Here is a 72089-nt window from a genome sequence, read left to right as displayed (position 1 = left end):
CTACCGCACGGCAAGTTGTACCGGAGCGCCAAGTCTAGGTCCAAGAGGTTTCTAAACAGCTTCTACCCCCAAGCCATAAGACTCCTGAACAGCTAATCAAATTCCCCCCCCCCACATCCCTTTACGCTGCTGCTACTCTCTGTTTATTATCTATGCATACTCACTTTAATAAATCTACCTACATGTACGTATTACCTCAATTACCGACACTACCCGGTACCCCAACACATTGACTCGGTACCGGTACCCCCTGTATATAGCCTTGCTATTGTTATTTCACTGCTGCTCTTTAATTATTTGTTACTTTTATCTCTCTTAATTTTTTATTTAATGTTTTTTGGGGGGATTCTTTCTTAAAATTGCATTGGTGGTTAAGGGCTTGTAAGTAAGTGTTTCACTGTAAGGTCTACAGTCGTGGTCAAAAGTTTTGAGAATAACACAAATACTAATTTTCAAAGTCTGCTGCCTCAGTTTTGATGATGGCAATTTGCATATACTCAGAATGTCATGAAGAGTGATCAGATGAATTGCAATTCATTGCTAAGTCCCTCTTTGCCATGAAAATGAACTTAATCCCCAAAACATATTTCCACTGTATTTCAGCCCTGCCACAAAAGCACCAGCTGCCATCATGTCAGTGATTCTCTTGTTAACACAGGTGAGAGTGTTACCGAGGACAAGGTTGGAGATCACTCTGTCATGCTGATTGAGTTAGAATAACAGACTGGAAGCTTTAAAAGGAGGGTGGTGCTTGAAATCATTCTTCTTCCTCTGTTAACCATGGTTACCTGCAAGGAAACACGTGCCGTCATCATTGCTTTGCACAAAAAGGGCTTCACAGGCAAGGATATTGCTGCTAGTAAGATTGCACCTAAATCAACCATTTATCGGATCATCAAGAACTTCAAGGAGAGAGGTTCAATTGTTGTGAAGAAGGCTTCAGGGCGCCCAAGAAAGTCCAGCAAGCGCCAGGACCGTCTCCTAAAGTTGATTCAGCTGCGGGATCGGGGCACCACCAGTGCAGAGCTTGCTCAGGAATGGCAGCAGGCAGGTGTGAGTGCATCTGCACTCACAGTGAGGCGAAGACTTTTGGAGGATGGCCTGGTGTCAAGAAGGGCAGCAAAGAAGCCACTTCAGGTGCTGCAAAAGGTACATGGATTGGACTGCTGAGGAATGGGGTAAATTCATTTTCTCTGATGAATCCCCTTTCCGATTGTTTGGGGCATCCGGAAAACACCTTGTCCGGAGAAGACAAGGTGAGCGCTACCATCAGTCCTGTGTCATGTTAACAGTAAAGCATTCTGAGACCATTCATGTGTGGGGTTGCTTCTCAGCCAAGGGAGTGGGCTCACTCACAATTCTGCCTAAGAACACAGCCATGAATAAAGAACGGCCCAAATAAAGTCCCAATAGACCTATAGCAGCATCTAACAAACAACTCAATATACCTAAGTCAAGAGGGAGAGGGGGATCAAAGACAGGACGGAGGGAGAGATGGAGGAAGAGAATGAGGATTAGATCAATTTGATTCAAATGTTTAACCGCTGTATGTGGTTATGTATAGCCTAGGCTACCATTCTATATTATTCCTTCATAATAATAATAGTAATATAAGCTACACTGAACCAATGCAGAGAAACACTGAGCAGAGTAAACAATTCGTTTAAAGGATGTGTAAACCTGCTGACTTAAGGCAATTACTGAGGCAGTCGCTAAAGGGATCGATTTTATCCTCCCTCTCGTTCTTTCCCTCCATCCCTCTCCCCGGTCGTCTTTTTACCACAGATTACTATTAGCATGCAGAAAAGAGTTGCTAGGTAGCAAGAGCGACCAACTAACTGGCCAACTCTCTCTCGCCCTCCCGCTCTCTTTCCAGGAAACAACAAATAGAACAACCCACCTCGAATGACTCGATTCTAAATGTGGGAGGTTGAGGATCGACTTCCGTTCATTATTTTGTGCTATGCTACTGCTGTGCTGCTGAACAGTAGGGTTAATAAACTAATTGACCGACGTCTGTTCAATTCACTTTCAACGTGGCACTGTCATAGGATGCCACCTTCCCAACAAGTCAGTTGGTCAAAATTCTGCCCTGCTAGAGCTTCCCCGGTTAACTGTAAGTGCTGTTATTGTGAAGTGAAAAATCTAGAAGCAACAACGGCTCAGCTGCGAAGTGGTAGGCCACACAAGCTCACAGAACGGGACCGCCAAGTGCTATAACACGTAGCACATAAAAAGGGGATGTTGCGGTGACCGTATTACCGCCAGACAGGCGGTCACGAGTCATGAAGGCAGTCAAATTCCACGTGACCGTTTTGTCTCGGTAATTAGGCTTCTCAAAGTTCTGATCCTGCTGATGGTCATTAGTAGCCTACTGAACTTGTTAACTGCCTGGTACTCAGCACTCTATTGTCCCTCTAATCACTCTGACATCAATGCAAATGAAATTGAAAATGTTATCAAACACTTCATGACAGCCCATGAGCTCATGTTGCGCAACATTTCTATAGGCTATGCAATTGAGTGAGAAAACAGAGTGATGGCTTCTATTAAAAAGAGGAGGATCGCATCAGCTTTCTATAGGCTAGGCCTACTATATTTATTTCTCACCTTTCCTAATACTAAGCACATCGCTTATCTTTACAACAAGAGTATAGCCTACCTGGCTGGTATGAAAATGAACCACGGGAAAAGCGTCCTCCATTAGCTTTTTAAGTGCATAGATGACGTATTTTGTGTGTGAATGATGCCCAGTGTAAGGCAAGAAATAATTCAATTTTTTCCCCGACTTTTTCTAATCATAGTCACACATCATGTAGCTTAGCCCATAGGCCTATATGTTTTGATAAGGTTTGTATCACAACTAAAGTTGCCAAATAACGTCTTAAAATCAAGCACATTAATCCGCTTTACAACGTGGTGTAGAGCCTAACTGGCATACATAAGCAGCGCATGAGTTTCAAGTTTGGGGAAGATCATTTTTCACCATAAAATGCACCTTCATAATAAAAGCATTAAATGCATAAAACGCATTTATGGTCACTTTTGATAATGTTGTTTTCCCGCTAATGGAACATTTGTGCTTATAGCCTACTGCCGTGTGTGCATTGCTGCGCTTATAATGTGAAAAAAAGAGCTGAGTAGTTGATCACATTTTAAGGTAAACGTTCTGATCTGTTGCGTCAGCCTCATTGCGTAAAAAACGTTTTTTGATGCTAGTGGTTGTATTAATTTGGGATCTATCGCATCCCACAACTGTCCCAGACTATGTTTGGAATATTTATTTCTCACACAGAACAGGTCGACCTTTGTACGATGGGGGATAGTAGATTGACATAGGCTAGTGGTTTTGCTGTTCGTTAGGCCTACTCATCTTGTTGGCTGACAAAAAGTAAATGATTATAACCAAATCTTGTCTGCTAAATGAACTAGTGTAGCCCACAGCCATATGGCATAACTAGATCAGGGCATAACATAAGGACAACTCAGAATATGTTATTATTCCATTCTTCTGAAACAGACTTCATTTTCTTCATATCATGTTTCTTTAGACCTGTCTAAAATAATGGATTTATTGTGAAGGTGTAGGCTATATTACATGGATTTATTAGACTTTTAAAAATGTAGATGTTCCAAAGGGTCTACATCAGTGGCTTGTAGGCTATGCGTGTAAGACAGTAGATGCTAAATGTGTTTGTTAATTAACGGTCAATTACTGTGAGACCGACAGTTATTTGCTTGACAATCACCGGCTGATGAAATTTCGTGACCGCTACAGCCCTACTACAGAGTTCCAAATTGCCTCTGGAAGCAATTTCGTTGGCAGCTCCATGAAATGGGTTTCCATGGTCGAGCAACCGCACACAAGCCTAAGATCACCATGCGCAATGCCAAGCGTCGGCTGGAGTGGTGTAAAGCTCGCCGGCATTGGAGCAGTGGAAACGCGTTCTCTGGAGTGATGAAACACGGTTCACCATCTGGAAGTCCAACGGACAAATCTGGGTTTGGCGAACGCCAGGAGAACGCTACCTGCCCCAATGCATTCTGCCAACTGTAAAGTTTAGCGGAGGAGGAATAATGGTCTGGGGTTGCTTTTCATGGTTCAGGCTAGGCCCCTTAGTTCCAGTGAAGGGAAATCTTAATGCTATAGCCTAAAATGACATTCTAGACGATTCTGTGCTTCTAACTTTGTGGCAACACTTCGGGGAAGGCCCTTTCCTGTTTCAGCATGACAAAGCCACCGAGCACAAAGCGAGGTCCATACAGAAATGGTTTGTTGAGATCAGTGTGGAAAAACTTGACTGGCCTGCACAGAGCCCTGAACTCAACCCCATCGAACAACTTTGGGATGAATTGGAACGCCGACTGCGAGCCAGGCCTAATCGCCCAACATCAGTGCCCGACCTCACTAATGCTCGTGGCTGAAAGTCCCTGCAGCAATGTTCAACATCTAGTGGAAAGCATTCTCAGAAGAGTGGAGGCTCTTATAGCAGCAAATGGGGGACCAACACCATATTATGTCATGTAGTGTATTTTTGTTCAGTGTACTTTAAAGAACGAGTAAAGTGATTTTGTCAGACAGTTCTGCTGCATACTTAGGCATAACAAAAGACAGTACAGTATGGGGAGCACAGAGATAACGTTGTCTGGATGGCTGGCTGCTAATCCCTGAGCAGAGATGAGATGACTTTAAAAATAATAAAGCAATCAAATAAAAACTAAGTAATATGCACAACTGAAATATGTTCCTATTTTTCTACTGATGTCTACCTAATGTGGACCTGACAAGATTCAATTGACTATTGAATTAATGTTCACTATTTTGGGCTTTTGAATTTCCATTAAAAAGCTCTAAAATCATTTGAATTCACCTGGAGATTCAACCCAAATCAAATTGTACTGGTCGTGTACACAGATTTGCACATGTTATCGCAGATGTTTCCAGCTCCAACAGTGCAGTAATAACTATTTAAAAAAACTAACAATACACAATCCAGAAAAAATTATAATAATATCAGAACAAGCAATGTCAGAGACCGGAATAAATACTGAACAAAAATATAAAACAACATTCAACAATGTAAAAGATTGTACTGAGTTACAGTTTATAGAAGAAAATCAGTAAACTGAAAAAAATCCATTAGGCCCTAATTTATGGATTTCACATGAGTGGGCAGGGGCGCAGCCATGGGTGGGCCTGGGAGGGCATATGCCCACCCATTTGGGAGCAAGGCCCAGCCAATCAGAATACATTTTTCCCCATTAAAAAACGACTTTATTACAAACAGAAACAATCCTCAATATCATCAGCTGTCCGGGTGGCTGATCTCAGACGATACCGCAGATGAAGAAGCCGGATGTGGAGGTCCTGGGCTGGCGTGGTTACACGTGATCTGTGGTTGTGAGGCTGGTTGGACGTACTGCCAAATTCTCTAAAACGAGGTTGTAGGCGGCTTATGGTAGAGAAATGAACATGCAATTCTCTGGAAACAGCTCTGGTGGACATTCCTGCAGTCAGCATGCCAATTGCACACTCCCTCAAAACTTGAGACATCTATGGAATTGTGTTATGACAAAACTGCACATTTTAGAGCGGCCTTTTAAATGTCCCCAACACAAGCTGCACCTGTGTAATGGTCATGCTGTTAATCAGCTTCTTGATATGTTAGTCCAGTCCACTAGGGACCAGTTTTCATTGTATTACGTCAGTAATCCCGAGTGGCGCAGTGGTCTAAGGCTGTGCCACTAGAGATCCTGGTTCGAATCCAGGCTCTGTCGTAGCCGGATTGGATTTCATGTAATGGACATACACAAAATAGTTGTAAATTGGTGAAGTGAAATGAAAAAAATTACTTGTTTCAAACAATTCTAAAAAATAAATAACAGAAAAGTGGTATGTGCACATGTATTCACCCCCTTTGCTATGAAGCCCCTAAATAAGATCTGGTGCAAACAATTACCTTCAGAAGTCACAATAGTTAAATAAAGTCCACCTGTGTGCAATCTAAGTGACACATGATCTGTCACATGAGCTCAGTATATATACACACACACCTGTTCTGAAAGGCCCCAGAGTCTGCAACACCACTAAGCAAGGGGCACCACCAAGCAAGCGGCACCATGAAGACCAAGGAGCTCTCCAAACAAGTCAGGGACAAAGTTGTGGAGAAGTACAGATCAGGGTTGGGTTATAAAAAAATATCAGAAACTTTGAACATCTCACGGAGCACCATTAAATCCATTATTTAAAAAATTGAAAGAATATGGCACCACAACAAACCTGCCAAGAGAGGGCCGCCCACCAGGCAAGGAGGGCATTAATCAGAAAGGCAACAAAGAGACCAAATATAACCCTGAAGGAGCTGCAAAGCTCCACAGTGGAGAGTGGAGTATCTGTCCATAGGACCACTTTAAGCCGAACACCACAGAGCTGGCCTTTACGGAAGAGTGGCCAGAAAAAAACCATTGCTTAAAGAAAAAAATAAGCAAACAAGTTTGGTGTTCGCCAAAAGGCATGTGGGAGACTCCCCAAACATATGGAAGAAGGTACTCTGGTCAGATGAGACTAAAATTGAGCTTTTTGGCCATCAAGGAAAATGCTGTGTCTTGCGCAAACCCAACACCTCATCACCCCGAGAACACCATCCAGTACCTGCCGGATGTTTTTCCATCGGCAGGTACTGGGAAACTGGTCAGAATTGAAGGAATGATGGATGGCGCTAAATACAGGGAAATTCTTGAGGGAAACCGATCTTCCAGAGATTTGAGACTGAGACGGGGGTTCACCTTCCAGTAGGACAATGACCATAAGCATACTGCTAGAGCAACACTCAAGTGGTTTAAGGGGAAACATTTAAATGTCTTGGAATGGCCTAGTCAAAGCCCAGACCTCAATCCAATTGAGAATCTGTGGTATGACTTAAAGATTGCTGTAAACCAGCGGAACCCATCCAACTTGAAGGAGCTGGAGCAGTTTTGCCTTGAAGAATGGGCAAAAATCCCAGTGGCTAGATGTGCCAAGCTTATAGAGACATACCACAAGAGACTAGAGGGGGGGGGGGGTAGTTATGCACGCTCAAGTTCTGTTTTTATGTCTTATTTCTTGTTTGTTTCACAATAAATTATATTTTGCATCTTCAAAGTGGTAGGCATGTTGTGTAAATCAAATGATTAAAAAAAACAAAAAAACAATTTTAATTCCAGGTTGTAAGGCAACAAAATAGGACAAATGGCAAGGGGGGGTGAATACGTTCCCAAGCTACTGTATGTTAGAATATTACTTGAATTATAAATATTGTTTCTTTTGAAATCAAAATATGAGTTTTAGCATGCTAGCAAACAGACCACATGCTGCATCAATACAGTAGCTGCATAGTATGGTTCATTGCAATGACAAAGCATGATAAGCAGGTATAGTTTACATTTTTGTATGCAGTTTATATTTTATACTGTTAAATAGACAATAAATGTGTATGTTTATCTTTATTAATTTTTTTAATTCACATTTTTACCTGGCGGGCTTAAAGGGGACGCTAGCAAAAATATCACACTGTCTGGGGTGGATGTAAATGAGTATAGCTAATTACTTATCTGCATGATAAATGTATACTTTTCATGTTATGTTAGTGCACCATATATAGATTTATTTCATATAGTTGTTTTTTTATTGCCATGCGCGTAGAATAAAATATTCTGTATTTTAACCATAAATTCACTGATGTTCCCTTTAAGCCCACCTGCTCCCATTAAGCACACTTGACTGTGTTTAAATGGGGATTTTCTTCTTTTTGACCTTTGAACCATTTTCCTCCCTAATTTTGACCTCACCTGATAAATCAGCTCCATAATTCAGATAATTAATACCCATAAGACAAGATCTGAAAAGAGGACTTCCCATCCAAACTGAAGGTGGTGTTGGAGATAGGTCTAAAGGATGAGAATCTGAAGAGTGGGTTTAAAAGCACTGGCATTTATCCTTACTGTCCAAACAGGGTGATCACAGAAGACTACACACCGTTCACCATGGAAGATGGCAAATCACAACCACAGCCTCTGGCAAAAGCTATGACAAGCAACGATACTCCTCTGGGACCCCATGTGATCTTTCTGTCTCCACCTGCACAACCTCGCCCAGCCAGGAAAACAGCACTAAACTTTCCAGTGGGACCCCGTGCCACCTCTATATCTCCAACTGCACAACCACGCCCATGCGCAACATCTGTGGGCGAAGAATCCATGTCCCAGATTATCCACAGTGTAGAAACTCTTGCTTGGTCCAACATTCTCAACATCACCAATAGGAGGTTGCAATGCCTGCAAATGATGAAATGTCACAACCCCAGCCATCAACGTCTGCATAGTCTGCAACTTCAAGCCCTTCACCCTCATCAGGCATTGGCATCAAAGATGTCTTCCTGCAACGCATCATTCCAACCAAGAAGAGCAATCCTGCCAAAAGACAGAGAATCAACACTCTAAAATATGGAGAGTCTCTAACATCTGAACAAGCCTTGTTGCGGCTAGGGGAAAGTGAAAAAAAGAAGGCAGCAAAAAATAAACAACCAAAGGATGGCAAGACGGTATGGTATAGGGCGGCAGGTAGCTTAGTGGTTAAGAGCGTTGTGACAGTAACTGAAAGGTCGCTGGTTCTAATCCCCTGTAAGTCGCTCTGGATAAGAGCGTCTGCTAAATGACTAAAATGTCAAATGTAAGACCAAGAAGACTCCTCTGGAGAAGGCAAATGCATCGGAGGCAGTGGGCAATGAGGCAGTGAGAATGCAGAAACCTGTACCACAACCTTCACAGTGGAGAGAGACGTGTACTACGCTGTCATGTTCAGCGGCATATTACATCGCACCATCACTTAACGAGTCAGCACCACCAGAGGGTGAACGGTATGTGATGAAGTTCCTAGACAGAGGGCCAAACAGCACATTCTTCCTCCCAAAGACAACCACAATGTGGGCAAAAGATTGAAACAAACAAAATACATCTTAGACCACCCTATAACCCGTTTTGTTACACTACTAAGATAACTAAAACGATAAAATCACATCAAAGAGCATAGGCCTGCGTTTAGCCTAGGAGAAAATAGAAATTACAGAAATGTTTGTTTATTTTGCTTAAGTTCTAGGCTAATGATACATGAGCTTCAAGATGTTTTGACTGATGTCTACTCACAATGAATTGTATGTTTTAATGCTACTCCACAATGAACTGAATGGTTTTAAAATGTGTTTTTACAATGTTTTCAAACTACTAGCCTAAATGTGATTAACATTTGAAAATCAATTAAAGTTATTGTTTAAATGTAAATCCTGAAATTGACTCATTTACTATCCTTAGAACATTAGTATTGAACCTGCAAACTGATTTTATTTTAGTCAGTCGGTCTTCAGAAATCTTCATAAAAACATCTGCACTTTCAACCAGTTGGCTGGACCGGAAATGTTGGCCAATTTCAAATGCCAACAGCACACCACAGGTTAGAGATACAGACTAAATGACAACACATATTGAAAGATTAAGTATTGAAGAGTAATTTCCACTATAGCTTTGATTTCGTTCATAAATAGTTTTTTGGCTACATTCCAAAGAAGACATGTTGTAAGTTTGGCTTTTTCTGCGTTGACAACACAGCAAAAAGGCTGGTCACGCCCATTTCAAATGCCATAGGATAGGATAGGAGTGGAGACTAAAGACAAATTAAATAATAAAAACATTAGAAATTGGTATAAATGAATTGACACTTCAAATGAGATTAGACTTTCATTTTAACTAAAAAAGTTTTCACTTAAATTGGGGCAGTATATATAAAAAAAATGTATGAAAAGAGGATTTGGTGGTTTTCCCTATTGCTGATTCTTCAATAAGGTTAGGGTTCTTGCGGGTTCAAGGATTATGTGACGTTCAGAATGAGACTGATAAGAGGTAATTATTTAATAAGTGACTTATCGATATATAACATATCTTCTAAGAGTTTAATTCGGGAGATGGTAACTCGTTAAACAACTTCTTCCGTGGTGCCCCCCAAATTCCTAATGAGTTAATTGTTACATGATTAATTTAAATCGAGTGACAATTAAACATAGATGGGTGATTGGATAAATAACAGTCATACATTAAAGTAAGTCACGTCAATAGTAGAAAGAGGCGAGAGCAAGCATTATGGGGTAAAGGAGAAGCCCGGTTTTCATTCACCTGAAAGAGCGAAAGAGACAGAAAGAGAAACGAGAGTGAGAGATTGGTGTGAGGGAGGAGAGAACAGGAGAGGGAGCCGTGAGGACACTACGCTATAAATAGCAGCAGATTTTTTTTCATTGAAGAGGGCTTTGCTGCTGCGCTCTCCCTCTTTCTCTGGGAGAATCTCAATTACATATTCCTTGCGTTCTCTCTCCTCGCCTCCTTCTCAAAACCTCTTTCCTCGCCTCTTTCTCAAAACCTCTCTCTCTCCTCGCCTCCTTCTCAAAACCTCTCCCTGCCTCCCTCTCTGTTCCAGCTAGCACATTGTGTTACTCTAATGGTTAGCTAGATGTTCCCCCCAATGTTTTGTAACAATCATCTATTTAGCTACAGTACACATCTCCATGGATACCAGGCTCCTTATGACGAATTATGTCCGTGTGTCCCCCTCTCCTTTCCTCTCCTCTGCATAGATACACAAACCAACTAAGCCACCCACGGGGTGACCTCACCTCCACTCGCTCTCCCTTCCTCCCCCCTTCTCTCACTCCCCGTCTACCTCTCTCCTGGCTCCGTCTCTGTTTTCCCTCCCTCCGTCTACGTCCTCCCTTCCCTCCTCTCTGCTCTATGACAGGTTCCAAAGTTACGGCCCCTTCCTGTCAACTCTCCACCCCTGCCCCGGCTCCCCCTTCCTCCCTCCCATCTCCCCTTTCCCCTCCCTTTCGCCCACAGGACAACACAGTAGCAGGGAACTCCTCATTACCTCAGCACTTGATTCACCAAAGTGTGTGTGTGTGTGTGTTCACACTAGCCAACCCACCCACACACACCCTGACACAATTGCACAATCTAGAAAGCCATACAGATGCAGCATAGCTTACATGCACCACTAATAAAACAGAACAGTCCATAGACATAGTTACATAGTCAGTGATTCATTGCAGTCTCTTAACATCACAATTACAACCACCGCTTCCAAACCACAGCCTAGCAACATCTAAAAACCAATGCAGGTGAACAGAGATTAACATCGTACATCCCCATTTTTACAGAAGAGAAATTAGATCGATTATAAAACCTTAGTTATGGGGGGGATATTATTTTAGACAATATATCGTATCGTTTTGACAATTTCTCAATAATATTTTTGCGCTAGTTGGCTGTACCTGCAGCAAAAGTCCAGTATTTTTCCTACATAGCTTGTTCTCTATCTTCTTTTTAAATAGGGAGCCAATTTGTTTTCAGCACTTTTATTTCCCTGACTGATCAAAACTCATTTTCTAATGTTCTCGTCTCTCTGCAGCGGACACATGGTGACTAATATGTTTGGAACATCGAATAGCAATAAAATCACAGAATCGAAATACATATTGGTACCTAAGTATCGTGATAATATCGTATTGTGAGGTGCCTGGCAATTCCCAACCCTATAAAACTGTACTTTATAGAAGCTATTCTAAGCTCCAGATAGATGATGTCAGCTACTGTAGAGCCAGACAGTACGAGCAGAGAGCTAAATCATACCTTAGCGACATTACAAAAGACAGGACACGAACAAAGACAGATAAGAGGCAATTATGAGCTAAGGCAGTCCACCGAATAATAGTTCAGTTTAACTTGGACACCTCCTGTGTTACCAGTAAATGCATGTGAATAATACAAACAGTGGAGCACATGCAAACACACATAGCTTGCTTACTGTGTTTAGAGTTGTGCAGCTCCCGGATGAATGACCAGGTGTTTGAGAGATCAAAAAGGTAAAAGCTCTATTCTTTTCTAAATGTAGCTGTGGAACAACAGTCTAGAACAACACGTCGCTACGCTAGCAGACAGCTGACATTACTTTCGTCTCACTAAACATCGACTGAAGGCGAGGAGATTCCATCCATCCCCCACGGTCATCTAGCTACCGCTAGCCTAAAGCTTATTTTAGGGTCTGGGAGCACTCACGATCTGTCTGTCTGTCCTCTCCGTCTGTCCTAGCTAGCTGTACATGTCGGAGCTATTCTATTCTACCTCGCGTCAAGGGTTTGGTAAACGAGGAAGGAAGGACACCTCTTGACTGCCCCCTTCTTTTTCTGAATGAAGTGTACAAGCACAACAGAGACAGTGAGCGAGAGAGCGAGCGAGCGAGCGAGCGAGCACTCTCCTTCTCTCACTACATCGTGTGCAACACCGCTCTGCCTTACTCATCTCCTTCACCAACCCTCCCTTTCTCGCACTCCCTCTCGCTTTCTCTCTCAGTAACAATAGAATTTTGCTGACAAGCAGCCCAGGGCTAGTGAGGAAAGCCAGCTGTTTAAAGGACTATGTCACTGGGGGAGTAGCAAGACACACTTCAATTATGGAAAGAAAACGGACAATTAAATGTTCATTCCTCCATTCGCCCACTCAAGGTTTGCATTGCATCCTTCCTTGCTGTATAGGAAGCCACATATAACCTAGATCCACAAGCGCAAGCCATGTGACCATCTCTAACCATCATGTCCTCAATTACAACCAACTAGGCTAGATTCTCTGTCACACTAGTCTCATTCAGTGGCCCTTGGGTTTGGATGAAAACAAACAAACTGGTGGTGGTAGGAGAAATGCACTGCAGGGGTATGGATGGGCGTAAAGAAAGAAAGATCGATCGCAAGAAAGAAAGATACCTCATTAGTGGGGGGGAAAGATAATTCCCTAGACAGGATGAATGGATTTGAATGTTCTTCCTTAGTTCTCCCTGCCTGTAACAAGCCCTCGCTACAGCACTGCATGTTTAAAGGCAGTCAAAAGTTCAACAGCATCAGAGAGAGAGAAAGAAAGAAAGAGAGAGGCTGGATTACAAGGTCAGGACTTGGAAAGGGTCCCATTGAAAAGGGTCAGAAGAACAGCAGGGTTAGATTAGCTTAACATCACCTCATGTGGCCTGTTAAGTTTGTTTACCTTTCACGTGGCAAAGTCACTAAGAGGCAAATAGCCTAAGGTACAAGCGGATTCAGCACCAATGACAGCGATTGGAAATCCAACGATTTGACAGATCCAACAAATGAAAGTGGAAAATGCAATTTATTTTTCGCAAAATTATAAAAGAAAAACAATAAGCAATCTATTGTAATAACTTGATGTTCCTAAACAGACTTCTACCAACATTCACTGACACCTTTCATTCAATGGGCATTGCACATAGGCCTAATGAGTACAAATGTTCCACAGAAGCTGCATGGATAGAAATGTCCAATATTTAAAAAAAAGGCAATGTCTTAACCTATGCTAATTTAATAAAACTTATGCTAATTTTAATAAAACATTGGTTATAGGCTACTGAGCGCTAGAGCTGGCAAAAATCGATGCCATAACCAATTGCGTTACCGCTAAGGCCAGCTTTAGGTGAGTCTTAAATATAACCAGTAGTGCTGAGTGATTAACCAAAATGTTGGTTATTTTTGTTTTTAAACAACTGACTGATGTCAGTTCAATTATTTTAATTCCATTTCGTTTTCTGTGAGCTCAATGCACAGTTTCTCTAGAGATAAATCAGATCAAGCCCAAACTGTGCGATGCAGTAGGGCATCGTAGTTTCCAACTGGCTAATATTCTACATAGTTTAGCGCCGAAAACGTGGTAATTAACTACATAATCCATTGCGTGCCTTCCTGTCCGGTCTGTGTTTCTTTTAAGCCTGCTACATTAGGTTAGTGTGGGGAAGACATTGAGAGAGAGAGAGAGAGAGAGAGTGAGAGGGCGAGAAAAAACAGAAGAATGCGCGATTGAGAGGCATAGAGCAGTTGCTTTGCGACGTACACTAAATAAAAAATCTAATCAAATTGTATTTGTCACATGCGCCAAATACAACAGGTGTAGACCTCACAGTGAAATGCTTACTTACAAGCCCTTAACCAACAATGCAGTTTTAAGAAAGAATACCTACAAAAAAATAAGAAATAAGAGTAACAAATAATTAAAGAGCAGCAGTGAAATAACAATAGCAAGGCTATATACAGGGGGTACCGGTACCGAGTCAATGTGCGGGGGCACCGGTTAGTCAAGGTAATTGAGGTAATATGTACATGTAGGTAGAGCTATTAAAGTGACTATGCATAGATAATAAACTGAAGAAGCTGTTTAGAAGCCTCCTGGACCTAGAGTTGGCGCTCCGGTACCACTTGCCGTGCGGTAGCAGAGAGAACAGTCTATGACTAGGGTGGCTGGAGTCTTTGACAATTTTTAGGTCCTTCCTCTGACACCGCCTGGTATAGAGGTCCTGGATGGCAGGAAGCTTGGCCCCAGTGATGTACTGGGCCGTACGCACTACCCTCTGTAGTGCCTTGCGGTCGGAGGCCAAGCAGTTGCATTACCAGGCAGTGATGCAACCAGTCAGGATGCTCTCGATGGTGCAGCTGTAGAACCTTTTGAGGACCCATGCCAAATCTTTTCATTCTCTTTCGGGGGAATAGGTTTTGTCGTGCCCTCTTCACGACCGTCTTGGTGTGCTTGGACCATGTTAGTTTGTTGGTGGACGCCAAGGAACTTGAAGCCCTCAACCTGCTGCACTACAGCCCTGTTGATGAGAATGGGGGTGTGCTTGGTCCACTTCTTTTTCCTGTAGTCCACAATCATCTCCTTTGTCTTGATCACGTTTAGGGAGAGGTTGTTGTCCTGGCACCACACGGCCAGGTCTCTGACCTCCTCCCTACAGGCTGTCTCGTCATTGTCGGTGATCAGGCCTACCACTGTTGTGTCATCGGCAAACTTAAATGATGGTGTTGGAGTCGTACCTGGTCAAGCAGTCATGAGTGAACAGGGAGTACAGGAGGGGCTTGAGCACGCACCCCTGAGGGGCCCCCGTGTTGAGGATCAGTGTGGCAGATGTGTTGTTACCTACCCTTACCTAATTCTAAATAAATCACAGACTGTGCCACCAGCAAAGCACCCCCACACCATAACACCTCCTCCTCCATGTTTTACGGTGGGAAATACACATGCGGAGATCACTACCAGTCAAATTTTGGGACACAGCTACTCATTCCAGGGTTTTTCCTTTATTTTTACATTGTAGAATAATAGTGAAGACAACAAAACAATGAAATAACACATATGGAATCATGTAGTAACTAAAAAGTGTTAAACAAATCAAAATATATTTTATATTTGAGATTCCTCAAATAGCTACCCTTTGCCTTGATGACAGCTTTTCACACTATTGGCTGCTTTTCCTTCACTCTGCGGTTCCTTCACTCATCCCAAACTACTTTCACCATTATGTTCCTATTGGGAAAAACACTCTGAAACACAACCAAAAGTAACTGCAAATGCATCACAAGCTTGAAGTAGTCATTGCGTGCTAGGAATATGCGACCAAATACTAAACATTTAACTACTTCGATAGAATAACTGAATTTGTCCAAATACTTAAAATATACATACTTAAAGTGCTTCCATTTCTAAATGGTAAAACAGATATGTATGAAAATACTGTGATGGAAAATGTTATGTTTGTGCTTTTCTAATAACCAATTTCTGTGTTCATGCAAGTGACTGATTGAACGTGCATAGGAGGAATCCTCACTATCAGTATCTGCAATTTGGCAGCACGCCCAGAACCTTGTTTTGAGAACGGAAAGGGATCTCTCAGTTTCAAGGTCTCAGCTTGGAGAGAAGAAGCCTTGTGAGGTATTGGTCGGTCACATGCATGAACCAAACTTTAACGATGAATTAATTATGAATGATGAATAAGTTAAATCATGCAAATATAACTTGTCTGTGTAATCAGTATATAAGTAAACTAACGGGACTGCCCAGGGGGAGCTCACTTCTGACCAGTAATTTATGCATCTAAGTTGGACTGTGACCTCTCCAGCTTGCGGTTAATAAACAATGATTCATTTAAGATTGACATTGAGTGTCCCTGTGTAGAATTTCCACAACAATACCCTAAAATAAAGTGGCATTCTGTACTGTCGCCTCATTTGAAACATTTGATCTCAAATCCAAAATGCTGGAGTAGAGGCAAATTTAAAAAAAAATTGCTTTACTATCCAAATAAATAAGGAGGTGAGTGTACTCTGCAGTTCTATCGTGCGTGCAATGATGTCCGACCACCCAAAAAAAATATTATTTGAAGTAATGTCTTTGTTGTAATATCGTAAACAGACGTGGGAGTTTCACCGCAACAGATTCCAACTTTAAAGTGCAATTCCACCACTTTTCAATCTCATACTCATCTCCAGTACCAAACCAGTGTCTAAATATGTAAAAACAGCATGTTCCTATGATATGTGGTTAAAAAGATAAGGTTCTAAAAAAATCACATGGTAGGATTAAAAAAACCTGCAACGAGTTTCTAACCAGAGGGAGGGTATTTTATTGCTCCTCACGTCACCACGAATCTCAGTTTGAAAATCACTGTTTTTAAAATGTTTTCACTTTTGATGTCATCGGGTAGACCTTTTTAACGTTATATTTTAATGTGGAAATGCACAGTTTTCACATATGTAGACACTGGTATTGTGCTGGAGATAATGAAAATGTTATTAAAAAAGTGTTGGAAAACATAAATAAAAGTCAAATATTCAAAAAAAAAAGTCAACAAATATTATTCATTCCTGAATTGAAATGGCATTGACCCCAACACTGCAGAACAGAACAGGGTGAATCTCAGGTTGACCTGTCATTTGACCAGGATAAGGACACATTACTTATGCCACCTAATGCCTCCAGGCCAACCAGCAGCTTGGCTTGCTGTGTGAAGCATCCTCTTCCTCCCATGGCATTTAGGCTACTACTAATACATAGCTCTATGTGCGTCTGAAATGGCACCCTATTCCCTATATACTGCACTACTTTTGACCAGGACCTATAGGGCTCTAGTAAAAAGTAGTGTACTATTTAGGCAATAGGGAGCCTTTCAGAGACACATGGGGATGAAGTTTGAAGGAATAACAGCAGCATCCAATGACGTCACCCATGCTGGCTGGTTATTTGAATAACATGGATCGTTCGATGTATAGCTTTGATGGAGGGGTTCACAGGCACTTAAATATTTTGTCTTTCCCATTCACCCTCAATGGCACACATACACAATCCATGTCTCAATTGTCTCAAGGCTTACAAATCCTTCTTTAACCTGTCTCCTCTCCTTTATCTACAATTTTGAAAATTCCAAAGAACAGGCATATTAAACGAAGTCGAACGTCTGAAAGATTTTTTCTCTCGAAAAGACAGATTTTGGTTTGTAACGTGAAGAAAATGTATTTAAACTTGCCAAATTAAGCCCAACCCCACCACTCCTTCCCTAATTGGAGTAAACTAGTGAACAACAATGCTTAGGCCTCTACTTCCAGCATATACATACTATATACATTTTATGGACACAGACAATTTTACAATAATTATATTTTGTTTGTTTTTACTCCTGAACTTCCTCTACCCTCAACCTCTCCGATCATTTTCATGATGTCCATATGGTTACTTCTATATGCCATATCTTTCTAACTGTGCTCTTTCACAAAAGCTCTCAACCTATAACCTATATACTTATTATGGACACAGCATGCCCTACATTAGATATCTTGTTGTTATTAGTTGTCGTTAGTTGTTATTAGTCCCATCCTTCAACTCCATTCAACACCACCAATCTATCTCTTAACACCATCCATATTGGATTTCTATTTGCCATATATTTTTCAACTGTACTGTGATGTTTTACAAAAGTTATGAACCCTTCTATTCTCATTGTTTCTACAGATTGTAAATTGAAAATAAACATATTTGCTAAAAGTATTATTATATTATTGATCGATTGACTATGACTTTTCAGATCACCCAGTAGTGCTATCTGCAGGGTTAGCTCCAGGTAAATATTGCAATTTTTTAGCCATTCCTGGACCTGTGTCCAAAAACAAGCTACAAATGGACAGTACCAAAACAAATGATCTAATGATTCTGTCTCTTCGCAGCAAAATCAAAAATATGAAACTGGTATACTTTTTTATTTATCAATTTTCTTTAACCAATTATGTTATTTAATGCAGGGCCGACAGACAAGTTCCTTTTTCCCCCTTCCTCTTCCATTTTTGCGGTAATGCTGCAATTATTTGGTTGTAATTTTGGGTAGAGCAGACATTTCCATATGTTTTTGTTAGCTGCATGTGCGACATAACTCCACCAGTCCTACCTATGATATCATTTACGAAGATTGTACCTTTTTTTTTAAAAATTTCAAAAAATAACTTTTTTATCAATTAGTATTTTTGAGTTTAACCACAATATTTGTTGCATTATTTGTTCTGTCGTTTCTGGAGGATTAAATTGAAATTGCAACCAACTTTCTATGGCTTGTTTTAGAAATAGTGATATTTGCGAGATGATTTCCTTTTCAAATAACTGAAAGTGAGAGGTTGTAATCTGAATAAAGGGAAAAAGGCCATTCTTGAACATTGGGTGAGACAATCTTACTAATTTGCTAGAGAACCAGTTCGGATTTAAGTATAACTTTTGCATGACTGAAGCTTTTAGTGATAGGTCTAATGCTTTAATATTTAATAATTTCTGTCCTCCGATTTCATATTCATTATATAAATAGGCCCGTTTAATTGTCTGGATTGCCGTTCCAAATAAAATTGAATATTATTTTCTCATATAATTTTTAAAAACTGTTCGCTAGGCGTAGGCAAGGCCATTTTACATTACATTTTAGCCATTTAGCAGACGCTCTTATCCAGAGCGACTTACAGTTAGTGAATACATTTTTTTTTTTTATACTGGCCCCCCATGGGAATCGAACCCAGAACCCTGGCGTTGCAAACGCCATGCTCTATCAACTGAGCTACATCCCTGCCGGCCATTCCCTCCCCTACCCTGGACGACGCTGGGCCAATTGTGCGCCGCCCATGAGTCTCCCGGTCGCGGCCGGCTGCGACAGAGCCTGGATTCGAACCAGGATCTCTAGTGGCACAGTTAGCACTGCGATGCAGTGCCTTAGACCACTGTGCCACTGGGATAATACTAAAGAGTTCATCAGGGTGATTTTTCCACAAATATACAGGTATTTTCCTTTCCATGGTAGCAAGATCTTATCTATTTTTTCTAACTTTCTATTACATTTTATTGGAGAGAGATCATTTATTTCATTTGGGATATGTATTCCGAGTATATCCACATCACCATCAGACCATTTTATTGGTAAACTACATGGTAATGTAAAAATTGTATTTTTTTGTGATCCAATACGTAATATAGTACATTTATCGTAATTTGGTTGTAATCCAGAGAGGTTAGAAAATGTATCTAGATCCACTATGAGGCTGTGGAAGGATTCAATTCAAGTTGTGGATTTAAAAGAAAACATGAATCATCAGCGTACAATGACACCTTTGTTTTTAAGCCCTGAATTTCTAATCCCTTGATATTATTGTTGGATCTGATTTTTAATAGCTAACATTTCGATGGGCATAATAAATAGATATGCCGATAGTGGACAACCTTGTTTCACTCCTCTTGACAGTTTAAAACTTTAGTAGAAATAGCCATTATTTACTATTTTACACCTAGGGTTACTATACATGATTTTAACCCATTTTATAAGATATTCCACTTTGCTTCTTAATATAAATCCACAGGAGTCTATAATTACACAATTATACTGAACAAAAATATAAAACGCAACATGTAAAAACTGTTAGTCCCATGTTTCATGAGCTGAAATGTTCCATACGCACATAAAGTTTATTTCTCTCAAATTGTGTGGACAAATTTGTTTACATCCCTGTTAGTGAGCATTTCTCCTTTGAAAAGATAATCCATCCACTTGACAAGTGTGGCATATCAAGAAGCTGATTAAACAGCCTGCCGCTACACAGGTGCACCTTGTGCTGGGAACAATAAAAGGCCACTTTAAAAAATGTGTAGTTGTGTCACATTTCTGTCTGTAATAACGCCCTTTTGTGGGGCAAAACTCATTCTGATTGGCTGGGCCTAGCTCCCCAGTGGGTGGGCCTGGCTGCCAAGTGGGTGGGCCTATGATCTCCCATGCCACCATTGGCTGCACCCCTGCCCAGTCATGTGAAATCCATAGATTAGGGCCTCATTAATTTATTTCAATTGACTGATTTCCTTATATGAACTGTAACTCAGTAAAATCTTTGTTGCATGTTCCGTTCATATTTGTGTTCAGTATAAATGTTGGCCGGCTATATATCTTAACTTAAAGTGGAACTGACAGCATTTTAACAACATACAATCTCATTAAAATCTGTTCATATACACCCCCCGGGAAGAATATGACAACTTTCTTTATTACATTTCCTGACAAGCCAGCACTTAGATATGGTCATTTTCACATTTTCATAAATTCTTAGAATGTTTGGGAATTACGTATAGTAAGGTATTTGTGAAATTCTATAGCAATATAGAGTGGGAAAGCAGCCGTGCATTTGGAAAATTAATAGACACTGCAGTAAATAAAACATTTGTCTTGTCCAGGACCGGCGTCTGCAGACCGGTGCACCACAGCCAATAAGAGCTACAGTAGGCCTATATGCAAATAAGCCATTTGCCACCTGGGCCTGACTTGTGATCATTGCCCTTGCTAGTTTGATTGAATTGACATTCCCAGCCTTAGTTACATTTGTCCATTTTGTTCTAATATTGAGTCATTGAAACTAAAACAGTGAATCCCGAATGGGTGGTGGAAGCAAACAATGCACCAGGCCAGCTGCGATTTACAACCTGATAGCAATAGTTTTGGGACTACCAAGAAATGTATTGGTTAAATTATACTACTCATGCATTGAACTGCATCTATCTATTCTGCCAACAATGCCTTACTGTACGCCATGGAATTGAGTCAATTAGAACCTTTTTTTAAAACCTCTTATCATGTTAGTTTTGTAGCATAAACTGGGAATTGTATATTTTTTACTGATATTATGATTGTCTGTTTCATATCTGCAAAGTAGTTCAAAAGCTGTCAGTTCCACTTTAACTGTTTAAAATGTGCTAAATGCTCTGCAGTTGTGTATGTCTTTATTCTAATTTAGTAGCCATCTAGCTAACGTTAAGTGGTTAGCTTCTTCCAAAAACAAGCATCGCTTGGTAACAGCAAAGAATCCCCTCCCGGATTAAAAGCCTTGCTGTCTAATATTTGTTTTGTCCGTGCAGCAAACTGTGAGTAGCATTTTTGAGTTACTTGTATAACTATGAGCTGGGATGTCTGTCGTGCAAATACTTTAGGTCAGAGCCGATATAAAATGTTCGAATGCAAACATTAGCATTCTCTATGGCATTTGACATGTATTTTTTAGCATTGCTAACTTTCGGTTTACAAAAGGGTCAGCGGGGTTTTAAAATAGCGCCTCTTGTGTTCAGTGCCGGCATTACAGAATATCAAGGTATTGCACAAGGTCGGTTTGAAGGTATGAAAATCTGGATACCGCCCAAGCCTAACACACTCTCTCTCGCACACACACAGGTATGAACTGCATGCACCTCTCTCACACGCACACACCCTCACATGCATCATGAAAAAAATATGGCAAATATTAGGCTAGTTAAAATGTACAATATGGTAGCTTAATTCAATCAAGATCAAAACAATAAAATTCCACGTGCAGATTATGGTCCTATTGCGTATGACCGCTAGGGGGAAATGAAATTCTGTCTAAATACACTCAATTAGTATTTGGTAGCATTGCCTTTAAATTGTTTAACTTGGGTCAAACGTGTCGAGTAGCCTTCCACAAGGTTCCCACAATAAGTTGGGTGAATTTTGGCCCATTCCTCCTGACAGAGCTGGTGTAACTGAGTCAGGTTTGTAGGCCTCCTTGCTCACACGCTTTTTCAGTTCTGCCCACACATTTTCTATAGGATTGAGGTCAGGGCTTTGTGATGGCCACTCCAATACCTTGACTTTGTTGTCCTTAAGCCAATTTGCCACAATTTTGGAAGTATGCTTGGGGTCAAATGTCCATTTGGAAGACCCATTTGCGACCAAGCTTTAACTTCCTGACTGATGTCCAGAGATGTTGCTTCTGAGTTACATACTTACTTCTGTAAGTATGTTCATCTCTAGGAGACAGAACGCGTCTCCTTCCTGAGCAGTATGATGGCTGCGTGGTCCCATGGTGTTTATACTTCTGTACTATTGTTTGTACAGATGAACGTGGTACCTTCAGGCATTTGGAAATTGTTCCCAAGGATGAACCAGACTTGTGGAGGTCTACAATTTTGGCTGATTTCTTTTGATTTTCCCATAATGTCAAGCAAAGAGGCACTGAGTTTGAAGGTAGACCTTGAAATACATCCACACGTACACCTCCAATTGACTCAAATTATGTCAATTAGCCTATCAGAAGCTTCTAAAGCCATGACATCATTTTCTGGAATTTTCCAAGCTGTTTAAAGGCACAGTCAACTTAGTGTATGTAAACTTCTGACCCATTGGAATTGTGATACAGTGAATTATAAGTGAAATAATCTGTCTGTAAACAATTGTTGGAAAAATTACTTGTGTCATGCACAAAGTAGATGTCCTAACCGACTTGCAAAAACTATAGTTTGTTAACAAGAAATTTGTGGAGTAGTTGAAAAATGAGTTTTAATGACTCCAACCTAAGCGTAAGTAAATTTCCGAATTCAACTGTATTTGTCCTCTTGCTCAGTTGTGCACCGGGGCCTCCCACTCCTCTTTCTATTCTGGTTAGAGCCAGTTTGCACTGCTCTTTGAAGGCAGTAGTACACAGCGTTGTACGAGATCTTCAGTTTCTTGGCAATTTCTCGCATGGAATAGCCTTCATTTCTCAGAACAAGAATAGATTGACGAGTTTCAGAAGAAAGTTATTTGTTTCTGGACATTTTGATCCGGTAATCGAACCCACAATTGCTGATGCTACAGATACTCAACTAATCTCAAGAAGGCCATTTTTATTGCTTCTTTAATCAGCACAACAGTTTTCAGCTGCGCTAACATAATTGCAAAACGGTTTTCTAATGATCAATTAGCCTCTTAAAATTATAAACTTGGATTAGCAAACACAATGTGCCATTGGAATACAGGACTGATGGTTGCTGATAATGGGCCTCTGTACGCCTATGTAGATATTCAATTTTTTTTTTAATCCGCCGTTTCCAGCTACAATAGCCATTTACAACATCAATGTCTACACCGTATTTCTGATCAATGTGATGTTATTTTAAAATAGACCAAAAAAAATTGCTTTTCTTTCAAAAATAAGGACATTTCTAAGTGACCCCATACTTTTGAACGGTAGTGTATATATAAAGTATATAGAAATAAATATATACCATATAGAAATAAATATATAGAAAGATATATAGCTAAGTTGTAACGTATGGTCAGCTAAAAGCACAGATCGCAGCAGCATACTTGATACTGTACTGACTCGTGGCATAGCAGGCTGTTCCTGCTGTCGCATACCTTTCACTGCCATTTTTCAACTTAACAACGATGACGTGCGAAGCACCTTATATCCGTGGCATTTCATTTGAAAGATTCACATCTCACTAACGTTACAGCATTGTTGCGTTAGGTATTTGTTACATTTTTTATTTTCCCCTTTATGATGACGGGGACCTGTTAGTGGTAGTTTCACTGTGACTTTACATTTCGTGGAAGAAACATTGTTTTTCAGTTTTCTTAATGTTAATGTCCCAATTTTGTTTTAACGTTTAACCGTTCACACCCCTAGTATAGTCATAACATGTCCAATCCCCAAAAATACAGAATGACCAGCAGCTGTAGCCAAATCCTATTGCCATTTACACATCTCTCACAACAATGAATTGATTGAGTGCTTTTTGTTTGGACCTCGTGGCTGAAATATCAGATCTAACAGTTGATGATCCAGTTTCTCTCTCCCCCTCTACTCATCCCTCGATACCGGTTCCTGTCTTCTCTCAGTTTTGCTGCCTAAATCCTCTCCTTTAACCAGGTTTCCATCCAACCTTTCTATGTTAGTAAAGTACACGTTGAATAAAAATATGTCACGACAGGCCTGACTGAAACAGCACATTTTTCTAAACTTTCCAAATGGTCAACAAAACACGCTTTTTTATTTATTTTATGCGCAAATATTGATATAATAGCCATCATATCGAAGTAACTTGGAGCCACGCGATGATATGTTGTGGGGTCCTCCCCCTACGTCTCGGGAAAGCATGCAGTTTATTTGGTTACAAAGTACAGATTAAATAAGTTATGATGAACTTCACAGGGTGGTGAAAGTGCACAGTGATGAGCTTGATGCTCCTTTCCAATAAATATTGAGGGTTTTATTCTGGTGACATGATGATCGATGCTTGGCTGCAGTATGACAAAAAACATTTCTTGCTACTTTGTCCATAACAATGTCATCATGTAGGCTATACCCACACTGTATCTGTGAGCTGTTGGCTAGAGCCCACATGCTAAGACCAGAGTGGGAACACTCGCTATATAACGCATCCTTTTTCGTGATAAAACCATCAGTAGAACTAAAAATACGATGGAAACCCATTTAACTTGTATTTTTTAATTCAGTACATGGGAATTTAACCCCCAAAAAGTTATTTTCATGTGCACTACATCATCACACAGCCTTTTATCCGCAAAAAAAGTAAATTTGATGGAAACATCTCTGGTGGGAAAATATGCATACTGAATATTCGCATGAAAATGTCGCCAATTGGATGGAAATCTAGCTACTGACAGTAATGACAGGTCTGATCCAATCTAAACCCAGTCTGGACCCAGAGCCATGCAACCAGTCACCTATTCCCTCTCAGCCTCCAGTTCTGATCAATTATTTACATCTAACAAGCAGTGGAGGGAAAGACAGCAATGAGGAGAGAAGGAGAGAGATACAGATAAAGACAGAGGGGGGGAAGAGGAGGAGAGAGGGAGAGAAGCAGCAGTAGCACCAGCTCTGTGCTCAGGCAAAGATCTATAAATATCTCTTCACATCTCTCTAGAAAAAGCCACCATCTCCACTGCCGCTGCAAACACAGAAGCAGATCTCAGGTAGACAAACTGATGAGTAGGGATAGGGTTTCTATGGCGGTGATTCTACCCCAGGATTTGTTCTGGATCAAAAAGGGGCTTAGGTGGTGGGCGTGGCAGGGGGCTTGGCATTGGCCCGTCAGCGCGGCTAAATTTGAGAGAAAAATGTAAAGGCCCCCATCCTGGCGGTGTATAGAAACTTTTGCATTTTTAAGACAACTTCCTGCAATTCTACCAATTTGTCCATGGAGCTGAAATAATCTATTGCAGTTTTAAAGTTGATTTCCTGCAATTATACCCATTTTGCCATGCAGCTGAGAGAACATGTTTCAGTTTTAAAGCTAATTTCGTGCGATTCTACATATTCTGCCATGGAGCTGAGAGAAAACTGCTGTTTTAAAGCAAGTTTCATGCAATTCAATGCATTTTGCCATGGCTTATGCTGTGTTCTTTGCTCAAACATAACAAAATGAACACTGATAAATTCATTGTTTTGGGTATTTTCATATCTCCCTGTCTAGCTTTTATTTAGGTGATTTTTAGATAGATAGGACTGAGTGTACAAAACATTAGGACAATTGCTCTTTCCATGAGAGACTGACCAGGTGAATCCAGGTGAAAGCCATTGTCCCTTACTGATGTCACTTGTTAAATTCACGTCAATCAGTGTATATGAAGGGGATGAAACAGGCTAAAGACGGGTTTTTAAGCCTTGAGACAATTGAGACATGGATTGTGTATGTGTGCCATTCAGAGGGTGAATGGGCAAGACAAAAGATGCAAATGCCTTTGAACGGGGTAGGACAGAAAGAGATGACTCATCACTGGAATCACAATTACTCAGGGCTATCTAATCACCATCTCAAAGACAACAATATTTCTGATATACTACTTCCATCTATAGGACTATCAATTGTATGTCTAATCTATTCTGAAAACCATTCAGCTATAAAAAAAAATATATATATATATACAAATAATAGGCTAGATAACATAAGGTAGAACCTAAGGATAGACAAACAAATGTCTCTTTTGAGCCTTTTCATTTTCCAGTAAAAAAACTAAAACTAAACAGGCTCAAATAAGGACAAATTGACAAGGGAAACGGCATATTTCCATGTGTATGTACCGAATGCTATTTAGGATGCAGCCACCATTGCAATAGCAAATTCAGGTGGATGACAGAGACAGGCAGCCACAGCAGGCAGCTCCCACCACACTGCCACTTCATAAGGAGCAAACTGTTGATTCAATGGTTCACCTATGGAAGACAAGCCTGTTCCTAAAACCACACAAGCTATTCTCTAAAAACCACATGCCCCATCCATAACATTCTGACACCAGTTTACTATATGCTACACAGAGCACAAGTTAGAGTGAGTGGTGTGCATTCATCTGCACAACATGCTTTTCCTATCCAAGCTCCTATGAGTTCATTAGGCAAGATGAGTTGAGGGAGGGGGGGACTGAAGATGGCTAAATTAACTAATCAAACCAGATTGTGGAGTACTGTTAGTTTAGGCTATATAGTATATGATGGGTAATTGATCCCCTTACAACTAAGAGTATTTTAATAGTGCTTCCCAAAACATGTTAGCTCAGGCTGAGGCTCTATTTCCAGTAAAGCTTTCAATCTCTCCCACAACACAGTTCCTAGTACACTGTATGATATGTAGGGTATCCTACAATGCACCCAGAAATCAACTATTCTCCCAAAAATATAGGTAGAGGGGCAATGACTAACACACACACACACAGAGAGCTTGAGACCATAACAAGATATAGCTACACTTCCATACAGCCGTTACACAGTAGTTAGTGTAAAGCATTGCACAGTGACTTGGAAGACAACATGTCTTCTAAACTTCCATGTCTAGTTGCAGGGGGTTCGTTTGAATTTAGAAAATGCTCCGATATTAACGTAAATAAATGTTTTGCTCCATGAAGTAATCAAATGTGTACGCCACCATCTTGTCTATTTCAAATCTTATCTCATTGATTGAGGTGGGTTTCCACCCCAAAGTGCCGCAAGTCAAGATACCGAGTCTACCATTACGCTCGTTTACACTGCACTACACTGAGTTCGGAACGCAATCATGGTTACAATAAGACACAGTGGAGCCAACGTGAGATATGGGTCGGAAAACGTACGTCAATGCAGGGACGGGATGTGCCACTATACTCCACGTTACTTTCAGTGTTGATAAAGGTACAATTTGGAGTACAGTGGCATATCCCATCCCTGTATTGAGGTACATTTTCCAACCCATAGCTCACACCAGCTCCATGGTGTCTTAATGTAACCATGATTGAGTTCAGACCTCAGTGCAAACGAGCGTCACGGTAAGGTCGGTATCTTCTGGCAAGTACATTAGGTAGACTAGCTAGCTAGTTAGCTAATCTACAGGGGTTGGTAGAAGATTTGGAACCTCTCGTTTACCGTTTAGATTAGTCTTCTCCCAATAAAAAGTTTATTCGATGATGAGGGGTAGTTTATTTTCCGAGTCGAAAGCATCTAACGTGTTAGCTACTGCTAGTACACAGACAGGCTAACGTTCGTGTGGGGTAAGCTAGCAGCTGCTAGTGCAGTGCTGAGTTCCCGAATGTTTAACGTTAGCTAGCTAAACAGACAGGTCACACTGACAACAATACGCAGCACACCAAGTTAGCCTTTTCTTCTGCGCTAACGGTAACATCTGTCAAACAAGGTGTCAGCTCACCTGCACCTTTAGCTAGCTAATTAGCTACAACGTTAACGTTACAACAAATTAGATTTGCTCACCGTGAAAAGCGACTGTCAAACGCTGTCGACTCAAAACAGCACGTGCCTGAGAGGTAGTTACACGGAACGTTGAAGCTCAAATCAGAGAGCAAGCATCCAATAACTTCTAAAAACGAAAATAACGAGAACCTTCCAGTTTAGATAAAATAAAGAAAAACGAGATTCCCTTCAGCTCCGGCTTCCAATAGTGTGTGATTGCGGCCCACAACTCGGGGTGTTCCTGCATGTGTGCAGAACGCCCCCCTCCCCATCGAGCATCCTATTGGTTCCTGCATGACCGCCTCTCTCCTCGAGCACTACTTCTTCTTGTTCATCTTGTTCTGTATTATGGCGGTCCACAAACAAATGTTATAGGTTCATGCCGCCACCTACTCTATTGTGTAGTATGAATTCATTACACTTTGTGAAAAACTGCCCAACCAACTAACCCTGCACTCATTAAAACCTCACCACTATTCCACCACTTATCTTATCCTACTCCAGGCCAGCAGCCTGGGAGGATGGGACACTATCATTCAAATAATCTTGTAACTCTTCTGCAGTAAAATCTCGTACACCCAAGTACTTCTCTGCAGCTGCCACCACAACATATATTCTCTGTGATTTATATACCATTCCTGCGGTACAATTGACAAACATGGACATGATCGCCAAAAAACAACCTTGCATGTTATTTCTAACACTCTGTTGGCCTTGGTGAGTGGGTAAAATCACTGGGGAAGCCAAGAAAAAGCCATATTACAACCTACTGTATGTGCTGTGATAACTGCGTTGTTTGCTCTATAACCTGTTAATTCATACACTCTCAAAAAGTTATGGTTCCTGGAGGATCCTTTAGGGGTTCTTCAAATTGAAACTGTGGGGGAACCCCTATACGTTTTTCAAAAAACTATTTAAAAGGGTTCTTCAAAGAACCCCTTTCAATGGATCCTCAAATAACCGTTTGAATAACCTTTTGGGGTTCATTTTTGAACGACTCCCCCTCCCCTATTATTATTATTAGTAGTAGTATTAGTAATATGCTTAACAATAACACAATATTTTAGTTTTCAGTGTTTATTAGGATTTTAGTGGCAAAGCTGAATACAAAAATCAAAATATAAGGTAAACTCCCAGCAGAGCCCCAAGTACAATGGTTATATCCTCTGGCATGTTGATGTTAATGTGTTGATGTTCTCCGTATCCATAGCCAGAATGATTTTGCAGTGCATGGTGATCGAACAGGTTTCCTGTTATATTCATCAGAGGTGTAGGGAGGGTGAAGTCTGTGAATCCAAAAAATTGTAATTATACAGATGATTAACAAAACATGCACACGGCAGTATTCAAACCTTGGCTTTTGTGGTAAATGTGGATGAATAAAACTATTTTGATAATGGTTTTCATACACATGCCTTGTCCATAATGTAGAGGCCTATGGGATTTTCCTTGAAGAGGTAAGTGAGGAGGATTGTACATGTGATCTGCATAACATACCAATACCAATTGTCATACCTATGTATGCCTCCTCGTCTGTAAACCTGCAGACACAGACACAAAAGTGAGTCATCTGCACCCAATACAGCTAGCCTTCAACATATTCTTATAGCATACATATTCTTACCTCTTTGTTGATTGATATCCATTTAATTGTATCCATTTTCTGTTTTAGAAAGATTTGCACAAATATGAAAAGATAGATGGTATTATCATAAAACAATATCAATTTAGATCATACAAGGGACAAACCTTACCTTAAATTGTGGAGATCTTTAACATTTGTCAGTTAAGTGCCTGCACCAGCTGTCCATTCAAATTCAAATCCAAATGTTTCAGTTGGGCAGTTAGGTTCATGCAAGAACCCCCACCAACTAATAAGGTTCCTCGATGAACCCCACCTCCTATGGGGTTCTTAGAAGAACCTTTTCGGGGAAATGTTCAGTGCCAAGAACCCTAAGGTTCTTCGAAGAACTTTGAGGATCTTAGAAGAACCCTTGTTGAACCCCTAAAGTGTATGCCTTGTGACCATGATATATAGGCCTACAGGCAGAGACAATAAGACACAGTGGCAGAATAAATTCAACCACACCTTTGTTTTATCACAAAACCGGATAGCAACCTCTGTCCAGTGAAGTCCACAAAGCATATTGCATGTACAGTAACAGACAGTTACATGACCTACAGCACGGTCAAGCTAGTTAATGTTTCCGACATTTTCAGACCACTAAACAACTACTGATTTACAACCACAGAGTTACTGCAAGTCGCAAAGAAAACAGGAGCTGCCTCCACAATTCCAGCACTATTTAAACTTGAACATTTTAACATCATCAAATCACCTCTGCGTAGTCTAATATACTGACAACTAAAATATACCAAAAACAATTTTGTCCAATCAATGTGAGTTAAATATGATTTGGCTGTCCACGGTTCTGATTTCTGTGTGCACGTCTGTGTGCGTGTGTGTGTGTGTGCATGCGCGTTCGTGCAAGTAGAAAAACATGTTGACTCACCCTACCTGTAGAGAAATGCCAATGCCATCCTCCTCTCTTTCATGTTGACGAAACAGTCTATTACTCCACGCTTTTATTTTTTATTGTCCTAGCTACAGTTGATGTCGGAAGTTTACATACACTTAGGTTGGAGTCATTAAAACTCGTTTTTCAACCACTCCACATATTTCTATAGTATTGGCAAGTCGGTTAGGACATCTACTTTGTGCATGACACAAGTAATTTTTCCAACAATTGTTTACAATCAGATTATTTCACTTATAATTCACTGTATTACAATTCCAGTGGGTCAGAAGTTTACATACACTAAGTTGATTGTGCCTTGAAACAGCTTGGAAAATTCCAGAAAATGATGTCATGGCTTTAGAAGCTTCTGACAGGCTAATTGACATCATTTGAGTCAATTGGAGGTGTACCTGTGGATGTATTTCAAGGTCTACCTTCAAACTCAGTGCCTCTTTGCTTGACATCATGGGAAAATCAAAAGAAATCAGCCAAGACTTCAGAAAAAAATTGTAGACCTTCACAAGTCTGTGGTCCTCTGTAGCTCAGCTGGTAGAGCACGGCGCTTGTAACGCCAAGGTAGTGGGTTCGATCCCCGGGACCACCCATACACAAAAAAAAAATGTATGCACGCATGACTGTAAGTCGCTTTGGATAAAAGCGTCTGCTAAATGGCATATTATTTTTTATATTATTAAGTCTGGTTCATCCTTGGGAGCAATTTACAAAAGCCTGAAGGTACCACGTTCATCTGTACAAACAATAGTACGCAAGTCTAAACACCATGGGACCACGCAGCCGTCATACCGCTCAGGAAGAAGACGCGTTCTGCCTCCTAGAGATGAACGTACTTTGGTGCGAAAAGTGCAAATCAATCCCAGAACAACAGCAAAGGACCTAGTGAAAATGCTGGAGGAAACAGGTACAAAAGTATCTATATCCACAGTAAAACAAGTCCTATGTTGACATAACCTGAAAGGCCGCTCAGCAAGGAGGAAGCCACTGCTCCAAAACCACCATAAAAAAGCCAGACTACGGTTTGCAACTGCACATGGGGACAAAGATCATACTTTTTGGAGAAATGTCTTCTGGTCATTAATGACCATCGTTATGTTTGGAGGAAAAAGGGGGACGCTTGCAAGCCGAAGAACACCATCCCAACTGTGAAGCACAGGGGTTGCAGCATCATGCTGTGGGGGTGCTTTGCTGCAGGAGGGGCTGGTGCGCTTCACAAAATAGATGGCATCATGAGGAAGGAAAATTATGTGGATATATTGAAGCAACATCTCAAGACATCAATCAGGAAGTTAAAGCTTGGTCGCAAATGGGTCTTCCAAATGGACAATGACCCCAAGCATACTTCCAAAGTTGTGGCAAAATGGCTTAAGGACAACAAAGTCAAGGTATTGGAGTGGCCGTCACAAAGCCCTGACCTCAATCCTATAGAAAATCTGTGGGCAGAACTGAAAAAGTGTGTGCGAGCAAGGAGGCCTACAAACCTGACTCAGTTACACCAGCTCTGTCAGGAGGAATGGGCCAAAATTCACCCAACGTATTGTGGGAAGCTTGTGGAAGGCTACCTGAAACGTTTGACCCAAGTTAAACAATTTAAAGGCAATGCTACAAAATACTAATTGAGTGTATGTAAACTTCTGACCCACTGGGAATGTGATGAAAGAAATAAAAGCTGAAGTAAATCATTCTCTCTACTATTATTCAGACATTTCACATTCTTATAATGATGTGGTGATCCTAACTGATCTAAGACAGGGCTTGTTGGTACAGGTTAATCGTGGTAATTTAGGTAATATGTACATGTAGGTAGGGGTAAAGTGACTTTGCATAGATACTAATCAGCGAGTAGCTGCAGCGTAAAAATGGGTGGGGGGGGGGTAGAAGCTGTTTAGAAGCCTCCTGGACCTAGAGTTGGCGCTCCGGTACCGCTTGCCTTGCGATAGCAGAGAGAACAGTGTATGACTAGGGTGGCTGGAGTCTTTGACAATTTTTAGGTCCTTCCTCTGACACCGCCTGGTATAGAGGTCCTGGATGGCAGGAAGCTTGGCTCCAGTGATGTACTGGGCCGTACGCACTACCCTCTGTAGTGCCTTGCGGTCGGAGGCCAAGCAGTTGCATTACCAGGCAGTGATGCAACCAGTCAGGATGCTCTCGATGGTGCAGCTGTAGAACCTTTTGAGGACCCATGCCAAATCTTTTCATTCTCTTTCGGGGGAATAGGTTATGTCGTGCCCTCTTCACGACCGTCTTGGTGTGCTTGGACCATGTTAGTTTGTTGGTGGACGCCAAGGAACTTGAAGCTCTCAACCTGCTCCACTACAGCCCCGTTGATGAGAAAGGGGGTGTGCTTGGTCCACTTCTTTTTCCTGTAGTCCACAATCATCTCATTTGTCTTGATCACGTTTAGGGAGAGGTTGTTGTCCTGGCACCACACGGCCAGGTCTCTGACCTCCTCCCTACAGGCTGTCTCGTCATTGTCGGTGATCAGGCCTACCACTGTTGTCATTGGGGGTCAATGCAAATAGTCCTGGTAGCCATTTGAATAGCTGTTCAGCAGTCTTATGGCTTGGTGGTAGAAGCTGTTTTGGACCTAGACTTGGCGCTCTGGTACCGCTTGCCGTGCGGTAGCAGAGAGATCAGTCTATGACTAGGGTGGCTGGACTTTTTGGCAATTTTTAGGGCCATCCTCTGACACCGCCTGGTGTAGAGGTCCTGGATAGCAGGAAGCTTGGTCCTAGTGATGTACTGGTCCATACGCACCACCCTCAGTAGCGCATTGCGGTCGGAGGCCGAGCAGTTGCCATACCAGGCGGTGATGCAACCAGTCAGGATGCTCTCGATGGTGCAGCTGTATAACTTTTTGAGGATCTGAGGACCCATGCCAAATCTTTTCAGTCTCCAGAGGGGGAGTAGGCATTGTCGTGCCATCTTCACATCTGTCGTGTTGTGTTTGGACCATGATAGTTTGTTGGTGATGTGGAAACCAAGGAACTTGAAGCTCTCAACCTGCTCCACTACAGCCCTGTCGATGAGAATGGGGGCATGCTCTGCCCTCCTTTTCCTGTAGTCCACGATCATCTCCTTTGTCTTGATCACGTTGAGGGAGAGGTTGTTGTCCTCCCTATAGGCTGTCTCATCGTTGTCGGTGATCAGGCCTACCACCGTTTTGTCGTCTGCAAACTTAATGATGGTGTTGGAGTTGTGTTTGGCTACGCATTCATGGGTAAACAGGGAGTACAGTAGGAGCCTAAGAACACACACTGAGGGAACCCCGTGTTGAGGATCAGCGTGGCAGATGTATTGTTGCCTAACCTTACCACCTGGGAGGGAGGTTTTTAGTCCCAGGGTCCTTAGCTTAGTGATGAGCTTTGAGGGCACTATGGTGTTGAACGCTGAGCTGTAGTCTATGAACAGCATTCTCACGCAGGTGTTCCTTTTGTCCAGGTGGGAAAGAGCAGTGTGGATTGCAATAGAGATTGTGTCGTCTGTGTATCTGTTGGGGTGGTATGCAAATTGGAGTCGGTCTAGGGTTTCTGGGATGATGGTGTTGATGTGAGGCATTACCAGCCTTTCAAAGCACTTCATGGCCACAGACGTGAGTGCTATGAGTCGGTAGTCATTTAGGCAGGATACCTTGGTTTTCTTGCTTGAAACATGTAGGTATTACAGACTTGGCTAGGGACAGGTTGAAAATGTCAATGAAGACACTTGCCAGTTAGTCAGCGCATGCTCGGAGTACACGTCCTGGTAACCCGTCTGGCCCTGCGGCCTTGTGAACGTTGACCTCTTTAAAGGTCTTACTCACACTGGCTACAGCGAGCGTGATCACATAGTCGTCAGGAACAGCTGGTGCTCTCATGCATGCTTCAGTGTTGCCTGCCTCGAAGCGCACATAGAAGTCATTTAGCTAATCTGGTAGGCTCGTGTCACTGGGCAGCTCGCGGCTGGGCTTCCCTTTGTAGTCCATAATAGTTTGCAAGCCCTGTCACATCAACGAGCGTCGGAGCCGGTGTAGTAGGATTCAATCTTAGTCCTATATTGACGCTTTGCCTGTTTGATGGTTTGTCGGAGGGCATAGCGGGATTTCTTATAAGCGTCCGGGTTAGAGTCCCGCTCCTTGAAAGTGGCAGCTCTACCCTTTAGCTCAGTGCGGATGTTGCCTGTAATCAATGGCTTCTGGTTGGGGTATGTATGTACGGTCACTATGGAGACGACATCATCATTGCACTTATTGATGAAGCCGGTGACTGATGTGATATACTCCTTAATGCCATCGGATGAATATTCCAGTTTGTGCCAGCAAAACAGTCCTGTAGCTTAGCAGCTTGAAAGCAGGAATCAGGAGGATATAATTATGGTCAGATTTGCTAAATGGAGGGCGAGGGAGAGCTTTGAATGTGTCTCTGTGTGTGGAGTAAAGGTGGTCTAGAGTTTTTTTCCCCTCTGGTTGCACATGCTGGTAGAAATTAGGTCAAACAGATTTAAGTTTCCCTGCATTAAAGTCCCCGGCCATTAGGAGTGCCGCCTCTGGTTGAGCATTTTCTTGTTTGCTTATGGCCTTATACAGCTCGTTGAGTGCGGTCTTAGTTCCAGCATCGTTTTGTGGTGGTAAAAAGACAACTACGAAAAATATAGATGAAAACTCTCTTGGTAAATAGTGTGGTCTACAGCTTATCATGAGATACTCTATCTCAGGCAAGCAAAACCTCGAGACTTCCTTAATATTAGATTTTGCGCACCAGCTGTTATTGACAAATAGACACAGACCGCCACCCCTTGTCTTACCGGAGGCAGCTGTTCTGTCTTGCCGATGCACAGAAAACCCAGCCAACTGTATATTATTCATGTAGTCGTTCAGCCACGACTAGGTGAAACATCCAGTTTATTATCCAATGATTGTACGTTGGCCAATAGGACGGATGGTAGATGTGGGTTACCCACTCGCCGACAAATTCTCACAAGGCACCCGGACCTGTATCGGCGTCTTTTCTTCATGTGAATTATGGGGATTTGGACCTGGTCCGGTATCTGCAGTAAATCCTTTGCATCCGACTCGTTAAATAAATAATATTTGTCCAGTTCGAGGTGAGTAATCGCTGTTCTGATATCCAGAAGCTCTTTTCGGTCATAAGAGACGGTGGCATAAACTTTATGTATAAAATAAGTTACAAACAACACGAAAAAACATACAAAATAGCACAATTGGTTAGGAGCCCGTAAAACAGCAGCCATCCCCTCCATCTCCTCCTAAATAGAATGAACATCGTAATGGATTCGGGAAAAAAGTTATCATGGGATAACTTACACATCCTAACTTGACTTTATTTGGTAAAGACACTGCATCAAAACTAGGGCTGTCCCCGACTACAAAAAGTATTGGTTGACTGAAAGTCATCTTTTCTTTTCGACCAATTGATTGGTTAACATTTTTAAACATCTATTTTTCCACATATAGACTATGTGTTTTAATACAATCCACTATATACTGTCTGCATTGAGTTTGTCTGATGCTTTAATAAGTACACTGTTTGATGAAATAAGACACAAATTACTCAAGATGGAGCCAGAGATTAAGATAATCAGAAGAAAAAACCTTATCCTGTCCCGACCATCCTCCTCCCGCTTCTACTGGCTTTCGCAGATGCTGTCGTTACTCTCCTGAAGTTGCCGGTAATAGGCTATAGAGGAGTCGGCAAACTTTCTCATGTGGAATGCCAATTTATCTTACCATTTCTACCGATCTGGGTGCCAGTTATGATCTTCATATGCACATTTTCGTGGAACAGTTTCATTTAATTTATAATAACATCTTCGTATCTCAAAATTAATCAAAATTCTATCCAAATCTAAATTGTGCGCCGCCCTATGGGACTCCCGATCACGGCCGGTTGTGATTCAGCCTGGAATCGAACCTGGGTCTGTAGTGACACCTCTAGCACTGCGATGCAGTGCCTTAGACCGCTGCACCACTCAGGATGCCCCCTCATAATTTTTTATCATCCCTCTTTTTAAATTGACACTCTGATGCAATGACAAACTTTTAAACCTTTTTAAATGCATCACGTATCCCACTATTCATTATCAACATGAATTATCCTTTTATATACCTATTTTTATTACATATATATTAATTCTTATCAGTATGCAAATTCATCCTAATAATAAAGAAAACATGTATAACCTTGTATTAACTCGTATTTAGTGCTTTAGATTACAACAACATTCACATTTCCCAAAACTTTTCCATTGCTCCAAATCCCAGTGAACTGCGAGGAGTAACAGCGTAACCTACGTTGCTACCATGACAAAGACCAAAGCCGGCGGGAGTACCGTTGAGGGCAGTGGTGTCTCTCTATCACAGGTGAAGGATCTTTTAAATGAACAAAAATAGTTCTACAAGCAAGTGTTACATCAACAAGAAAATAGCTTCAAGTGTTGTGTCCAAATACTGGTGTAGTCAACTAATAAAAGAATAGACGACCTGAACAGTTCTCCCAGGGTCAGTTCGATGAGTTTAAACATGAGAACAGCAAGATGACAGCAATCTGTAAGTCATTGAGAGAGGACATCAGTTCTGTATGTGAATCTATGATAACAATGACAGAGAAATCAGATTATCTCGAGGGACAACCAAGGTGGGACAACATTGTTGTGGAAGGAACTGCAGAATCTCCACATAAGACCTGGATGGAGTCTGAGGACAAGGTGAGGGGAATGATCTTGGAGAAACAGAAAATAGACCACAGGAAGATTGAGGTGGAGTGCGCCCACAGGACTGGAAAACCCACCACCAGCCCAGGTGACAGGCCCAATAGTTGTCGTGTTCCTGAGGTTCAAGGACAAGGTAGCTGTTCTGGAAAGAGCCAAGAACGTGAGAGGAACGTACATCTTCCTCAACAAGGACTATCCTGAAGCTGTGGACCAGAAGAGGAAATAACTTATCCCAGCCATGAAAGCTGCCAGAGTGCGTGGGGACATTGCTTACATCCGCTATGACAGGCTCATTGTCCACCATCCCTCCCAAAAGCCTGGAAGGGATGAGAGAGCCAAGCCTATGGGTTCGTAGCTTCAACCCCGCAGCACACACACACACACACTTACACACACCAACTGATTAATGGACTGCTGAATGTATTTTTTTTCTTGCTTTGTTTGCTCTTTTCCATATTATGTCTATCTCTGATAAGCTACCCAGGAAAATACGTTACTCATTGCTTCAAGCCACACCTCGCCACACCAATCAAATGGGAGAAAACGGACCTCAAAGTCTGTTTAAGAACGTACAATAATGTTTTGGAAAAATGTGTCATTCAGTAAAAACCGTTCCGCAACGTAGCAAATGTTCAATCGAACTGAATGCACCTCTGGATTTCCCCTGATACTCAGCATCATCGTAACGTCATAAATTGGAAAACGCAAAGCCATGCCCCTCGTTTGGGGGACGCATCCCGGTCACTGACATCACTGAGGAATATTAAGAACGGTCCAGGTTCATCCCATAGACTGCCATTCAAAGTTGGTTTCTTTCAGCTGTACTTTTGAAGCTCTCAAATAACGAGAAAATGCCCAAAGGTTGTAGTGTCGCTGGGTGTACGTTTAATAAGAGGAAAAACCCAGACCTCTGGTTTTTCACTCTACCAAATCCCAAAACAGCCTCACGAAAGAGTGCTGTGGCTCTGGTCTATCAAACGTGAGGATGCCCTCAGGTAGCCTGTGGGACCCGGCTTCGTCACCCACTATGTGTGTAGTAAACACTTCATTACAGGTAAGTAAAGGCATTATTGTTTACATTAGACATGGTGTAGATGTGTATTACACTGTTGATTGGTGTTTTTGTGTATAACAAGGAGCGCTATCCAGCTTTTTTTTCGTATGCTTTCAGCCAACTCTAGTTAGAAGTAACGTAGCCTCTTTTTAGAATCCGAGAGTGAAATACTGTACTTACACACTTGTTTCTAACACGTAGGTTCAGCATTCCCGAACAGTCCCATTACAAGTCAGAATGTTGAAAAAACTTCATTTCAATTTACTTTACCTGTTCTCCACCGATTTTGTCCCTATGTCAGAGGTAATCCGATACAAAATATCCACAGGGAAGTGTTATCAAATATACAGTACGCTGGTCTGTATATCGTTTGTATTTCCGGTTTTTATTTTCAATACTGATGCAATTTGCACGTGACAAACAATTGCACAATATGGCTGAACCGAACCGAATGGCAAACACTTCTAGCTGATTGCGAGGAAACATGCTTCGGTCGACTACATTCGGTTACATTCAGCTAGTTTACAATAGATTGAAAATACAAGCGACAGAACCTACCGGCACCGCAAAAAGTCAGGCAAACAACACTTTCCTGTGGATAACCTCTTTCCACCTCCTACCGCCAAAAGAACCAACAGCATGTACAACCAGTAAAGTAAGTGTGAATATCATTTTATTTAACATTCTGCCTTGTAGAGACTATTGGGTATTTCTTTCAGACTGATATCTATGGAGTAACCATGGTAACAGTCTGATGTTTAGGCAAGAAGTAACGTTACTAGACTGTAACTGTAACACAATAGATCCACATAGCACGTTGGGGTTGAAGAAACAATGGAAGCCCATTCATTTTCAATTAAGGAAACAAAGTGGGCGGGGTGACCATTGGGCGATGTGAGCATGGGCGAGGGATGTGAACAGGTTGGTTCCAAAGTTGGAATAAGCTGAACATTATTCAAATAATCCGCTACATCGCTCAATATAGTTTCCAAACCCTACTGGATTGGCTGTTGAAACAGTACTGTCACAAGTGTAGAGAGGAGTAGGCAGGAGGCAGTCACAGGTTTAGAGCTACTGAATTTATTAAAGCACCATAGCTCAAAGTGGGACGAAAGCCACAGTGCTCAGGAAATAGTATACATATACAATGACCGACAAAGACAAATGACAGAGGGATTATATATATCGTGATAGAGTGGGGATTGGAACCAGGTGTGTGTAATGATGACGAGACAAGTCCGGGGTTGATGAGTGAAGGCTGTTTGCCAGCAGCAGGTTCGGCAGCAGCTAGAAAGCCGGCGATGCCGAACGCCTGAGCTGGACAGGAGGGGAAGCCAAAGCGAAGGCAGGTGTGACAGTAACCATACCTCGATCTGACTCCAGTACCAGGGTGCCAGGGCCACAATGAAAGGGTGTGAGGTTAGTGGAGGAGTGAAGGAGGGAGTTTTGTGCGTATTTTGCCCAAGGCAGAAACGCAGCCCACTCCCTCGGCCGGTCCTGACAGTAAGTACAAAGGTACCTACCCAGTTCCTGATTAACCCTTTCCACCTGCCCATTTGATTGGGGACGGTACTCGGAGGTGAGGCTGACCGTGACCCCAAGTCGTTCCATGAAGGCCTTCCAGACACGGGAGGTGAACTGAGGACCATGGTCAGACACGATGTCCTCTGGGATCCCGTATTGCCAGAAGACGTGAGAAGAGAGCCTCCGGGGTCTGCATGGCTGTAGGGAGACCAGGCAGAGGAATCAAACGACAGGCTTTGAAAAACCGGTCCACAACAACCAGGACGGTGGTGTGCCCCTCAGAGGGGGGAAGGTCTGTGACAAAATCCACGGAAAGATGGTACCAGGGTCGTTGTGGAACTGGAGTTTGCCATAGGGGAGTGGCTCGGTGTATTGCTCTGTGCGCAGGTGGAGCAGGAAGAGACGTAAACCCGGACGTACCGGGCCAAGGTGGGCCACCAGTACTTGGCGGAGAGACAGTTGATAGTACAGGCTATACCTGGGTGCCCCGACACAGGTGCTGTGTGTGCCCAGGCGAGGAGACGGTCCCGCACATCAGAGGGCACGTAGATACGGCCCTCGGGACAGTGGGCAGGTGAGGACCCCTGTCGCAGGGCTCGACGGATGCCCTCGTCCACATTCCACACGACAGGAGCCACAATGCGGGACAGGGAAATAATGGGTGTCACTTCCTCCCTCCGATCCTCTGTGTCATGCACCCGGGACAACACATCGGTCTTAACGTTCTTAGATCCCGGCCGGTAGAAGAGAGTAAAGTCAAACCTGGTGAAGAATAGGGCCACCTGGCCTGACGCGGGTTCAGCCTCTTCGCTGCTCGAATGTACTCTAGGTTCCGGTGGTCTGTCCAGACAAGGAATGGGTGTTGAGCACCCTCCAGCCAGTGCCACCATGCCTTCAGCGCCTTCTTGACTGCCAACAACTCACGATCCCCCACGTCGTAATTCCGCTCCACTGGAGACAGCTTCCGTGAGTAGAAGGCACATGGATGGAGTTTAGGCGGCGATCCAGTACGTTGGGAGAGAACAGCCTCTACTCCAACATCGGAGGCGTCCACCTCCACGATGAAGGGCAGAGACGGGTCAGGGTGAGCCAGAACCGGTACTTTCGTAAACCGTTCCTTGAGCGCACGAAAGGCTTCGTTGGCCTCCCCAGTCCAGCGCAGCTGTCGAGGACCTCCCTTCAGGAGGGAGGTGAGAGGAACCACCACTGTGCTGAAACCCCTAATGAAGCGCCTGAAATAGTTGGCAAAACCTAGGAAGCGCTGCACCGCCTTGATGTTGGAGGGAACAGGCCACGACTATACTGCACTGACCCTCTGTTCTTCCATCTCCACTCTCGCAGTGGATATCCAATAGCCCAGGAAGGAGACCGCCTGCTGGAAGAAAAGGCACTTCTCCGCCTTGGCATACAGGTGATGCCCTATCAGCCTCTCCAAAATGGACCTGACATGAGAGAAATGTTGCTCGTGTGTAATGGAGTACACCAAGATTTCGTCTATGTACACCACTACAGAGCAACCCAACATGTCTCTAAACACCTCGTTAATGAAGGATTGGGACACCGAGGGTGCATTTCTCAGGCCGTAGGGCATTAACCTGTATTCGTAGTGCCTGCTACTGGTGCTGAAGGCGGTCTTCCATTCATCCCCCTCTCTGATGCGCACCAGGTTGGAGGCACTGCGTAAATCCAATTTGGTAAAGTACGTTGCACCGTGCATCTGTTCACCGTAGCCTTATTCAGTGTCCAGTAATCGATACAGGGGCAGAGACCTCCGTCCTGCTTCTTCACGAAAAATAAGCTGGAAGAGGCCAGAGAGGTGGACTGACGGAGGAATTCTTGGGCCAGTGCCTCGGATGCTTTCTCCTGTGAGATACATTCAGCCTTTTTTAGGGAGAGCCTGGCTTCCCTTGGCATCCATGAATGCACGCCAGGGGTTTCAACCACAAAGACCAGGGAAGTTTTCCAATGCCTCGCAAAGAAGGGCACCTATTGGTAGATGGGTACAAATAAAAAAAGCAGACATTGAATATCCCTTTGAGCATGGTGAAGTTATTCATTACACTTTGGATGGTTTATTAATACACCCAGTCACTACAAAGATACTCCCGAGTGGTGCAGTGGTCTAAGGCCCTGCATCTCAGTGCTTGAGGCGTCACTACAGACCCCCTGGTTCGATTCCAGGCTGTATCACAACCGGCCCTGATTGGGAGTCCCATATGGCGGCGCACAATTGGCCCAGCGTCGTCTGGGTTTGGCCGGTGTAGGTCGTCATTGTAAATAAGAATTTGTTTTTAACTGACTTGCCTAGTTAAATAAAGGTTAAAAAATAAATACAGGTGTCCTTCCTAACTCAGTTGCCAGAGAGGAAGAAATCCGCTCAGGGATTTCACCATGAGGCCAATGGTGACTGTAAAACAGTTACAGAGTGTAATGGCTGTGATAGGAGAAAACTGAGGATGGATCAACAACATTGTAGTTTTTCCACAATACTAACCTATTTACGAGAGTGAAAAGACGGAAGCTTATACATAATAAAAAATATTCCAAAACATGCATGCTGTTTGCAACAAGGCACTAAAGTAATACTGCAAAAGATGTGGCAAAGCAATTAACTTTTTGTCCTGAATACAAAGTGTTATGTTTGGGCAAATCCAATACATCACATTACTGAGTTCCACTCTCCAAAAGTATTGGGACAAATTCACTTATATGTGTATTAAAGTAATGTTTGGGGCAAATCCAATACAACACATTACTGAGTACAATGCTCTAACCATTACAATAACAGGGAAGGTAGCAATTTTTGGGGGGTATGATATTTATGCCACTGTAACTTTCTCACTCATCATTATTCACGATTCAATCAGGATTGTCCATAATCATGGTAGCGTCCACATTAATGTAGAAGTTTTTAGAAACATATTCTATTGTTATTTACAATAAAAGTGACTCCAAAATGAAACAATACATTATTTACCATTCATTTCTATTGGGCACAAAATAATCTGAAACACAACCAAAACAAACAGCAAATGCATCCAACAAGTTTGTAGAGTCACAAGCTTGATGTAATCATTACGTGTTAGGAATATGGGACCAAATAATAAACGTTTAAATACACTACATTACCAAAAGTATGTTGACACGATGCTCATCGAACATCTCATTCCAAAATCATGGGCATCTATATGGAGTTGGTCCCCCCTTTGCTGCTACAGTACTACAGCATCCACTCTTCTGGGAAGGCTTTGCACTAGATGTCGGAATATTGCTGCTGGAACTTGCTTCCATTCAGCCACAAGAGCATTAGTGAGGTCGGGCACTGATGTTGGGCGATTAAGCCTGGCTCGCAGTTGCAGTTCCAATTCATCCCAAAGGTGTTCGATGGGGTTGAGGTCAGGGCTCTGGAAGTCAAGTTCTTCCACACCGATCTCGACAAACCATTTCTCTATGGACCTTGCTTTGTGCACAGGGGCTTTGTCATGCTGAAACAGGAAAGGGCCTTCCCAAACTGTTGCCACAAAGTTGAAAGCACAGAATCGTCTAGAATGTAATTGTATACTGTAACATTAAGATTTCCCTTCACTGGAACTAAGGGGCCTAGCCCGAACCATGAAAAACAGCCCCAGACCATTATTCATCCTCCACCAAACTTTATAGTTGGCACTATGCATTGGGGGCAAGTAGCGTTCTCCTGGCATCCACCAAACCCAGATTAGTCCGTTGGACTGCCAGATGATGAAGCGTGATTCATCACTCCAGAGAACGTGTTTCCACCAGCCGACGCTTGGCATTGCGCATAATGCTCTTAGGCTTGTGTGCAGATGCTCGGCCATGGAAACCCATTTCATGACGCTCCCGACGAACAGCTCTTGTGCTGACGTTGCTTCCAGAGGCAGTTTAGAAATCGGTAGTGAGTGTTGCAACCGAGGACAAACTATTTTTACGCGCCACGCGCTTCAGCACTCGGAGGTCCCATTCTGTGAGCTTGTGTGGCCTACCACTTTGCGGCTGATCCGTTGTTGCTCCTAGATGTTTCCACTTCACAATAACAGCTTACAGTTGACTGGGGCAGGTCTAGCAGGGCAGAAATTTTAAGAACTGACTTGTTGGAAAGGTGGCATCCTATGACAGTGCCACGTTGAAAGTCACTGAGCTCTTCAGTACAGGCCATCCTACTGCCAATGTTTGTCTATGGAGATTGCATGGCTGTGTGCTCAATTTTATACACCTTTCAGCAACGGGTGTGGCTGAAATAGACAAATCCACTAATTTGAAGGGGTGTCCACATTCTTTGTATATATAGTGTACTTTAATACACATATAAGTGAATTTGTCCCAATATTTTTGGTCCCCTAAAATGGGGTGATTATGTACAAAAAGTGCTGCAATTTCTAAACGTTTCATCCGATATGGATGAAAATACCCTCAAATAAAACGTGAAATTCTGTACAGTCGCCTCATATTCATAATTTCATCTCAAATCCAAATTGCTGGAGTATAGAGCATTAGAGTAGTCCAAATACATACAGTTGAAGTCGGAAGTTTACATACACCTTAGCCAAATACGTTTAAACTCGTTTTTTTACAATTCCTGACATTTAATCCTAGTAAAAATTCCCTGTTTTAGGTCAGTTAGGATCACCACTTTATTTTAAGAATGTGAAATGTCAGAATAATAGTAGAGAGAATGATTTACTTGTCACGACTTCCGCCGAGGCTGCCTCCCCTCCTTGTTCGGGCAGGTTTCGGCATTCGTCCTCACTGGTTTACTAGCCACTGCCGCTCCATATATCATCATTCCATTTGTCTTGTGTTGTAAATTACACACACCTGGTTCATATCCCCTCATGAGTCCGTGTATAAGTGTTCCCTCTGCCCCCTTGTCCTTGTGGGTGATTGTTTATTGTGAGTTGAGTCCCATTGAAGAACTACGGGGAGTTTGCTCGCCTCTTTCTGGCTGTCTTCGATCACCCGCCCGAAGGTCGAGAGGCGGGCGAGCGGCTGGTCCACCTGAGGCAGGGGACGAGGACTGCACAGGACTTCGCCTTGGAAATTCGGACTTTGGCAGCGGGGTCCGGGTGGAACGAGCGGGCCCTTATCGACCATTTCCGGTGCCATCTGCGGGATGTCCAACGGGAGCTAGCCTGCCAGGACACCATGTTGTCCTTCGCGCAACTGGTGGACATGGCCATCCGTTTGGACAAACTGCTGGCAGCCAGAGGACGTCCTGGAAGGGGTCTGCCCGTTCCCACCCCGGCCGACTTGGATCCTGAGCCGATGGAGCTGGGTGGAACCTCCATCCGAGAGAGCGGAGGACGACAGCGACAGTGTCACACTGGTGGCACGAAGGGACAGTACACCACACGTTGTCGTCAGCGTTCTTTTGGGTCTGGAGGCGGCAGGCAGGGCACTCTCGCATCACCCCATGTATCGAACACCCACACTCATTCAGAGCCCTCTGCTGCGCATTGTACCCTACCCATCTACTTTCCCGATCACATGGTAGTTCCCCAGGGTAAGGCGCTAGCTGATTCAGGCGCAGCTGGGAACTTTATGGATAGGGCATTTTCACACCGGCTAGGCATTTCATTGGTTCCCCTATCTATTCCACTCCCCATCAGAGCACTTGATAGTCGACCATTAGGGTCCGGGTTTGTTAAGGAAGTTACTGCACCAGTCACCATGATTACCCAGGAGACTCATTGTGAGCAGGTCACTTTTTATATTATTGAGTCTCCTGCTTTCCCTGTGGTATTAGGTCTCCCTTGGTTAGCACTCCACAACCCCACCTTCTCATGGCCGCAGAGGGTTCTCACGGGGTGGTCACGAGAGTGTCAGGGTAGGTGTCTAGGTGTTTCTGTTGGTGCAACCATGGTGGAAAGTCCAGACATTACCTCCACCGTGCGCATTCCCCCCGAATACCTCGATTTGGCGAACACGTTCTCTAAAATGCAGGCTACCAAGTTACCACCTCATCGGGCAGGGGATTGCGCGATAAACCTCCGGGTAGATGCTGTACCTCCCAGGAGTCATGTGTACCCCCTGTCGCAGGCTGAAATGGCGGCTATGGAAACATATGTCACCGAGTCCCTGCGCCAGGGGTATATACTGTACGTCCCTCCACTTCACCCGCCTCCTCGAGTTTCTTCTTTGTGAAGAAGAAAGAGGGTGGTCTGTGCCCTTGCATTGATTATCGACCACTGAACAAGGAGTCGATAAGATTTAGTTATCCTCTCCCCCTCATTCCGTCAGTGATCGAGTCAATGCATGGGGCGCGCTTCTTCACCAAATTAGATCTCAGGAGTGCGTACAACCTGGTGCGTGTTCGAGAGGGGGATGAGTGGAAGACAGCATTCAGCACAACCACGTTGCATTATGAATACCTGGTGATGCCCTACGGTTTGATGAATGCTCCATGTGTCTTCCAGTCCTTTGTGAACAAGGTGTTTCGGGACATGCTTGGTCGCGGTGTAGTGGTCTACATCGATGACATTCTGGTGTATTCCGCTACGCGTGCCGAGCATATGTCCCTGGTTCGCAAAGTGCTGGCTGGACTGTTGGAAAATGACCTTTATGCTAAGGCAGAGAAGTGTATGTTTTTCCAGCAGTCTGTCTCCTTCCTCGGATAACTTATTACCACCTCAGGTGTGGAGATAGAGGGGGATCACCTTTCAGCCGTGTGTAAATGGCCGACTCCAACCACGGTTAAGGAGGTGCAGCGCTTTCTGGGCTTCGCCAACTACTATCGGAGGTTTATCCGGGGCTTTGGCAAGGTCGCAGCTCCCATTACAACTCTGTTGAAGGGTGGGCCGTCCCGGCTCCGCTGGTCTGCTGAGGCTGACCTGGCCTTCAGGAAACTGAGGGGTCTGTTCACCTCCGGTACTGGCCCACCCCGATCCATCACTACCGTTCGTAGTGGAGGTGGATGCGTCTGAGGTAGGGATAGGCGCTGTCCTATCTCAACGCTCGGGTACACCACCCAAGCTCCGCTTCTGTGCCTTCTTCTCTAAGAAGGTCAGCACGGCGGAGCAGAACTACAACGTTGGTGAAAGGGGCGAAACACCCTTTCCTCGTCTGGACGGACCATCGTAACCTGGAGTACATCCGGGCAGCGAGGAGGCTGAATCCTCGCCAGGCCAGGTGGGCCCTATTCTTCACCTGGTTCGATTTTTCGCTGTCATACATCCCGGGTACGAAGAACGTGAAGGCAGACGCATTGTCACAGCTGTATGACACAGAGGAGAGGCCCAGAGACAACACCCCCATACTCCCGGCTTTCTGCATTGTGGCGCCGGTAGTATGGGCGATGGACGCGGATATAGAGCAGGTATTACGCACAGGTCCATCTCCACGTCAGTGTCCAGCTGGGCTGCGGCACGTGCCTGCTCTTATCCGTGATCGTCTGATCTACTGGGCACACACGTCACCCTCCTCTGGTCACCCAGGTATAGGTCATACAGTGCGCTGCCTGACCAGAAAGTACTGGTGGCCTACCTTGGCTAAGGACATGAGGGTGTACGTCTCCTCCTGCTCAGTGTGCGCCCAGAGTAAGGCACCTAGGCACCTCCCAGCGGGTAAGTTACAACCTTTACCAATTCCACAACGACCATGATCTCACCTAAGTGTTGATTTCCTGACTGATCTTCCCCTCTCCCAAGGTAACACCACCATCCTGGTCGTTGTGGATCGCTTTTCCAAGGACTGCTGCCTCCTTCCTCTGCCCGGTCTACCCACGGCCCTGTAAACTGCGGAGGCCCTGTTTACACACATCTTCCGGAACTACGGGGTACCAGAGGATATAGTGTGTGACCTCGGCGTGATGCTTCCCCTCTCAGTCCTCCCACGATGCACCAAGCCCTGTCTGGACCCTGGTGTGGGAGGCCCCGACACTGGAGAGGGGCTGACGTCTGGGCCTGGACCGGCAATCCCCCCGCGATGCACCAAGCCCTGTCTGGACCCTGGTGTGGGAGACCCCGACCCTGGAGAGGGGTTGACGTCTGGTTCTGGAGTGGAGCCGCTGACCGGAGCTGAACTGGACCCCGGTGGAGCGGACTGCTCTGGCTCTGGACTGGAGCAGCTGACCAGAGCTGGACTGGGCACCAGTGGAGCGGACTGATCTGGCTCTGGACTGGAGCAGCTGACCAGAGCTGGACTACGCACCGGTGGAGCGGACTGCTCTGGCACCAGCCGTACCGGGCTGAGGACACGCACCACTGGTCTGGTGCAAGGAACAGGCACGGGCCGCACCGGGCTGGGAACACACACAACTGGTCTGGTGCGAGGATCAGGCACGGGCCGCGCCGGACTGGAGACACGCACCACTGGTTTGGTGCGAGGAACAGGCACGGGCCGTGCCGGACTGGAGACACGCACTACAGGTTTGGTGCGAGGAACAGGCACGGGGCGCACCGGGCTGGGGATACGAACCACTGGTTTGGTGCGGGGAGCAGGCACGGGCCACAACTTTGGAAGTATGCTTGGGGTCATTGTCCCTTTGGAAGACCCATTTGCGACCAAGCTTTAACTTCCTGACTGATGTCTTGAGATGTTGCTTCAATATATCCACATAATTTTCCTTCCTCATGATGCCATCTATTTTGTGAAGTGCACAGAATCATCGTACCATCTAAACCGATGTGAAATATATTTTTCATAACCGAAAATATTGTATTTCAAAGTAAAAGACACAAAAACGAAACTTAAGAATGGGAAGCATAGAAATGGCGCACATAGAACAGATCTACTGCTTCTTACACTTGATTTCAATGAAAAATACGTATTTATAACACACATTTCTATGTGAATTTGGTCGGTTTTCCCAAAAAGTTACACATTGCAGCTTTAACTAATCGTAGAATTCATTGTACAACTGTACTTATTTGTACCAACAATATCTTGAATGTTACTTAACCCAGCTTTTAGACCGAGATTTTGTATCTCGGTCTAGCAGTATAACACTAACCCACCAAGCAACTTATTTACGTGTGTTCTAGCTTTGTTTAACACCTGTTTGTCCTAGCTAATCAGCCTTGCAATAGGAATACCATGCTGCCGCAGACAGGAAGAAGAATGGAGTGTGTGCGCGCAAACATTGGAATCCATGTTTGGTTTTGATTTGGAGGGGGGTGGTAGCATCTAACAATTGGATTTAATTATTTCCTGGCCACCGCTTGGCAACACAAACAACTCATTTCTTTTCAGAACCGTCCACCGACCACGGATAGACCCTCCAACGTGGTAAAAGCAGAGCAAAACAGACACAGGTCGGTATATAAGTCACACGGTGGCCCTTTTGTACTGTATGTAGGAACATGGTTAGAGTGATGCCTTTAAAGTTTATATTCTAAGTGGTGTCATATGTCATTATATTCCCATGTAGGCACTTTGTATTCTGCTCTCTCCTAGAGAATAAAGGTGCTATCTAGAACCCAAAAGGGTTCTTCGGCTATCCCTATAGGAGAACCCTTTGAATAACCTATTTTTTCCACTAGGGTTCTAAATATAACCCAAAAGGGTTCTACCTGCAACCAAAAAGGGTTATCCTATGGGGACAGCTGAAGAACCCTTTTGAAACCAGTTATTCTAAGAGTGCACACATTCACCCTTCACATCCACAGTTATGGATCAGTGGTACAAGCAGTAGCCTTCCTAGTACATACTGTGCTTGTTATATACTGTAATTCTTCCAAGTAAACTACAAGTCAACCGTTCACTGTGTCTTGCCATCATTGCGTTCTGACTGACGGCCAGAGGCGAAAACACCCAAACTGAACCAGCAACCTAAGAATAATAGAGTCATTTAGCCCTCTACTACAGGGTTAGTGTTATGTTAGATACAAAATATTGGTCTAGAAGCTGGGCTAGAATATTAGTTCTTTTTTTTCTCCAGATTTGACAAGGAAAATTTAATATGGAACATATGGAAACCACATTTGACTCTGTACCATTAATTCCATTCCATTACAATGTGCCCGTCCTCCAGAAGCTACTCCCACCAGCCTCCACTGGCATTTAACTAGTTTACCATAGAGCCCCTTCTACCTACAAAGTTCTACTATTGTATCCCAGCAGTGCTTCCCTTCTTTTTTCTACACATGTCCTCATGCTCTTATGTTGATTCAATTTAAATCCAAGATTCAACCACAATACCAGGGAGGTTTTCCAATGCCTCACAAAGAAGGGCACCTATTGGTAGATGGGTAAAAAACAAAAACAGACATTGAATATCCCTTTGAGCATGGTGAAGTTATTAATTACACTTTGGATGGTGTATCACTACAGAGATACAGGCGTCCTTCCTAACTCAGTTGCTGGAGAGGAAGGAAATCGCTCAGAGTGTCACGATCGTTGACTGAAGAGACGAACCAAGGCGCTGCGTGATAAGGGTACATTTTATTAAGTACTTAACACACGAACAAAACAACAAAACGAACGATACGTGAAGTCTTGAGGTTACAACAACACAAACCTTTACGGAACAAGATCCCACAACCTAACTGGTGCCAACATGCTGCCTAAGTAGGGTCCCCAATCAGAGACAACGAGCTACAGCTGTCTCTGATTGGGAACCACCCTGGCCAACATAGATCAACACGATCTAGAACAAAAACATAGAAAACTAAACATAGAAAATCCACACTCTGGCTCAACATTTAAGAGTCCCCAGAGCCAGGGCGTGACAGTACCCCCCCCCCCCCCCCCCAAAGGAGCGGACTGCGACTGCGACTGCGCCACACAAACACAACAGGGTAGGGGCCGGGTGGGCATTCCGCCTCGGAGGTGGATCCGGCTCCGGGCGTGACCACCACCTTTTCTCCACCTCCCCGTTGCGCCCCTGGCCTGGTCCCGCTGACTGGAGCTGGACCCGACGACGGTGGATCAAACCTTACCGGCTCCGGACTGGAGCCGCTGGCCGGAGCTGGACTGGACACCGGTGGAGCGGATTGCTCTGGCTCCGGAGTGGATCCGCTGACTGGAGTTGGACCGGACCCCGGTGGAGCGGATTGCTCTGACTCCTGAGTGGAGCAGCTGACGGAACAGGCACGGACCGTGCCGGACTGGACACACACACCACTGGCTTGGTGCGGGGAGCAGGAACGGGCCGGGCCGGGCTGACGACGCACACCACTGGCTTGGTGTGGGGAGCAGGAACGGGCCGGACCGGGCTGGCGACGCGCACCACTGGCTTGGTGCGGGGAGCAGGAACGGGCCGGACCGGGCTGGCGACGCACACCACTGGCTTGGTGCGGGGAGCAGGAACGGGCCGGACCGGGCTGACGACGCGCACCAAAGCCTTGGTGCAAGGGACAGGAACAGGCCGGACCGGGCTGGCGACGCGCACCACTGGCTTGGTGCGAGGGACAGGAACAGGCCGGACCGGGCTGGCGACTCGCACCACTGGCTTGGTGTGAGGGACAGGAACAGGCCGGACCGGGCTGGCGACGCGCACCACTGGCTTGGCGCGAGGGACAGGAACAGGCCGGACCGGGCTGGCGACGCGCACCACTGGCTTGGTGCGGGGAGAAGGAACAGGCTGGACCATACTGGGAACACACACCACTGGCCTTGTGCGGGAAGCAGGAATGGGTCGGGCCGTACTGGGAACACGCACCACTGGCTTAGTACGGGGATCAGGAACGGGCCGGACCGGACTGGTGACACACACCAATTGCTTGGTGCGAGGAGCGGGACTGGGTTTCCTTATAAACCTCCGCTCCCTCTGCTGCCTAACCAGTTCCTCTCCCCGTGCCTCTACACTCTCCTTCTCCCTTATTGCCTCCAGTAGCTCCTCCCTCTGACCCATTAACTCCTGCTCCCTCATGACCAATAGCCCCCGTAACCTGGTGGCCTCCTCTCCTAGTCCGCAGATTCGCCCTGTAGCTGCCTCCTGCTGCCCCGTCGTCCACGCCGTGTGCCCCCCCCAAAACTTTTCTTGGGGTTGCCTCTCGCGTGTCCGTCGTCGGCACGGTTGGCGCCGTTTCTCCTCTCCTGCCTGGGCATTTACCTTTGCCCATGGCCCTTTCCCCGCGAATATCTCCTCCCAAGACCACCATTTGCCCACCTGAGACATCGCAATCTTCTCCTCCTGGGGACGCTGCTTGGTCCTCTTTTGGTGGGATCTTCTGTCACGATTGTTGACTGAAGAGACGGACCAAGGCGCAGCGTGATAAGCGTACATTTTATTAAGTACTTAACACACGAACAAAACAACAAAACGAACGATACGTGAAGTCCTGAGGTTACAACAACACAAACCTTTTATGGAACAAGATCCCACAACCTAACTGGTGCCAACAGGCTGCCTAAGTATGGTCCCCAATCAGAGACAACGAGCTACAGCTGTCTCTGATTGGGAACCACCCTGGCCAACATAGATCAACACGATCTAGAACAAAAACATAGAAAACTAAACATAGAAAATCCACACCCTGGCTCAACATTTAAGAGTCCCCAGAGCCAGGGCGTGACACACAGACAGTTCGTTTAAAAAACCTCTTAAATGTAACTAAATGTAATGGAAAATGTAATCTACATAATCCCCAAAAGTAATTATTTATCAACAGAGGGCCATAAACAACAACTAGTAATGCTGCATACTGCAAGAAATGTTAAAATCTCACCTTTTTGGTAAAAATAGTTATACATTTCTGAGGTCTAGTCACTTTTGAGGACACAAGCTCAAGTACACAGTACAAATATTAAATATTTTATTATGTATTTCCTTTTCAACAAAACTGTATGAATATTGCTTGAAATGACTTATTTTTTCTAAATATAATCAATTTATAAAATGACTAAGATTTAACCTTCCTTCTAACTGTAAAATACATATTTGTATATTTAGTGTTAGAGAAAACGTGCATATTTTCTAAGGTCTCTCTTGATCAAAAGATCTGCCCCCATCGCTGTGAATGTTTCAGAACTTTAGCTTGGCTTCCTGAACTCGTTAGGAACACGCCTTTCATCTCATGTTAATCTTGTCCGTCTATGACAGTATTTTTTGTTTAAAATCTATTAATGATTTTACTGCTATAAATTACTGCTATAAACCGATCTCTGAATGTGCTACAGTGACGAAACCACTCTCTTCTGCTGTGTTGTTAGTGGCTGTGATGTAGGGTTCAGCCAGGAGTTTATGGACAGTCAGAAGAGCGAATGAAAAGGTAGGAGGGACATCCCAGCTTCAAGTGGTGTCAGATTTCACACCCTACTGCTCAATCAGGGCTACTGCTCAATGTAAGCCATTTCGATCTACGGTGTCTACAGATTGATTTATAAGTGAAAATGTCTGTCGGAACCAGTACCAGAACCACGCAGGTCACCTAAACAGGGGACTTTACATCAAATAAGTTTTAATGGCTGTGATAGGAGAAAACTGAGGATGGATCAACATTGTAGTTAATCCACAATACTAACCTAAATGTCAGTGAAAATAAATAAACCTGTAAAGAATAAAAATATTCCAAAACATGCATCCTGTTTGCAATAAGGCACTAAAGTAAAACTGTGAAAATTGTGGCCAAGAAATGGACTTTATGTCCTAAATACAAAGCGTTATGTTTGGGGCAAATCCAACACAACACATCACGGAGTATTTTCAAGCATGGTGGTGGCTGCATCATGTTATGGGTATGCTTGTCATCGGCAAGGTCTAGGGAGTTTTTAAGGATAAAAAGAAACAGAATAGAGCTAAGCACAGGCAAAATCCTAGAGGAAAACCTAGTTCAGTCTGCTTTCCAACACACACTGGGAGACAAATTCACCTTTCAGCAGGACCATCACCTAAAACACAAGGTCAAATATACAGTGCATTCGGAAAGTATTCAGACCCCTTGACTTTTTCCACATTTTGTTAGGTTACAGCCTTATTCTAAAATTGATTACATTGTTTCCTCATCAATCTACGCACAAGACCCCATAATGACATTTTAGAAATTTTTGCTCATTTATAAAGAATTAAAAATGGAAATATGACATTTACATAAGTATTCAGACCCTTTACTCAGTACTTTCTTGAAGCACCTTTGGCAGCGATTACAGCCTCAAGTCTTCTTGGTATGACGCTACAAGCTTGGCACATCTGTATTTGGGGAGTTTCTCTCATTCTTCTCTGCAGATCCTCTCAAGCTCTGTCAGGTTGGATGGGGAGCGTTGCTGCACAGCTATTTTCAGGTCTGTTGTGGTGGTTATTTTAATCAATAATGAGGAGAGACAAGGTCAATCACCAATCAGAATATTAACTTTATTAAAAACATCGAAAAGGGAGCTGGTCACAATACCCACACCAATGTGAGTAGAGTGAGAGCCCACTGAGTGGAGTGAGCCTCTGGGTTATATACTATTTCAGGATAGGTGCAACATCAGAGATGACGTACAATGGTTCCAGACACTAACCCACACATCCTGTGCCAGACCTTGGCCCCAAATACAAAGAACGTGTTGTTTTGTTCAGTACTAAGAACTTTAAAAGGACATTTGTTGTTACTTAGTCGCCACCTTGCTAAAAAGGGAACCTGGGGGAGAGAACAATCTCCCCAAGGCCCAAGGAGGGGGTGACTGACACACAGACATTGTGGAGACAAGTGATTGGTTACCATTACTCACGCCATCCCTTCACATGGTCCGCAATAGGTAAAAACACGTATTCACATATGGAAACACTGTTTCCTTCTGACCTCCTTTGCCCTATCCTCTTTCTGATATTCTGCATAGCAACAGGGATATGTGATAGACAAGCCTGGTTTCTCCCCTCTCTGGGCCCCAGGTGACTGAGGCCCATATGAGGGAGGAAGTGCAGCTGCCAACACCAGAGTCCGAAAGGAGACATTCTAATAACAAGAGTTCAACAGTTCATTCATATAAGCATATTCTGCATATAAGACATCTTAATTATCTATGTTACTTATCTAATTCTGATTTTTCCACCACACTCTCCAGAGATGTTCGATCGGGTTCAAGTCCGGGCTCTGGCTGGGCCACTCAAGGACATTCAGAGACTTGTCCCGAAGCCACTCCAGCATTGTCTTGGCTGTGTGCTTAGGGTCATTGTCCTGTTGGAAGGTGAACCTAAGCCCCAGTCTGAGGTCCTGAGCACACTGGAGCAGGTTTTCATCAAGGATCTCTCTGTACTTTGCTCCATTAATCTTTGCCTCGATCCTGACTAGTCTCCCAGTCCCTGCTGCTGAAAACATCCCCACAGCATGATGCTACCACCACCATACTTTACCGTAGGGATGGTGCCAGGTTTCCTCCAGAAGTGATGCTTGGCATTCAGGCCAAAGTGTTCAATTTTGGTTTCATCAGAACAGAGAATCTTGTTTCTCATGGTCTGAGAGTCTTTAGGTGCCTTTTGGCAAACTCCAAGCGGGCTGTCATGTGCCTTTTACTGAGGAGTGGCTTCCGTCTGGTCACTCTACCAAAAAGGCCTGATTGGTGGAGTGCTGCAGAGATGGTTGTCCTTCTGGAAGGTTCTCCCATCTCCACAGAGGAACTCTAGAGCTCTGTCAGAGTGACCACCGGGTTCTTGGTCACCTCCCTGACCAACGCCCTTCTCAGTTTGGCTGGGCGGCCAGCTCTAGGAAGTGTGTTGGTGGTTCCAAACTTCTTCCATTTAAGAATGATTGAGGCCACTGTGTTCTTGAGGACCTTCAGTGCTGCAGACATGTTTTGGTACCCTTCCCCAGATCCGTGCCTTGACACAATCCTGTCTATGAGCTCTACGAACAATTCCTTCGACTTCATTGCTTGGTTTTTTCTCTGACATGCACTGTCAACTGTGGGACCTTATATAGACAGGCGTGTGCCTTTCCAAATAATGTCCAATCAATTGAATTTACCACAGTTGGACTCCAATCAAGTTGTAGAAACATCTCAAGGATGATCAATGGAAACAGGATGCACCTGAGCTCAATTTCGAGTCTCATAGCAAAGGGTCTGGATTCTTACAGAATGTAAATAAGGTATTTTTGTATTTATTTTTGAAAAACCTGTTTTCCCTTTGTCATTATGGTGTATTGTGTGTAGATTGCTGAGGATTTAAAAAAAATCTATTTTAGCATAAGGCTGTAACATAACAACATTTGGAAAAGGTCAAGGGTTCTGAATACTTTCTGAAAGGTACTGTACACTGGAGTTGCTTACCAAGACAAAATTGAATGTTTGAGTTGTCTAGTTACAGTTTTGACTTAAATTGGCTTGAAAATCTATGGCAAGACTTGAACATGGATGTCTAGCAATGATCAACAACCAACTTGACAGAGCTTGAAGAATTAAAAAAAGATTAATGTGCAAATATTGTACAATCCAGGTGTGCAAAGTTCTTAGATTTACCCAGAAAGACTCACAGCTGTAATCGCAGCCAAACATGTATTGATTCAGGGGTGTGAATAATTATGTTAATGAGATGTCTGTATTTCATTTTCATTCGATTTGCAAAGATTTCTAAAAACATGTTTTCACTTTGTCATTGTGTGTAGAGAAGTGATAATAACCTCCCGAGTGTTGCAGTGGTCTAAGGCACTGCATCGCAGTGCTAGCTGTGCCACTAGAGATCCTGGTTTGAATCCAGGCTCTGTTGTAGCCGGCCGCGACCGGGAGACCCATGGGGCGGCGCACAATTGTCCCAGGGTAGGGGAGGGAATGGCCGGCAGGGATGTAGCTCAGTTGGTAGAGCATGGTGTTTGCAACGCCAGGGTTGTGGGTTCGATTCCCATGGGGAGCCAGTATGAAAAAATAAAATAATAATAATAATAATATAAGTTGCTCTGGATAAGAGCGTCTGCTAAATGACTAAAATGTATTAATCCATTTTGAATTCAGGCTGTAACACAACAAAATGTGGAATAAGTCAAGGGATATGCATATTTTCTGAAGGCACTGTATATAATGCATATACACTGCTCAAAAAATAAAGGGAACACTAAAATAACACATCCTAGATCTGAATGAATGAAATAATCTTATTAAATACTTTTTTCTTTACATAGTTGAATGTGCTGACAACAAAATCACACAAAAATTATCAATGGAAATCAAATTTATCAACCCATGGAGGTCTGGATTTGGAGTCACCCTCAAAATTAAAGTGGAAAACCACACTACAGGCTGATCCAACCTGCCTGTATGACCTCCCTACAATGCCTGGGCATGCTCCTGATGAGGTGGCGGATGGTCTCCTGAGGGATCTCCTCCCAGACCTGGACTAAAGCATCCGCCAACTCCTGGACAGTCTGTGGTGCAACGTGGCGTTGGTGGATGGAGCGAGACATGATGTCCCAAATGTGCTCAATTGGATTCAGGTATGGGGAACGGGCGGGCCAGTCCATAGCATCAATACCTTCCTCTTGCAGGAACTGCTGACACACTCCAGTCACATGAGGTCTAGCATTGTCTTGCATTAGGAGGAACCCAGGGCCAACCGCACCAGCATATGGTCTCACAAGGGGTCTGAGGATCTCATCTCGGTACCTAATGGCAGTCAGGCTACCTCTGGCGAGCACATGGAGGGCTGTGCGGCCCCCCAAAGAAATGCCACCCCACACCATGACTGACCCACCGCCAAACCGGTCATGCTGGAGGACGTTGCAGGCAGCAGAACGTTATCCACGGCGTCTCCAGACTGTCACGTCTGTCACAGGTGCTCAGTGTGAACCTGCTTTCATCTATGAAGAGCACAGGGCGTCAGTGGCGAATTTGCCAATCTTGGTGTTCTCTGGCAAATGCCAAACGTCCTGCACGGTGTTGGGCTGTAAGCACAACCCCCACCTGTGGACGTCGTGCCCTCATACCACCCTCATGGAGTCTGTTTCTGACCGTTTGAGCAGACACATGCACATTTGTGGCCTGCTGGAGGTCATTTTGCAGGGCTCTGGCAGTGCTCTTCCTGCTCCTCCTTGCACAAAGGCGGAGGTAGCAGTGCTGCTGCTGGGTTGTTGCCCTCCTACGGCCTCCTCCACGTCTCCTGATGTACTGGCCTGTCTCCTGGTAGCGCCTCCATGCTCTGGACACTACGCTGACAGACACAGCAAACCTTCTTGCCACAGCTCGCATTGATGTGCCATCCTGGATGAGCTGCACTACCTGAGCCACTTGTGTGGGTTGTAGACTCCGTCTCATGCTAACACTAGAGTGAAAGCACCGGAAGCATTCAAAAGTGACCAAAACATCAGCCAGGAAGAATAGGAACTGAGAAGTGGTCTGTGGTCACCACCTGCAAAACCAGTCCGTTATTGGGGGTGTCTTGCTAATTGCCTATAATTTCCACCTGTTGTCTATTCCATTTGCACAACAGCATGTGAAATGTATTGTCAATCAGTGTTGCTTCCTAAGTGGACAGTTTGATTTCACAGAAGTGTGATTGACTTGGAGTTACATTGTGTTGTTTAAGTGTTCCCTTTATTTTTTTGAGCAGTGTACTTAAACGCAGATTCAGTGATATGACGTGACCACAAGCAGTAGTGTGAGATGTAAAGTGAAGGCAAAGCAAATGGCTGCACTTTTCAGCACCCATACATATAATGGTAAGCATCTGTGCATGTGAAAAATAGTTTTTCCTCATTCTCCTGCAGCATCATAGTTGTGTGGCAGCAGTCAGTGATTGTGGCACTTTTTCGATATTTCGTCCTCTCGCCTCGCCTCCTCAGAATATATTAGAGGAGAAGGTTTGAGGTGAGGAACCTCAGATATTCTCCTCCACTCCGTTTTGAAAAGGAGGCAAAGAGAGTGGACGTGAGGAATCGAAGAAAGAGAAATTGAGAAAGAGCCTATACCTGAATCCTGAATCAACCCCGGGTTGGATAGGTGTAAGCAATACGGTGACAATTCTACATGGTGTATCAGAGGGCAAGATGAAGCTACTGTAGCCCAGTGTATTTGAGTGTAGTACTGCCTTCAAGAACTGGGATGTTCTACAAGTCCGAGAGGCATGTTTGTTCTACATAACATATCTGAACGTGCCAAAACGTTGTGTCCTGCTGAACGTGCCCCTTATTTTTTATTTTTATTTTTTTTTGTCATTTAGCAGATGCTCTTATCCAGAGCGACTTACAGTTAGTGAGTGCATACATTTTTCATACTTATCTACCTGTAACCTGTCTACCAAAGCATGCACAGACCAGCTGGCAAGTGTCTTCTTGGAAATGTTCAATCTCTCCTTGTCCCAATCTTTAATCCCAACATGTTTCAAGCTGACCACCATTGTCCCTGTTCCCAAGAACTCCAAAGTAACCTGCCTAAATGACTATCGCCCTGTAGCACTCACATCTGTAATTATGAAGTGCTTTGAAAGGCTGGTCATGACACACATCAACACCATCATCCCAGACACCCTGGACCCACTCCAATTTGCAATACCGCCCCAACAGATCCACAGATGACACAATCTCAATTTCACATCACACTGCCCTCTCCCATCTGGACAAGACGGGAAATAACTATGTGCGAATGCTGTTCATAGACTACTGCTCAGCATTCAACACCATAGTCCCCTCCAAGCTCATCACCAAGCTGGGGACCCTAGGACTGAACACCTCCCTCTGCAACTTGATCCTGTACTTCCTGACGGGCAGGCCCCAGGTGGTGAGGGTAGGCAACAACACAACAACCCACACTAACCCTCAACACGGGGGGCCCTCAGGGGTGTGTGCTTAGTCTCCTTCTGTACTCCATGACTGCATGGCCACACACAACTCCAACACCATCAAGTTTGCTGACAACATGATGGTGGTAGGCCTGATCACCGATGGCGATGAGACCGCCTACAGGGAGGAGGTCAGAGACTTGGCAGTGTGGTGCCAGGACAACAACCTCTCCCTCAACGTCAGTAAGACCAAGGAGCTGATCGTAGACTACAGGAAAAAGAGCGGAGATTATGCCCCCATCCACATCGACAGGGCTGTAGTGGAGCGGGTCGAGAGCTTAGAGTTCCTTGGAGTCCACATGCCTAAGGACATAACATGGTCCACACACACCCACATTGTCGAAGGGGGCACGACAGTGCCTCTTCAGCCTCCTGAGAGGGAAAAGATTTGACATGGGCCCTCGGATCCTCAAAAACTTATACAGCGGCACCATCGAGAGCATCTTGACTGGCTGCATCACCGCTTGGTATGGGAAATGTACCGCCCTCGACCACAAAAGGCTACAGAAGGTGGTGCGGACATCCCAGTACATCACTGGGGCCGAGCTCTCTGCCATCCAGGACCTCTATCAGGTGGTGTCAGAGGAAGGCCCGAAAATTGCCAAAAACTCCAGCCACCCAAGCCATAGAGTGTTCACTCTGCTACCATCTGGAAAATGGTACCGGAGCATCAGCTCTCAGACCAACAGGCTCCGAGACAGCTTCTCTCTCTGGCTAGTGAATCAATACACTGCCCCTTTGTTCACAGTGGGAAAATGTCACACTTCCGCGTTGTTGTGCTGCTGTGCTGTTTGTTGTGACTTGGCTACCTGCCTAACTTTTCTTTTTTTACTTTGAATAACCGTTTAATCAAAACGTAGCATTTAACACATTTACCAACGTCTGAGTTTTTTCCTCGCTCAACTTTTTTCATTCAACTTTTTCACCCCGGACCCTTTAGTACCTGGATACCAACAACCGAGCCAGGCTACCAAGAGCTCAACTCATACAACGCTCTATATAGAACTACTAAAGGAAAGTGCTTATTTCCAGCGTGTGAGTGTGACTCCAATTGTTGGCCAGTACATGCTGTAACAGTATGTTTTGTATCCCCCACGACTACAGACACTGGGGTCACGCCTGACACAGCTCTGAGAGGCTACACCAAACGCTAACTGAGCCTGGCCGGTGCATAGCAAGGAACAGCCGGCAACCTGCCACTGACAACCGACCCAGCCATCACCCGCCCCCCTGCGCTTCTCTCTCGCTCTTCACATTCAACGAGAGACAGACAACAACACAGTTGTGCGAGGTTCTGGTAGGGGCGTCCGCAGCCATGGAGGGAGCATCTAAGTTCCCGGCAGCACTGGGAAATATTTCTTCCTTTGGACTGTCGGCGTTCAGCAGTGAAAACTCCTTTGAATCTGCTGGGGACTCATGCTATTAAGTGTATAATCTGCGACATGTCCGTAGTTGTCACGGGGAAAGGTCCAATGGATACCTTCATTTCTGAAAAATGTATTGAACTTGATGCAGCTAAAGAAATGATTATTACTCTTCATGAAGAAATAAAACATTTGACCAAGCGCCTTGAACTGAATAAGTATTCTATGAAGAGGATCATAATGGGACCTTCCTGGACTATGATCAGTTTCCGCCACTGCACCCCTCTACTAGCTTGAACCAGAAAAATAGCGGCGCATTGTTCGACTCCAAGTGAGCGTAAATGGATGTGTGTCGGAACCATAAAGGAGAATAATCGTTCTTCCCCCGCGTCTGGACTTAAGACTTTCAAATCGCTTTGAGCCCCTGTACCAGCAGTCTTCTGCCGGGGACTTGGGTGTTCCCTCCATGGCTGTGGATGTCCCTCCAGCTATCTCTCCCTGTCCTAGTCAATCAACTGCCTGGGCAGTTGTGGCCTGCACTCAGCAGCCCTCTGAATTCTGTGGCTCTGGCCTCGCAATCAGCTTCGAGACACGGCAGAGGCTGGATCATTCCGGCTATTGTGATAGGGAGTTCGATGGTAAGGCGTATATCTGTACCTGGGGCAAAGACTTTGTTTTCCTAGGGCAAAAGTTCAGGATATCACCAGGTTGCTTCCCGAAGCTGTGCGTCAGTCACCGGGGCTGATACTGTCATGGTTCATGTGCGGTCGTATGACATTATGAAGGGCAGCTCAGAACAGCTGAAGATGGATTTTAAAGAAATGATTGGGTCACTACTTGACACCAACAAACGCCCCATAATATATGGCCCTCTGCCCTCCCTAAATCGTGGCAATGAACGCTTCAGCAGACTTTTAGCCCTCCATAACTGACTCCGAGAATATTGCAGCTCTGTGGGTGTAACATTTATTTACAGTTTTGATACCTTCTGGAAGCAAAGCTCATATTATGAGGAGGATGGTATCCACCCAAATCATTTGGGTTCCTGGATCTTTTCACAGCATTATAAGGCTGCGATGAGACAATTACTTATCAAGGACCCAAGCCCAGCTCATTTAATCCCTACCATTGTGTCGCTGAGTTGTCATAATGTTTCAGCAAATGTACATTATCCCAGGAGAGTTGGAAGACACAATGTAAGTAACCTAATTTATGTCCCTCTTACTGCCACAAACGATATTGCCACTCCTATTTGCCATATCTTACATTTAAGCCTACTAGAAAGTGTGCCCACAGAACTGGAGGGAAGCAAAATATATTGCTCTATCTAAGGATAGTAAAGGCCCCTTTACTGGCTCAAATAGCCGACCAATCAGCCTCTTTGTAAACTTTTGGAAAAAAATTGTTTGACCAGATACAATGCTACTTTACAGTAAACAAATTGACAACAGACTTTCAGCACGCTTATACGGAAGGACATTCAACAAGCACAGCACTTTCACAAATGACTGATGATTGGCTGAGAGAAATTGATGATGAAAAGATTGTGGGGGCTGTTTTGTTAGACTTCAGCGCGGCTTTTGACATTATCGATCATAGTCTGTTGTTGGAAAAACGTACAGTTGAAGTCGGAAGTTTACATACACCTTAGCCAAATACATTTAAACTCTGTTTTTCACAATTTCTGACATTTAATCCTAGTAAAAATGTCCATGTCTTAGGTCAGTTAGGATCACCACTTTATTTTAGGAATGTGAAATGTCAGAATAATAGTAGAGAGAATTATTTATTTCAGCTTTTAATTCTTAAATCACATTCCCAGTGGGTCAGAAGTTTACATACACTCAATTAGTATTTTGTACCATTGCCTTTAAATTGTTTAACTTACAGTGAGGGAAAAAAGTATTTGATCCCCTACTGATTTTGTACGTTTGCCCACTGACAAAGACATGATCAGTCTATAATTTTAATGGTAGGTTTATTTGAACAGTGAGAGACAGAATAACAAAAAAAAAATCCAGAAAAACGCATGTCAAAAATGTTATGAATTGATTTGCATTTTAATGAGGGAAATAAGTATTTGACCCCTCTGTAAAACATGACTTAGTACTTGGTTGCAAAACCCTTGTTGGCAATCACAGAGGTCAGACGTTTCTTGTAGTTGGCCACCAGCTTTGCACACATCTCAGAAGGGATTTTGTCCCACTCCTCTTTGCAGATCTTCTCCAAGTCATTAAGGTTTCGAAGCGGACGTTTGGCAACTCGAACCTTCAGCTCCCTCCACAGATTTTCTATGGGATTAAGGTCTGGAGACTGGCTAGGCCACTCCAGGACCTTAATGTGCTTCTTCTTGAACCACTCCTTTGTTGCCTTGGCCGTGTGTTTTGGGTCATTGTCATGCTGAAATACCCAGCTACGACCCATTTTCAATGCACTGGCTGAGGGAAGGAGGTTCTCACCCAAGATTTGACGGTACATGGCCCCGTCCATCGTCCCTTTGATAGAGTGAAGTTGTCCTGTCCCCTTAGCAGAAAAACACCCCTAAAGCATAATGTTTCCACCTCCATGTTTGACGGCGGGGATGGTGTTCTTGGGGTCATAGGCAGCATTCCTCCTCCTCCAAACACGGCGAGTTGAGTTGATGCCAAAGAGCTCGATTTTGGTCTCATCTGACCACAACACTTTCACCCAGTTCTCCTCTGAATCATTCAGATGTTCATTGGCAAACTTCAGACGGGCCTGTATATGTGCTATCTTGAGCAGGGGGACCTTGCGGGCGTTGCAGGATTTCAGTCCTTCACGGCGTAGTGTGTTACCAATTGTTTTCTTGGTGACTATGATCCCAGCTGCCTTGAGATCATTGACAAGATCCTCCTGTGTAGTTCTGGGCTGATTCCTCACCGTTCTCATGATCATTGCAACTCCACGAGGTGAGATCTTGCATGGAGCCCCAGGCCGAGGGAGATTGACAGGCCTTTTGTGTTTCTTCCATTTGCGAATAATCGCACCAACTGTTGTCACCTTCTCACCAAGCTGCTTGGCGATGGTCTTGTAGCTCATTCCAGCCTTGTGTAGGTCTACAATCTTGTCCCTGGCATCCTTGGAGAGCTCTTTGGTCTTGGCCATGGTGGAGAGTTTGGAATCTGATTGATTGATTGCTTCTGTGGACAGGTGTCTTTTATACAGGTAACAAGCTGAGATTAGGAGCACTCCCTTTAATTTTCTATAGGATTGAGGTCAGGGCTTTGTGATGGCCACTCCAATAACTTGACTTTGTTGTCCTTAAGGCATTTTGCCACAACTTTGGAACTACAGTGGGGGAAAAAAAGTTTTTAGTCAGCCACCAATTGTGCAAGTTCTCCCACTTAAAAAGATGAGAGAGGCCTGTAATTTTCATCATAGGTACACGTCAACTATGACAGACAAAAATGTTAATGAATTTATTTGCAATTTATGGTGGAAAATAAGTATTTGGTCAATAACAAAAGTTTCTCAATACTTTGTTATATACCCTTTGTTGGCAATGACACAGGTCAAACGTTTTCTGTAAGTCTTCACAAGGTTTTCACACACTGTTGTTGGTATTTTGGCCCATTCCTCCATGCAGATCTCCTCTAGAGCAGTGATGTTTTGGGGCTGTCGCTGGGCAACACGGACTTTCAACTCCCTCCAAAGATTTTCTATGGGGTTGAGATCTGGAGACTGGCTAGGCCACTCCAGGACCTTGAAATGCTTCTTACGAAGCCACTCCTTCGTTGCTCGGGAAGTGTGTTTGGGATCATTGTCATGCTGAAAGACCCAGCCACGTTTCATCTTCAATGCCCTTGCTGATGGAAGGAGGTTTTCGCTCAAAATCTCACGATACATGGCCCCATTCATTCTTTCCTTTACAAGGATCAGTCGTCCTGGTCCCTTTGCAGAAAAACAGCCCCAAAGCATGATGTTTCCACCCCCATGCATCACAGTAGGTATGGTGTTCTTTGGATGCAACTCAGCATTCTTTGTCCTCCAAACACAACGAGTTGAGTTTTTACCAAAAAGTTCTATTTTGGTTTCATCTGACCATATGACATTCTCCCAATCCTCTTCTGGATCCATCAAATGCACTCTAGCAAACTTCAGACGGGCCTGAACATGTACTGGCTTAAGCAGGTGGACACATCTGGCACTGCAGGATTTGAGTCCCTGGCGGCGTAGTGTGTTACTGATGGTAGGCTTTGTTACTTTGGTCCCAGCTCTCTGCAGGTCATTCACTAGGTCCCCCTGTGTGGTTCTGGGAGTTTTGCTCACCGTTCTTGTGATCATTTTGACCCCACGGGGTGAGATCTTGCGTGGAGCCCCAGATCGAGGGAGATTATCAGTGGTCTTGTATGTCTTCCATTTCCTAATAATTGCTCCCACAGTTGATTTCTTCAAACCAAGCTGCTTACCTATTGCAGATTCAGTATTCCCAGCCTGGTGCAGGTCTACAATTTTGTTTCTGGTGTCCTTTGACAGCTCTTTGGTCTTGGCCATAGTGGAGTTTGGAGTGTGACTGTTTGAGGTTGTGGACAGGTGTCTTTATACTGATAACATGTTCAAACAGGTGCCATTAATACAGGTAATGAGTGGAGGACAGATGAGCCTCTTAAAGAAGAAGTTACAGGTCTGTGAGAGCCAGAAATCTTGCTTGTTTGTAGGTGACCAAATACTTATTTTCCACCATAATTTGCAAATAAATTCATTACAAATCCTACAATGTGATGTTCTGGATTTCTTTTCTCAATTTGTCTGTCATATATGACGTGTACCTATGATGAAAATTGCAGGCCTCTCTAATTTTTTTAAGTGGGAGAACTTGCACAATTGGTGGCTGACTAAATACTTTTCCCCCCCACTGTATTTCAGTCTATAACTGCCATGTGGGTATATTGAATAAAGTAAAGAAGTTCATGACACAACTGTTCCACAAAAATAGCATGATTTAATGTTGGTTATTGGTGAGAATGGAGAGGGGCTATATCCTGATTGGGATGGGTTGACTGGGAAGGCTTCAGACACTTCTCTGAGGTTCATTTCAGTCTCTCAGAGGACACACTCACCCCAAGTAGACCCCACCAGCCACTATTCTTTTAATTAATTTTATAAGGTAATACAAACCAACTATTGTACTTAAGTGTCAGTCTTTCTTCAAATGTATGTGCAATGTATGCAGTGCTTGATTTAGGATAGAAGAAGTGCAGGGGCTGTCTTTTTCCATGTTCACCGAAATTAACAGATGACATTATGCTATAGTGCAGCGTTTCGGAAAACTCGGTCCTGGGGACCCCAAGGTGTGCACATTTTGTTTTTTGCCCTAGCACTACACAGCTGCTTCAAATAATCAACTAAACATCAACCTTCGATTCAGAGTAATAAAGAAATTGAATAATATATCTGAGCAAACCAGAAACCTTTCAATATATAAATTCAAACAATACTTTAGAACCGTTTTAAATATAATAAATTGGAAGGTTGTACAGGACTATGGTAGATGAAGGAATCAATCTATCTTTTCAGACTGTTAGAGTATTTATCTGGTCAATATGTCAGTGTATTATGTATGTTTGTAACAGTGCGTTATATGTAAAAATGTGATTGTATTATAAATTGTATTTGAATGTTTAAGGATTGTGGGAAGATTACTCCAAATGAGGACTAAAAGAGATCCTAATAAAATCAAGCTTTGATTATTTGAATCAGCTGTGTAGTACTAGCGCAAAAACTAAAACGTGCACCCCTTGAGGTCCCCAGGGCCGAGTTTGGGAAACGCTGCTATAGAGACCTCTGATTATTCACTGTTAAGGGTTCATATACATTTTCCATGACTTCTCCATGACTTTTAACCAAATGTTCATAACTATTGTTATAGCCTACATGAAAAAGTAATCATTATTGACACTGGAAGACTGATGTGTCTGATCCCATGTAGGCCTACCATCTCCTGCCATTTTGTCCTTTTATCAAGGCACTTAACCCCTCGCAAAGAAGAACTGCACTGTTAGTCACATGTCTACATGTGGTCAACCTTCCGTCTGGAGAGCTCCTGGGTGTGCAGGCTTTGCTTTTGATCCAACCCTGAAACACCCAAGTCTGCTAATCAAGGTCCTGTTGAGCAGCTGATGTTTAGGCTACAATGTGGTTAGACCAGGGCTTGAACAAAATTCTGCACACCCAGTAGCTATCCTGGAGGATGGTTGCCACCCTTGATATAAAATATTGCAACATTACAACCAAATACATTTTTTGTTTTTGTTTTAATGATTCACCCATTCAATGAATCAGGGATCAAATGTATAAGGTAGGCTACTTCAAGGCAAGGTATCTAACTAGACATGTTTATATACAGTGGGGAGAACAAGTATTTGATACACTGCCGATTTTGCAGGTTTTCCTACTTACAAAGCATGTAGAGGTCTGTAATTTTTATCATAGGTACACTTCAACTGTGAGAGACAGAAGATCACATTGTATGATTTTTAAGTAATTAATTTGCATTTTATTGCATGACATAAGTATTTGATCACCTACCAACCAGTAAGAATTCCGACTCTCACAGACCTGTTAGTTTTTCTTTAAGAAGCCCTCCTGTTCTCCACTCATTACCTGTATTAACTGCACCTGTTTGAACTTGTTACCTGTATAAAATACACCTGTCCACACACTCAATCAAACAGACTCCAACCTCTCCACAATGGCCAAGACCAGAGAGCTGTGTAAGGACATCAGGGATAAAATTGTAGACCTGCACAAGGCTGGGATGGCTACAGGACAATAGGCAAGCAGCTTGGTGAGAAGGCAACAACTGTTGGCGCAATTATTAGAAAATGGAAGTTCAAGATGATGGTCAATCACCCTCGGTCTGGGGCTCCATGCAAGATCTCAGCTCGTGGGCCATCAATGACCATGAGGAAGGTGAGGGATCAGCCCAGAACTACACGGCAGGACCTGGTCAATGACCTGAAGAGAGCTGGGACCACAGTCTCAAAGAAAACCATTAGTAACTCACTACGCCGTCATAGATTAAAATCCTGCAGAGCACGCAAGGTCCCCCTGCTCAAACCAGCGCATGTCCAGGCCCGTCTGAAGTTTGCCAATGACCATCTGGATGATCCGGAGGAGGAATGGGAGAAGGTCATGTGTTCTGATGAGACAAAAATAGAGCTTTTTGGTCTAAACTCCACTCGCCGTGTTTGGAGGAAGAAGAAGGATGAGTACAACCCCAAGAACACCATCCCAACCGTGAAGCATGGAGGTGGAAACATCATTCTTTGGGGATGCTTTTCTGCAAAGGGGACAGGACGACTGCACCGTATTGAGGGTGTCACGCCCTGGCTCTGGGACTATGTTATGTTGAGCCAGGGTGTGTTGTTTCTATGTGTTTTGTGTTCTAGGTTTATCTAGCTCATGTGTTTCTGTGTTGGCCGGGGTGGTTCTCAATCAGAGGCAACGAGTATCAGCTGTTGCTTGTTGTCTCTGATTGGGAGCCATACTTAGGCAGCCTGTTTGCCACAGTGTTTTGTGGGATCTTGTTCCGTGTATGGTTTGTGTCTGTTACCAAGGACGTCACGTATCGTTTTGTTGTTTTGTTTCGTGTGGTGAATCAAATTAAAAGTATGTTCGCATATCACGCTGCGCCTTGGTCCACTGTGTTCGACGATCGTGACAGAAGATGCGACCATAACTGGACCAAGCAGCGTGTCCAGGAGCCAACGCCAGAGGTGAATCTAATGGATATCCACCTCGACTGGGTCAAGCAGCGTGTCCAGGAGCCAACGCCAGAGGTAACTCTAGCGGATATCCACCTCGACTGGGTCAAGCCGCGTGAGGAGGAGAGAGGTTGGACTTGGGAGCAGAGGCTGGAGAGTCTGGCGAGAGCCATGGAGGCCATAGCCACGGGGGAGAGACGAACCCAATACATTTTTAGGGGGGGGCTCACACCGTGGACGACGGGACTGCTGGAGGCAGATAAGGGGCGAGTTAGTGGACGAGGAGAGAAGGCCACCGGGTTACGGGAGCCATTGGCGAGTAGAGGGAAGGAAAATGTAGAGGCATGGCGAGAGGTACTGAGGTGTGTTGCCAGTCCGGTCCGGCCCGTTCCTGATCCCCGGGTAAGGCCAGTGGTGTGTGTTCCCAGTGCGGTCCGGCCTGTTCCTGTCCCTCGCACCAAGCCTGTGATGCGCGTCGCCAGCCCGGTCCGGCCTGTTCCTGCCTCTCGCACCAAGCCTACGGTGCGCATCGCCAGCCCGGCCCGGCCTGTTCCTGCTCCCCGCACCAAGCCAATGGTGCGCGTCGCCAGCCCGGCCCGGCCTGTTCCTGCTCCCCGCACCAAGCCAATGGTGCGCGTCGCCAGCCCGGCCCGGCCTGTTCCTGCTCCCCGCACCAAGCCAGGGGTGCGCGTCGTCAGCCTGGTCCGGCCCGGTCCTGGTCCCCGCACCAAGCCTGTGGTGCGCATCGTCAGCCTGGTTCGGCCTGTTCCTGCTCCCCGCACCAAGCCAATGGTGCGCGTCGCCAGCCCGGCCCGGCCTGTTCCTGCTCCCCGCACCAAGCCAGGGGTGCGCGTCGTCAGCCTGGTCCGGCCCGGTCCTGGTCCCCGCACCAAGCCTGTGGTGCGCATCGTCAGCCTGGTTCGGCCCGTCCCTGCTCCCCGCACCAAGCCTGTGGTGCGCATCGTCAGCCCGGTCCGGCCCGTTCCTGCCCTCCGCACCAAGCCTGTGGTGCGCTTCGTCAGCCCGGTTCGGCCCGTCCCTGCTCCCCGCACCAAGCCTGTGGTGCGCGTCGTCAGCCCGGTCCGGCCCGTTCCTGCTCCCCGCACCAAGCCTGTGGTGCGCGTCGTCAGTCCGGCACAGCCCGTGCCTGGGTCACCGGTGCCTGGTCAGGTACCGGTCAGCTGCTCCACATCGGAGCCTAAGCAATCCGCTCCACCAATGTCCAGTCTAGCTCCAGCCAGCGGGGGCAGACCGGACCAGGGGCGCTACGGAGGGTGGTGGTCAAGCCCGGAGCCGGAACCGCCCACCCGGCCCTCCCCTGTTCGGTGTATGTTTGGCGCGGTCGCAGTCCGCGCCTTTGGGGGGGGGGGTACTGTCACGCCCTGGCTCTGGGACTATGTTATGTTGAGCCAGGGTGTGTTGTTTCTATGTGTTTTGTGTTCTAGGTTTATCTAGCTCATGTGTTTCTGTGTTGGCCGGGGTGGTTCTCAATCAGAGGCAACGAGTATCAGCTGTTGCTTGTTGTCTCTGATTGGGAACCATACTTAGGCAGCATGTTTGCCACAGTGTTTTGTGGGATCTTGTTCCGTGTATGGTTTGTGTCTGTTACCAAGGACGTCACGTATCGTTTTGTTGTTTTGTTTCGTGTGGTGAATCAAATTAAAAGTATGTTCGCATATCACGCTGCGCCTTGGTCCACTGTGTTCGACGATCGTGACAGAGGGGAGGATGGATGGGGCCATGTATCGCGAGATCTTGGCCAACAACCTCCTTCCCTCAGTAAGAGCATTGAAGATGGGTCGTGGCTGGGTCTTCCAGCATGACAAAGACCCGAAACACACAGCCAGGGCAACTAAGGAGTGGCTCCATAAGAAGCATCTCAAGGTCCTGGAGTGGCCTAGCCAGTCTCCAGACCTGAACCCAATAGAACATCTTTGGAGGGAGCTGAAAGTCCGTATTGCCCAGCGACAGCCCCGAAACCTGAAGGATCTGGAGAAGGTCTGTATGGAGGAGTGGGCCAAAATCCCTGCTGCAGTGTGTGCAAACCTGGTCAAGACCTACAGGAAACGTATGATCTCTGTAATTGCAAACAAAGGTTTCTGTACCAAATATTAAGTTCTTCTTTTCTGATGTATCAAATACTTATGTCATGCAATAAAATGCAAATTAATTACTTAAAATTCATACAATGTGAATTTCTGGATTTTTGTTTTAGATTCCGTCTCTCACAGTTGAAGTGTACCTATGATAAAAATGTCAGACCTCTACATGCTTTGTAAGTAGGAAAACCTGCAAAATCAGCAGTGTATCAAATACTTGTTCTCCCCACTGTATAAGGCTAAAATATTCATGTTTCAGGGGTGATCTATGCACAGCAAGTGATTTGTCAATTAGGCCATTGCAATATTTTTTTGTCGCAATAACATGGCTACTGTTTAATAGAGGGGAATCCCAGCTTTCCAACGGTGCAGATATATTTAGGCTATCTACAGTGCTGGTGGAAAGGTGACAACAACATTAATGCTTAGTTAGCTATAGTTAAGTAGCGGGATAACTGCTACAAGTTATGTTTTGAATTGGCTATTTATTTAGTCTGTCTGTCATTATTTTATACCTGCCCACTCACACTGGCACACACGCAGCACACACTTACTTTAGGGTCATTCCGATAATGGCTGATATGTAGATTTTAAAGTGATTGATACTATTTAAAAGTCTGCCTTCATGAATTACATTAACACAAATTATGAAACTAATTTCTAAGACCTGACAAACCCTCATTTGACAACTTGGAACAGCGCATCATGCATAATCAGGTTGGCGCATTTTCAATCTGCACAATCTCGAACTGCCTACTGTCACGCACAGATTCAGACTAGTGGCAAATAAACTTCAACAAAGTGGAATCAGGAAATGAATGCCCACTCCATTGCTATTCAATGCAAGTCCCACCTTCATTCCGGTTTAATCAACCTTTTTTGCCTCGGTGTATGAATCTGGGCAAGCGATAGGCTACTTTGTTTTACAGTACCAGTCAAAAGTTTGGACACACCTACTAATTCCAGGGTTTTTCTTTATTTTTACTATTTTCTACATTGTAGAATAATAGTGAAGACATCAAAACTATTAAATAACACATATGGAATCATGTAGTATATTTGAGATTCTTCAAAGTTGCCACCCTTTGCCTTGATTACAGCTTTGCACACTCTTGGCATTCTCTCAACCAGCTTCACGAGGTAGTCACCTGGAATGCATTTCAATTAACAGGTGTGCCTTGTTAAAAGTTAATTTGTGGAATTTCTTTCCTTCTTAATGCGTTTGAGCAAATCAGTTGTGTTGTGACAAGGTAGAGGTAGTATACAGAAGATAGCCCTATTTGGTAAAAGACCAAGTCCATATTATGGCAAGAACAGCTCAAATAAGCAAAGAGAAATGACAGTCCATCATTAAGACATGAAGGTCAGTCAATCCGGAAAATGTCAAGAACTTTGAACGTTTCTTCAAGAGCAGTCGCAAAAACCATCAAGCGCTATGATGAAACTGGCTCTCATGACGACCGCCACAGGAAAGGAAGAACCAGAGTTACCTCTGCTGCAGAGGATAAGTTCATTAGAGTTAA

The sequence above is a fragment of the Coregonus lavaretus genome (genome assembly GCF_964263955.1).
Source record: "Coregonus lavaretus genome assembly, chromosome: 8".
Lineage (NCBI taxonomy): Eukaryota > Metazoa > Chordata > Actinopteri > Salmoniformes > Salmonidae > Coregonus > Coregonus lavaretus.
This window is presented reverse-complemented; position numbering follows the sequence as displayed.